This window comes from Neovison vison, chromosome X (assembly GCF_020171115.1).
Source record: "Neovison vison isolate M4711 chromosome X, ASM_NN_V1, whole genome shotgun sequence".
NCBI classification, from domain to species: Eukaryota; Metazoa; Chordata; class Mammalia; order Carnivora; family Mustelidae; genus Neogale; species Neogale vison.
The window spans coordinates 80,494,392-80,566,480 of NC_058105.1; the positions used below are offsets into that span (position 1 = coordinate 80,494,392).

General features: G+C 43.4%; 1 protein-coding gene, 1 non-coding gene and 1 pseudogene across 7 annotated transcripts; all 3 read left to right on the top strand.

The window, feature by feature from the left end:
- The first annotated feature begins 3,521 nt into the window (after positions 1 to 3,521).
- On the top strand, positions 3,522 to 11,712 carry LOC122896810 (melanoma-associated antigen D2). 6 transcript variants are annotated; one of them, XM_044234882.1, is made up of 13 exons: positions 3,522 to 3,627; positions 5,073 to 5,146; positions 5,531 to 6,022; positions 6,595 to 6,903; positions 7,022 to 7,085; positions 7,341 to 7,420; positions 7,980 to 8,074; positions 8,773 to 8,852; positions 8,946 to 8,988; positions 9,311 to 9,373; positions 10,455 to 10,569; positions 10,969 to 11,387; positions 11,577 to 11,712. In XM_044234882.1, the coding sequence occupies exons 2-12, from the start codon at positions 5,102 to 5,104 to the stop codon at positions 11,377 to 11,379; spliced, it is 1,797 nt and encodes a 598-aa protein (XP_044090817.1). In that variant the 5' UTR covers positions 3,522 to 3,627; positions 5,073 to 5,101; the 3' UTR covers positions 11,380 to 11,387; positions 11,577 to 11,712. The 6 variants fall into 6 exon arrangements, with proteins under 6 accessions (XP_044090817.1, XP_044090820.1, XP_044090819.1 ...); XM_044234885.1 differs by having other exon boundaries at positions 3,548 to 3,627; positions 5,059 to 5,146; XM_044234884.1 differs by lacking the exon at positions 3,522 to 3,627 and adding an exon at positions 4,114 to 4,200.
- On the top strand, positions 10,152 to 10,279 carry LOC122897870. The gene has a single exon (XR_006382699.1). It is a non-coding gene; the product is annotated as a small nucleolar RNA SNORA11 (small nucleolar RNA).
- An 18,045-nt stretch (positions 11,713 to 29,757) lies between the features above and the next one.
- Positions 29,758 to 44,658, top strand: LOC122896626 (annotated as a pseudogene).
- Positions 44,659 to 72,089: the final 27,431 nt, after the last annotated feature.

The following is a 72,089-nucleotide window of genomic DNA, read 5'->3' on the forward strand; positions in this document are numbered from 1 at the left end:
GCCAAGATCAAAATATCCCAAGTGTTCACAAGGAGAAGGTTGAAAGAAATCCCTCTGATCAAAGCGTGAAGATTGTGAATGAATTTGTTTTTTCTCTTCTGATAAGGTTTCTTCCGGTCCTCTGATTCTCCAGGTCATAAGGTAAGTGTGACTATGGTATTAGGTTAGGAAGATGGTGGTATTGAGAGTGGAGTGGGGAAGTTTGGCTTCAAAAATCTTTGGGAATGCCTCACCAATGGACTTAAACTGAGATTTTGCTTGAGTTCCCTGCTTGAATCCAGTATCTCCTAAGCTTTCAACTGTGTATTCCTTTAAAGTTATTCCAGGATCCCAAAGGCCACAACTAGGACTGAAAATGCTCTGGAATTTAAAATGGTGGAAGTTGTAACAGAGGATATGTAACAGAGGGTGTTCTGTGGGGAAGAAATTGTACAAAGGCTTCTAAGCAAGAGAAAGCAGGGCTTATCTGGTAACAGTAAGTGTTTCGTTTGGTTGGAATATAGGTAGTGCTCAGAAAAACAACAAGAAAAAGGCTGAAGAACTAGTTAGGGCTAGATTTGGGGAGAACCTTCAAATCAGGCTCAGGGATTTCTTGAAAGAGTAGTTTATACTCATTGTCTTGTATACCTCATCTCAGCTCACTGTAATCAAGAAGCTACTGCATGGCATAGACTTCCAAGTAAAAATGGCTTAAATAAGACATACATGTATTTATCTCACCCAAAAGAAATCTAGAGGGTAGGCAGTCCAAAGCCAGTATGATGGCACTGTGAAATTGTTAAGAGACCCAGGTTCTTTTTAGTTTACTGCTCCACTATCCTTAGGATTTAACCCTAGTCTTCATGGCCTTTATTCAAGGAGGTTGTGTCCAGCTAAAACTCAAGATGTTTTATTACTAAGGAGGAAGATAAGAATGCCACAAATGTCTGTACTGAAATTATCCCCTCCAAGGTCACCAGAGACCAACTACCACCTGATTGTTATAATCCCTAGACATTTTTTCAGGACTTTTAAAAAAATTAATTAATTTACTTTCAGCATAACAGTATTCATTATTTTTTCACCACACCCAGTGCTCCATGCAATCCGTGCCCTCTATAATACCCACCACCTGGTACCCCAACCTCCCACCCACCCACCCCCGCCACTTCAAACCCCTCAGATTGTTTTTCAGAGTCCATAGTCTCTCATGATTCACCTCCCCTTCCAATTTCCCCCAATTCCCTTCTCCTCTCTAACTCCCCATTTTCTTGACCTCTTGATAGCATTCAACAATATTGACCCCTTCCTCCTTTTGAAATAATCTTTTCCCTTGGTTTTGTGACACTATATTCTCCTGCTTTTTTCCCTATCTCTTTGGTCACTACCAACCTTCTCTCTCCTGGGCTCCGTTTCCCCCACCTATGCCATAGTCACTGCTGGTCTCCAGGGCTCTTCCTTAGGCCCCATCTCTTCTAGGGATGCACAGTCTTCTCAGGTGCTAAAAGTGCTAGCTTAAAGAACCATTTATATACTGATGACTTCTAGATCTGTAACTTCAGTCCAGACCTCTTTCCTAAGCTTCAGGCATGTATATTCAACTGCCTGTGGAATATTTCTTCTTGGATGTCCCACTGGTATCTCAATATCAATGCCTAGTTCCCCTCTGTTAGTATTCCATATCTCGGTGAAATGGGTTACCATTGACACATTTGGTCTCTCAAATCAGATCCCTAACAGTTCCCTTTGATACTTCTCTCCTTCTCATCCCTGTCCCCACACCCAATTATTCATAGTCTTTTTGCTTTTTTACTTCTTTAATATATTCTGAATTTGATTATTTCTCACTACCTCCATTCCTACCACTCTAGGCCAAACCACAATCATTGCTTACCTAGATGACTACTCACCCTCTTTCCAGGTAGACATCTAATCTATACTCCTTATGGATTAGGCAGCTAGGGTGTTGTCTCTAAAACACAAATCTGCATTGTATCAAAACCTAAGACCCTTCAAAAAACCTCTCAGTGCTCTCAAGATCAAGGCCAAAGTCCTTATCTTGGCATTCAAGGCTTGCTATGATTTAGAAGCAATGAGAATTTGGGTACTAGAGCTGGAAGACAAGGAGGAGCTGTGTCTAGCATGAAATAAAGCCCTGTGGATGGGGAAGGGAACCTAGGAGGCAAGAAAGTGACGAACTGATAGAAACTTGGAGGGAGCAACAATTCAGAGAAAGAGAGGAATCAGGAGAACAGAGGCCTATCTTAAATGTATGGGAAATGTGTGTGTGTGTGTGTGTGTGTATGAATTATCTATAAAATGAAGGGATTGATGTTTTATTAGCTTAGTAAAGGAAAAGGTGACCTCATAAAACAGAAGAGGTATGACGATTTGAATTACTTTTGAGTGTAAGAAAGGCATTGAATTTCTGTAACTGACTGCTGTGCTGAATTTTATTATGGTTTCTAATAACTTTTTAGTTGATGGTCTTGGGTTGTCCAGGTCTGCATTCATATTACTCAATAACTAATGACAATTTTGTCTCATCTTATTTTGTTCTTTTGAATAGACCCAATTACTTATGCAAATTTATTAGGTGATAAAGGTGTCATTTCACATCAGTGGGAAAAAGAGATTCACACATGGTATAGGGATAAGAAACTGTGATTTTGGAAAATAATTAAGCTGAACACTTACAAAACAGATTTTGGAATAATCAAATATTTAAATGTAGATACAGAAGTCATAAAAGTGCTTGAAAAAATAGGGATTGTAATATAGGAGTGTGGAAAGCATCTTTAAGCATGAAGCAGAGAAAGAGAAACAATCTAAGTGTCCATATCCGTGTATCCTGGACTGGTTAAATAAATTATGGGCCATCTATACAAGAAAAAATTATTCAGCTGTTAAGAAAAATGTGCACTATGGAAAGCTGCTTAGAATATATAATGGGCGGGGCACCTGGGTGTCTCAGTGGGTTAAAGCCTCTGTCTTGGGCTCAGATCATGATCCCAGAGTCCTGGGATCAAGCCTCCCATCAGGCTCTCTGCTTGGCGGGGAGCCTGCTTCCCTTCCTCCGTCTCTGCCTACTTGTGATCTCTGTCTGTCAAATAAATAAATAAAATCTTAAAAAATATATATATAATGGGGAAAAATCAGGTCACAGAACAGTAGGTGTTGGATACCATTTGTGGGGAGAAAACCCAAATAATTAGTATATGAATCGAAAAAATCTAGAGGGATGTATATCAAAATGTTGGTAGTGGTTATTTCTGGGAAATAAGATAATGGTGGCCTTTCATTGGTATGTTATATATTTCTGTATTATTTGAATTTTCACAACACATTACCTTTGTAATAAGAAAAAAAGATATAAAAATAAATACATTCAATGAATGAATCGCTTTGAGAGGATGGTTTTAGTTGGAAGGTCTGCAGACTGAGCCTGGTACAGTGGCATAAACATGGGCTTTGGCGTCAGACAGCCCTGAGCAGGGCCCCATTGCCCCACCCCCAAGGAAGGAGGGGGGTGGCAGGGGGCTGCGGAAAGGGGCTGGGCTGGGCTGGCTGCAGCTCTAGTCCTGGAGGCTGAGACTTCGAGAGGGATTGAGAGAGGGCAGACTCATCCCGGACTTGCTCGAGGACAAGGTGAGGGGCGTTGAGATTTGGGTTTCCTGGCAGCCAGACAGTGATTTCAGTCCCCTCGAACCTATAGCCAGGCAGGTGCTGCAGCTGAGGGAGAGATGACCTGGAGCGGGATGTAGGCAACGAGGACTACGTAGGGTAGCAGGCGGTAAGGACTGGGAATCAGAGACTAGTGGGGGGAGGAGAGGAACCAAGTTTGTGGATGGCAGACTGGGAGGGGGAGGGGAATACTGAGGAAAAGTGGAATCCAGAGAAGAAAATAGAGAATGCAGAGAAGGGTTAAGGAGTGCTAGGGAAAGGGGTGCACAGGTAACACGGGAGGATGTAAGGAAGGAGAATAAGCAATTCTGTGAGGTAAAATAGATAATGCGAGGGGGAGCAGGGAGCAAGGCAGAGGGAATACGGTCGATAAGGAATAAGTAGCGGGGGGGGGGGGAGGGCAGACTGGCTGCAACCGAGGCCCCCTAGGGAGGCGGAAAGGGGCGGGACCACTTCCGGTCTGGAGCCGGGAGGGCATTCTAGGAGTTTTGGAGGGGCTTGGAGAGTGGACGCACTCTGAAAATTAAGGAGAAGGAGGTGAGATGCGGGGCCCGGCTCTGGATCACAGCCCAGTAGGGATCGGCCCCACCCTTTGGGATCTGGAGAAAACCTGCTGTAGGGACCGGATCATACCGGATCCATCCGGATGGGAAGGGAGGGGGCTGAACCCGGTTTGGCTGAGCCCAAGATGGAATCACTGGCTCCATTCTGATTTGAGAGCGGGGGGTGTATTAAAGAAGGGGCGGAACCAAGATGCGCTTTGCCCCTGGCTGGAGGGGGCGTGTTGTGAAAAAGGGCGGGACCCGCCTGTAGTGTGGATTTGGGGTGGGTGTAAGGAGGGGAGGGGCCAAGACCGCCAGACACTGCGAAGATTTTAGAGGGAACCTTGTAGGGGAGGGGCGGGACTGAATGGAGCAGGGAGTGTGTTGGAAGGGGTGGTGGACTGAGTCCGGACCCCTGCGCATGCGCACTGTGGATCGCTAAGAAGGGGCGTGTAGAGAAAAGACGGCGTAGAGACGGGGGCAGCTGCCGAATGCGCATGTGCACGGTGGACATCAAAAGAAAGCTTGTTCTGGGAGAGCGGGCAGGGGGGTGAGGTGGGCCCTGCAGCGAATGCGCATGCGCATTGTTGGCCTGCGGCTGGGTGGGGGGGTTGCACTAGGAAAAGGGGCGGGGTCCTTAGAGCTGCCGCGCTGGCACATCTTCCTGGAGAAGGGGAGGGTGCGGCTGCGGAGAATTGAGATCTAGACGCTTTGGATTATTTAATGTGAGAACGGAGTCATTGGGGCTGGGGGAGGGGGTTGGGATTGGGGCCCTGGGGAAAGTGAGGATCAGCTTCCAGGCAGAACAGGAGAGGACGATCAGGAGCCCCCCCCCCCCCCCACTTTGACACAGGCCTTCTCTCTCAGGCTCAGCGCTCGCCAGGCCAACTTGAGACATGTCTGACACAAGCGAGAGAGCTACGGGTCCAACCCGCTTCCAGGTAAGGCTTCTTTCTGTCCTCTCCCTTGCTACTTTTCTTCAGCCCCTGTTCCTGCCTTAGTTCCCTTGGCACCACCCCTCCCATCCTTGTCCTTCTTTACCCACTTAACTGCCTGGGTGCCCTCCCCCCGCCACAGTAGAGGGAAGGAGGAAAGTAGGAAGGAATGAAGGATGGAGAAAAGAAGGAGGGAGGGAGGGCAGGCCTGCCCTTCTTTTGCCATCGCCACCTGCTCAGAGGAAGGAGAGGCCTTGTTGGGGTTAGGTGGGCAGAGCACACTGAAAGGAAGAGTTAGTATAGGTCAGAGGGGTGAGGCCCTGGAATATTGGAGCCATTCGTCTAGTTAGGGGTGGGGAGGTCTGTGAGCTTTCCTGCTTCCTCATGCAGACTGAAGCTTCAGAGAAGGACAGTGGCTTGAAGATACAGACCCTATTGACAGTGACCCAGAACTTGGAGGTCTCAGAGACACTGAAGACTTCAAAGGCACCAGAGGTCTCAGAAGCCATGAAGGTGTCAAATGCTGCAGGAGTCTCAAAGGCCACAGAAGTCTCAAAGGCCCCAGAGGCTCAGAAGGCAGCTGCCACTCAGGCCTCACCTACCACTAAGCTGACTGATACCCAGGTTCTGGCAGTTGAAAAGAAGAGTCCAGCAGCTGACACCAAGATGCAGAGTGCTAACCCTCAGCCTGTGACAATGCCTGCCACTGAGACCAAAAAGGTCAACTGTGTGGCTGATACGAAGGTGGTTACAAAGGCCCTGGATACTGAGGCTCCTGCCTCTCAGGCTTTGGCAGATGAACCTAAGCCTGAGGGTGCAGCTGCTCAGGCACAGGAGAATCAGGATACTCGGCCCAAGGTCAAGGCCAAGAAAGCCAGAAAGGTGAGACCTCTATAATCACCAGTCTTTTCTTTCTGCTTCTTTCAGTTGGTTCATTTGTTCTACAAACATTTAGAAAGTTCCCTGTGCTCGTTAAGGCTGGTGGGGAGGAACAACAAGAGGCATGTGATGTACTTTCTCTCTGTAGAGTTCACAGACTTATAGAGAATTGAGATAGTACACATAGCTGCAATGTGAAAGTAAAGCGGTTTATATTTCCATAGTAGCTACCATGTGTTAGACCTTGAGCTAGACGCATTCATACAGATTATTTCATTAAATCCTGAAAGTAATCCAGTTTTATAGAAAAGGAAGCTGAGTCCCAGAGAAGTGGGGTGACTTTTCCAGGGTGGTACAAGCAGAGTCAGTGGTAGACATAGGAAGAGGAGAATCCTTGGGCCCCACCCTTAGGTTGCTCCAGGCCTGGTAGAGAGATGAAATTCCTGCATGGGAGTCAGTGAAAAACAAAGCCAAGACTCAACGTGGCCAGTGTCTAGTTAAGTGTTACTCTAGGGGTGGGATTAAGGACCACCTGCTCCATCTGACAATATTGAACTTCCTTTCTGTTGATGCAGGTGAAACATCTGAATGGCGAAGACGACGGAAACAGTGATCAGAGTCAGGCTTCTGGAACCACAGCTGGCCGAAGGGTCTCAAAGGCCCTAATGGCCTCAATGGCCCGCAGGGCTTCAAGGGGCCCCATAGCCTTTTGGGCCCGCAGGGCATCAAGGACTCGGTTGGCTGCTTGGGCCCGGAGAGCTTTGCTCTCCCTGAGGTCACCTAAGGCCCGTAGGGGCAAGGCTCGCCGTCGAGCTGCCAAGCTCCAGTCATCCCAAGAGCCTGAAGCACCACCACCTCGAGATGTGGCCCTTTTGCAGGGGAGGGTAAGAACCCTGTTTTCTCCATTCTGCCTTATTTACTTCATTGCCTGTCTTTTCTGTCTTCTTCTCAAATATTCTGCAAACATATTTTGATCTTTCTACCTTTTTTTCCCTTTCCCAGGCAAATGATTTGGTGAAGTATCTCTTGGTTAAAGACCAGACGAAGATTCCCATCAAACGCTCAGGTAGAGTCCTGCTAACCCTCCCCCTAAGCTGTGCCCTCCGCTGCCCTCTTTCCCATATGCTGAGGACATTCCTTGCCCTTATGCTCCTACCTTTGTACTCCCAGAGTTCTAATTTGGTAGTGCTAGCATCTCTGTTCATTACTTCAGAACCTGTTTGTGCCACCCACAGCAGGGTTGGCAGAGGGTCTTTAGCTTGGATTTGGGGCCACCTGGCTTCACTTCAGCTCAGGTGCTTGCAACACTCTCCCCTTGCAGACATGCTGAAGGACATCATCAAAGAATACACTGATGTGTACCCTGAAATCATTGAACGAGCAGGCTATTCCTTGGAGAAGGTGAAGGGGCAGCCATGGGGGATGGATGCAGTGGGGAAGCATCGAACTGACCAGGTGTACATGTCTGTTCTGGGGTGGGACCACAGAGACTCACTAATTCAGCCCTATCACTGTGTGAATGGATAGACAGGAAGGGGCCTCCCCATAACCAGAATGCCTAAGGAGGGACATAGACTAGTCCAGGGTCACATAGCATGTCTTCTAAAAGCACAGCTAGGACCCAAGCCACCCGACTTAGTCCTGCTTCTGTCTGCTGCTGGAGATGTCCTGTAATGCATTTTACATGCTCTCGTCTTCCTTTCATTCCCCATTCTCTGTCTCCTTAGATTTCCACAAATCACACAGATGATGCTGAGAACAATAGTAGATTTCTTACCTGTTTGCTGTGAGCCAACCACTTAGGTTTATCTACATTATCTCACTTACCAACCTCCCCTCCCACAACACACACTCACAACCACACCCGCACCCACACCCATACACACCTAAGTACATGGGAGCTGTGGGATGCTCAGGAAGCTGAATTTCTGATCTTAACAAGCTGTTTTCCCCATCCTAGGTGTTTGGGATTCAGTTGAAGGAAATCGATAAGAATGACCACTTGTACATTCTTCTCAGCACCTTAGAGCCCACTGATGCAGGCATACTGGGAACGTAAGCTGGGAAAGAGCTGGGGTGGGAGACTGTGCTTTCGTCTATGGCACTACCTTATTCCTGTCATCTCTCCCCATGGTCCCTTGGAGAGGTAGGAAGACAGGACTTAAAAATCCCCTGTTCCAGTTCTGTCACATAGTTGGAGCCCTGCACATGCTAACGGTGCTTTATTATGATTGACTGAAGGGTGTAGCATCTTGGAGCAGTGCATTCTTCCTGTTTTCTGTTTCTTCAGAAACTTCCCAGGAAAGCAGACCTGTATTGCTTGTTTCTTTCTACTGGCTTTGGTAGAATGCTTCTCAAGGAAGGGCTCCGTGGTGTGGGTGAATCATGATGCTTGAAGGACAGCAGTATCACTGGTGCTTTGTCTAGAATTCTTTTGGGGTAGAGGGGTCTAGCAGAGAAAGAAGGGACTCACATTGGCTGGGTCCCTGGGCTGTCCTAGGTTGACAGGCATTCTTCTAACCTCTTGGCAACCTGGGGTGGAGGATTGGATTTTCCCATTCTACTCTATAGGAGACAGAGACTCAAGAGTCTAAGTGCTTTGCTCAGGGTCACATAGAGCTTGAAGCATAGACTAGGCAGAATTCTGTCATTTCTCAGGAATCTGGGAAAGGATAGCCTAGTGATCTGGCTGGTGTGTTTTTTGAAGATGGCTGCTGGACATAAACCTTTTCTCTACTCTGTTATTTCCCTAGGACTAAGGATTCACCAAAGCTAGGTCTCCTCATGGTGCTTCTTAGCATCATCTTTATGAATGGAAATCGGTCCAGTGAGGGTGAGTGGGTAGGCATGCAGCTGAATGGGTGGCCACAGTTGGAAGTCCACATGCTCATTTTCTGTCCCTGTCTCCTCTTGCCTCCTCTTGCAGCTGTCATCTGGGAGGTGCTGCGCAAGCTGGGGCTGCGCCCTGGGTATGATTGGGCTCTCTCAGTGCTTGCTGTCCATGTTATCATTTGGAAAGAAAGGATGTTCCAGGATTGCATCAGTCTGGTGGTCTGGTGGAATGGGTGGGGATGCTGGTAAAGGGTCCAGGGTTCCAACCTAGTTGGATGGGGAAATGGTCCCAAACATTCCCCCCCGTCTCACTATCTCTTGGGCTTCTATGGAGTTTTCCTCTTGTGCTGGTAATTTCTTTTCCATGTTGAAAATCTCTCTGTATACATCTGGGAAGTGATTGATTGAATATGATTGATTGATTGACTGATTGATGGATTTTTCTTTTTCTGCTGTCAGGATACATCACTCACTTTTTGGGGATGTGAAGAAGCTTATTACTGATGAGTTTGTGAAGCAGAAGTAAGTATGTGTCATGATGGTGTGTTCCATGTGTTTTGCTTATTTCAGAACTGAGTAATTAACCTATGGGGTGTGTGTGTGTGTGTGTGTGCACGCGCGCGCAGGTGGTAGGTAGCTTATTCCTGACATAGTGAGAGGGAACAGGAGGGCACATTTCCTGACCTACATGTACTTTCACATACGCTTTTGGGGCAGTTTTTCAAGGTAGGGATTGTCATCACCAGTGTCGTCCATATTAGTAAACTGAGGTTCAGAGCAGTGAAGTAATTTGCTCAAGTAAATTGCTACATAGGTAGCAAATGGGAGCGTTATATTTAGATCCTGGCCCCAATGCCTAGGATTTTTTTTTTACCATGCCAACCAGGGCTTTATAGAAATTAATCTCCATAAAGAAACGCTGTAGAGTGACAGATTTAGGCAGCCAGGTACTGTGCTGGGGACTTGACTTGTGTATCTCATTTCATTTTTGTAACTACCGCGCAGAATAGATACGGCCATCCCATCCCCACTTTTAGTTGAGGGACCTGGGTCTCAGAGAGTGGAAGTATGATTATGACCCTGGCTGGTAAGGGTCCAGTTTGGTCATGGAGCCCTCCTGACTTTCTGGCCAGGGCCTACCATACCCTTTATCCTTAGCACATGCCACACACTCCCATGCATGCAGTCAGAAGTATGCACAGAAGTACGCTACTCTTGGTGGATTGTTTCTTCCCTTTACAGTCATTTTCTATGGTAGATTGTTGCAGGGCCCACCAGGTCATGGACACTCCCCAGTGGTAGGGTGTGCTCAGAGCTGGGGGCCTAAACAAATGGCTCTTCTCTTTATAACACCCAACAAGAATCTGGGTTCATTGTGACAAGGGGCACAAAACTTGTAGCCTTCTTATGAACATATAGCCTACACATGTCCCACCCCGCACCTCCAAATGGCTTCTGGACAAGACCAATGGGACAGGGCTCAATATTGGAAGAAAAGCTATAGTACTTAGTGGGAGAGGTTGCCACTTAGAACCTATCCAGTCCATACATGGGTGGGCTATGGTTGTCTTAGACACAAAGGCTTTTAACTTCTCTTTTCAAGGTACTTGGACTATGCCAGAGTCCCTAATAGCAATCCGCCTGAGTATGAGTTCTTCTGGGGCCTGCGCTCCTACTATGAGACCAGCAAGATGAAAGTCCTCAAGTTTGCCTGCAAGGTAATTGGATAGCTGCCCAAGCTTGGCATAGCAAGAGTATAGGGTGCTGCTGGCTAGGGCAGGCTGTGCATAGAGCCACTTGCGGCTCACATGTGAACATTCTGAAGCCTCTGCTTCTGGGCCAAATGTTTAGCTGATTGTACAACTAGCACGTCCTTTCCCTAGACCAGATTAGAACAATCAGGCTCAGAGAGGTTGTTAGGTAACATGTCCAAGGTCCCAGAGCTAATAAATGTCAGAACAGGGATGGAATAAAGTACATAACTATTAGTAAATACTAGTAGTAGTATTTATTATATTATTACTATTGTGTAGAGCATGAAGCATGGTGCCTGGCGTACAGTTAGGTGCTCAGTTCTTGGATTCTGATCCTTCTGATGGTGGTTATTTCTGTTTCAGGTACAAAAGAAGGATCCCAAAGAATGGGCAGCTCAGTACCGAGAGGCAATGGAAGCAGATATGAAGGCTGCTGCTGAGGCTGCAGCTGAAGCCAAGGCGAGAGCTGAGATCAGAGCTCGAATGGGCATTGGGCTTGGCTCTGAAAATGCTGCTGGGCCCTGCAACTGGGACGAAGCTGATATTGGACCCTGGGCCAAAGCCCGGATCCAGGCAGGAGCTGAAGCTAAAGCCAAAGGCCAAGAGAGTGGTGGTGCTAGCTCTGGGGCTAGTGCCAGTACTAGTGCCAGTGGTGGCTTCAGTGCCAGTGCCAGCCTGACCGCCACTCTCACGTTTGGGCTTTTTGCGGGCCTCAGTGGAGCAGGTGCCAGCACAAGTGGCAGCTCTGGTGCCTGTGGTTTCTCCTATAAGTGAGATTTCAGGTATCTACTTAGACTGGGTTGGGACAGCTGGGGCTTATAGGGTTGGGGTAAGGAACTGGCTGGCTATAGGAAGGCCAAGGTTGCAGGACCATATGGAGCATGTGGGAAAACCCCACTCATGGCATTTTGTTCCTTCCCTTTTGGTGACTCTCAATTGACTTTTTGCATTTCTTTTACTTGTGTTTTCAGATATTCCTAATCCCAGCAGTTTTTCTCTTCAAGCCAGGGTGCATCCTCAGAAGCCTACTCAACACAGCACCTCTAGGCAGCCACTATCAATCAATTGAAATTGATATTCTACATTAAATCTATTTGCCATTTCTGAGTTTATTGCTCTTTTTTTTGGTGGGCTGTCATATTTTGGTATCACATTTAAAAATAAATCTGTGTTTACTAGATTCAGGGGAGCAAGATTAGCATCTCTCTGGGATAGCTTGGTCCGCATCTCTAGTCTGCAGTGTAGGCAGCATTGCAGTAGGGTGGGGAGTCATGAAGATTCTAAGCACAGAGGACACACTTTGAAGAGCCCTGAGGTGGGCAGATCAAGCAGAAACAGACATGATGTCCAGAAACTGGACATCAAATACAGACTTTAGTTTTGAGAAATTTGGATGAGAATGGGAGGAAAGAGAGGTAGCTAAATGGGAGATAGGGAACAAATGATGATTTTCTTGGGAAAGGAGAGAAAGGCTTGAGCAGGCAGAAGCCAATAAAAAGGGAGATGTCAAAGATTGAATCGGGTAGCCCTGAGGAGGTGGGAGGGTAAGGACTGGGAGAAGGGACTATCCAGAAAGAATTTGGAAAGGGGACTGTGGAAAGATGTCAAGCAGAGGGGATGCTCCAATATAGGATGGAGCTCTTGATTTTTGGGAGACCTTTCCCCCATAGTAAGGTGCCAGCAATCTTGGAATCAAGAAGATGAATTAATTTATCCCAAGATTTTGGTTTTGAAATAAGGTAATTAGATTGAGGGCACTGAGTATGTGGGTCTGCATCTTCATTACTGTGTGCATAGTATCTGACATAGTAGATACACAGAATAGTGGAAGAGATAGATCATGGGACCCAGGCAGGCTTGGGGAGGCAGATGAGGAAATTGTGTGATGAATTGGGAGACTGTAGGAGTTTATGGGCAGGAGTCTAAGTGGTCTGAACAGGGCAGAATGTTAAGTAAATATACCAAGTACCTGCTGTATGTCTGGCAGTGTTCTAGGGATCTGGGAAGGGGTGTTGAGAAAACTGGAAAGATGATCTTGGGGACTAGTCATATGGTCAAACAGTGGGGCAATTGTATTTAAGAAGACAGAGTGGAGAGAACTCTGAGTGGTGTAAGGTCCAAGGATTGGGTGTGTAAAGGGGAGAGAAGATGGCATTTTCTGGAGATGAAGGGTCAATAGCCTGGGGTGCCAAGGTGTTGGTTGGGTTATCCATGTGGACAGTGAAATCACCAAGGATGGTGGTAGGAGTTGGGTAGAGAGGAACATTTGGAACCAGATGCCAAAGTATACTTGTGTGGTTGAAGGTGTCTTCTCAGCTACACTGCCCACTAAGACATAGGGCCTGCAGGTGATCAGAGATTGACCTTCACCCTATTTTGGGGAGTGTTTCCCTGGACCTTTTTCTCCAGGAAGCCCCCAGCATCTAATCCTCGAATACCAGACCCCTAATCACTGGGACAGAATTTTATGGGGGACCTAGAAATAGCTGCCTCTTACCTCCTATAGACTAAGCAATTAAAGATCTAAAAAAAAAAAAAACCAAAAAAAACAAAAAAAAACAAAAAACAAAAACAAAAACAAAACTCCCCACTTCCATTTAGAGCAAGGCAGCTCTTTGCCTATGGCCATGAATCCAGACTTGCTTTTGTTCTTGAGGTGTTCTTCACAGGAAGCAGAGGTTCTTCCATTGAGTTCATAGACCCTGGTTTCCTTGGGAGCTGGGTAGTACCTGGAAGAGGTAGACAAAGTCAGGGACAGCTTAGGCTTAGGAAGAACTCTAGTGGATGGATACTGTATCCAGGGCCCCCCCTCAGATTCTCAGGTAATGTCCATTTGAAAATGGAATGGGGCAGTGATGGGAGCTGGCAAGGAACTTGGGGATTATAATTCTAATAATTAAGTTAATAGTGCTTGATAGAGATAAGGGTATATCATAGTCATGGGAGAACTTCACCCTTTCCACTTCTTTCTGCAGATCACTGGGGCTTGCAGGGCTCTCCATCTCTTCTCCCTTAATGCAAGGCCTAGAATTTGAGAGGACAAGAGGTTGGCTTATTCCTTCCCAAATGTAAGGACTGAAGGCATATAGGGCAGGCGGGAAGAGATGAAGTCTGGTTCCAGGCAAGTGGGGAGTGACCAGAGCAGGGAAGAGGAAATGGAGATAGACTCCAGTTCATATTTTTGCCAGTTGTCAGCTTGGAGGCCATTACTGCAATGAATGAATTCCCACAATTTTCATTCTTTGTTTCAGTACGTGTTAAATTCCAAATAAGTCTGGATTATATTGTATGTCTTCCCCTTGGCTAAGAGATGGAAGACCTCCTAGAGCAGCTTCTCTACCTGTTTTTCATTATCACTCCTTAAGAAGGGTTTTTAGACATTTTTGTCCTAATTGCTATTGCATGAATAGCAATTCATTAAATTTCGATACCACAGATATATTGTATATATATTTAATAATTTTATACTTGTGCTTTATACATAAAATATTTTTTATTAAATACAGGATTAGTGGTGACTAAAATGTGTAAGTTAAAAGTTTAAAAATTATAAAAGCTATTAACATTTAACTTTATAGCTATTTGCCGAACAACTCTTGTTGTTTTAAATATTTTAAAATATTTTTTAAAAAGATTTTTATTTATTTATTTGTCAGAGAGAACCAGAGAGAGCATGCACAAGCTGGGGGAGCAGCAGGCAGAGGGAGAGGGAGAAAGAGGCTCCCCATGGAGCAGAGAGCCTGATGTATTCAATCCCAGGACCCTGGGATCATGACCTGAGCCTAAGGCAGACTCTTAACAGAATGAACCACTTAGTCATCTGTATTTGCTGAAAACTTTAAATGCAATTTATTTACATTATAATGTAATTTACATGGTAACATATCAAATTACATATAAAAATTAGCCATTTATTTTAAGTAGGCTCCACACCCAATGTGAGGTTTGAATTCATGACCTTGAGATCAAGAGTCACACGTTCTACCAACCGAGCCAGCCAGGTACCCCTGAATATTAGCCATTTTTATTTTTATTTTTATTTTTTTCAGCCATTTTTACAACAGATATGATAGCAATGTAATACATTTTTTAAAAGTTATTCACAGCTTATTTTTCTAGCAAAAGTAAAACAATTGGAAATTTATAACTATTTTTAGTGAACTTAATTTTTTAGTGTTGCTTGATACGAGAAAATAAGTAGCTGCTCGATATTCACTCAGGTATTAACAGTTTTTCTTTTCAGTACCTGACGTAATTAATGATGGTTTGAATAACTTTTGTAGAATTAAATAGAAACTATTTTAATTTAATTCTCAAAGCCCATATAACATAAGGGCACTGAAGATCAAAGGCGGTCAATGGCAGCCAACAGGCACTCACAGGCCACTTCTCACTATATGACTGCATAGAAGAATGGATTCAAAGTCCTCCAGTCACAGCCATCTATTCCCTGAGATTTTGTAACACTAACCTTGCATATGTTTTGTGTATCTTCCATGACTTCAGCATTGCTGCTCATGTGATAGCCAAGAAAATCCAGTAAGAGAAATTTAAAACTGAGGAATAAGATTTTTATCCGGTAGGCTTGAGCCTTAGAGGACCACAAACTTACAATAGTTGATTATTGTTGCCTCCTCAAGAGCCAATTTTCACCCCCTTGGGGGTGATTACTCGCCACCCCTCCACCTCCACCCCCACATTGAAAATGCAAGCCCTAGAGTAATATTTCCTTTGGAATGAATAAAGCAAGGTAGAATGAATTCTGGGTACCCAGGAAAGGGGGGTTGGTGGGGGGGAGAGAGAGAGAAAACAAGAAACATCTACTAGAGATCAAGCATTTGTGAGAACAAAATGGATAGCAAACTTTTCCCCAAACTTACACTCTCAATAATGCCTTTATTCAACATAATGCTACTAAATCATGTATAAACACTCACCCCTTCTCCAAAAGGAGATTACCACAAATCTTATCACCCACTATCTCTAGCTCCAAGTCCAGTAATCTTGGATGATATCCTTTCCTATTCTAGTTACCTTGCAACACTTTCTAGATATGCTACAAGCTATGAACTAAATTGTAGGTTGAGCCACCATGCACACACTATGTTCTACAATGGGGCAAAGATGAAGAGGATGGAAATAAATTACACAGAGAGAGAGCAAAAAAGGAAATAAAGGGGATGGTTATAGTCTTTGTTACTGAAACTAGCTTAATTTCAGTACTCTCTAGTATTTTATTGCATTATTGTTATTGCTATCAGTTCTCTAGTCTTGTTCCTTCCCAGTCTTGGACCATCTGACCAGAGTGTTAGCTGGTATCGATTGTGTACCTGGCCAGGTCACTTTGTGGATAAAGAGATCAACCAGCTGCATGGCTCCAAGTTTTGACGCCGTCACATTCTTCCCTTCCTTCTCCTCCTCCTTCTCCTTCTCCCCCTCCCCCTCCTCTTCCTCCTCTTCCTTCTTCTTCTGATAAGAACAATTTATTTATAATCTTATAGTTTTAAAATTTTGTACTATTTAGTTTTATTATGAAATATGGATTAGCATTATTTGACAAAAAGAGGTTTTAACTGACAAGGCCCTCTGTTTAGAGTGCTGGTATGTGACGGTTACATGCTATGTGCCATTTGTCTTTCTTGCTCCTCACTTTAATGGTCCTATTAGCACATCAAGAGTGTTCACATAATTTGTCTACATTTCCTTGTAATTTATGCCATCATTCCAAGGAGGAAACCCAATGCAAGAGAAACATGGCACACATTTTTAATTAATGAATCCCGTCTAATGTCTTTAAAGCATTTCATTTACAAAATCAGCTTTTATTAAGATGTCAATAGATCTATTTGATGTTAAATGCAAAATTGGGTCTATCAAATATGAGGATTTCAAGTATAATCCATAATTTTAAGTGTCTTTTTTCCCCAGATTTATTCTTAAGCAGTATTTTTTTTTTAATTGTGTTATGTTAGTCACCATACGATACAGGATTAGTGGTGACTAAAATGTGTAAGTTAAAAGTTAGGCTTAGGAAGAACTCTAGTGGATGGATACTGTATCCAGGCCCCCCCCCCTCAGATTCTCAGGTAATGTCCATTTGAAAATGGAATGTCTTCTAAGAGGATTTCTCTTCCTTACTTCCTTCCCATCAGGGTCATGCCTGAGTGGAGCAATTAACACTACAGCTGTCAACTTCCACCTAGTTCCTCCTTAACCAGCAGCGGCACCTGCAAACCACATGCTTCTGGATTTTTTCTTCTTCAGTAAACTGGTTATTGGGAACTACCCACAAAGATCTAGGTCTGAACTGACAGAGAGCAAGCAGTGTGGTAGGAGTAGGTGTTATGGGGGTGCGAACCTCTTGTAACTCACTTGTTCTTTCAGGACCTTCTCCAGACTGGTTTGTTTGTTTGTTTGTTTTAAAGATTTTATTTATTTGACAGAAAGAGATCACAAGTAGGCAGAGAGGCAGGCAGAGAGAGAGAGAGGAAGGGAAGCAGGCTTTCTGCTGAGCAGCTCAATCCCAAGACCCTGAGATCATAACCTGAGCCAAAGGCAGAGGCTTTAACCCACTGAGCCACTCAGGTGCTCCTCCAGACTGGTTTTGTTTATACCACTGTCCTTTGCTGATGGAGTGTTGTTATTGCCTGCCCCACTTTTTGGCTTGGTGAATCAGATGGCACCACACCCAAGATGGGCAGCTCAGTTTGCATCTTCACTTGGGATCCCAAGGTTAGGTATTCAAGCTCTACCAGGATCAGTAATTTAACTTTGCTAAATTAGTCATCAGGTGCTAGGAGTTGTTTCTTAAAAGGAGTGTATTAAGATGTAGTGAAAAGAAGGGCCATCTGTACCCCAATGTTTATAAGCAGCAATGGCCACGGTCGCCAAACTGTGGAAAGAACCAAGATGCCCTTCAACGGATGAATGGATAAGGAAGATGTGGTCCATATACACTTTGGAGTATTATGCCTCCATCAGAAAGGATGAATACCCAACTTTTGTAGCAATATAGACGGGACTGGAAGAGATTATGCTGAGTGAAATAAGTCAAGCAGAGAGAGTCCATTATCATGTGGTTTCATTTATTTGTGGAGCATAACAAATAGCATGGAGGACAAGGAGAGATGGAGAGGAGAAGGGAGTTGAGGGAAATTGGAAGGGGAGGTGAACCATGAGAGACTGTGGACTCTGAAAAACAATCTGAGGGTTTTGAAGGGGTGGGGGTGGGAGGTTGGGGGAACCAGGTGGTGGGTATTATAGAGGGCACGGATTGCATGGAGCACTGAGTGTGGTGCAAAAACAATGAATATGGTTATGCTGAAAATAAATTTTAAAAATTAAATTAAATTTTTAAAAAAGGAGAGTATTATTTGACAAAGTGCATGACTTTTGCTTCAAAACTCTAAAGGCTTGAGCTTTGATTTTCCAGTTGGGGTTTGTCGGAGGCTCCATATAGCATCCCCATCTGTCACAGACACCCACTCAACTCACTCAGACATTTACTTGTTTATTAAACAAACATGCATTTGAGACTACAGTATTCATGGGTCTCAGAGCGTCCCATTTTCAACACACAACCAGTCCAAAGAGGGAAAAAATGACAGCACCAAGAGAAACCTTGAAGAACTATGAGTCCAAATGAGCAAGTGATTCACTTTTCCTTTGCAAAGGCATGTTATTATTAGTCACAGATGGTGTGTCGTGAACATCAGCACAAATGCATAGACATAAGCATACATGTTTAAATATAGGTATTATGTACACACGTTCTGATTATGGATTATGAGTCAGCAGTCTGTGTCCTCTGGTGGAAGGAGGCCTTGATTGGGAGGTAGGCAACAGGGGTTAAACTGTTCTAGCTTCCTTACATGGTCCCTATGTGACCTAAGACACATCCCTTCTTCTCTCTTGGCTTGGATCTCCTACCTGTAAGGTGTAAACAACATTAGCTCACACAGCCTGGTCCTGTGAGCATCACATTGAATAGTGGATGAGAAGCACCTAGATGTCCGCATTGGGTGACATCTTCTGTGACTAATTATTGGTGACACTCAGTGGGAAAGTGTTTTGTAAGCTGCATTGTGCACTGTGCACGTAAGTATGAAGGTTGGTGCCAGGCATTTACCTGTACACGCACACATTTATGTGCAAGGGCAGTATGCATTGTGGAGATGGCCATGTGTCCAAACTGGGTATTGAGCTGTGTGGGCAAAGCCATAGCTGGCCCCAATCAAGAGACCCCTGGCAACAGGTGGTGCCATAGGGAAAGGGTGATACCACCAGTACCCTCTATTCTGCTCTAAGGAGTTAGATGGGTGGGATTCAAAGGTCTGAGTCCACCTTAAGGGGAGCCTGCCAGTCTGAAGGTAAGAGAAAGGGAGCCATGAGGACCAGGCCTTCCAGTGCAGTGCCTTGCTTAGGACAGTACCACTTCTGCAGTGGGGGATGATTAGGGGCAGTCAGGAAAGTCTGGTTTTCAATCCTAGCTCGTTTTTACTGGTTCCATGACCTGGGGATGCTCTTTTCTCCTCCCTGGGCCTCAGCCTCCTCAGGTTTCATAAACCATTAATGGTAATGCCCACCCCACAGAGCTGTTGTGAAGATTGAGTGAGGCCACACTTGTGGAAGCAGATGGTGCTGTGACTGTGCACATTTGCCCACTAAAAGAGAGTGCTCCCTTCTTCCTGCACCCCATTTCCCATTTGTTCTACCCAAAGCCATCCTCCCAGCAAGAACAATACCTGTGTTAACAAGCCCAGGCACAGGGACAACACTAAGGAAAATGTGTGCCTTATTTTATTTTATAACCGTAATGTGCAGGTTACTATGCTTGGCTGGAAAAAAGAGATTCATGCCATAGTCAGAGATGGGCCAGAACTGGGAAAGATGGAACACAAGGCACAGTGACCGGTCTGGGAAGGCAGAAGAGGACAGGGGAAGGCTTCCTAGACCAAACCATGCAGGAGCTGGGCCATAGAAGGGGGTAAGGGAGAGAGGGCAGAAAAAGAGAAGTAACTGGTCGGTGACAAGTGCTGACAGTGGGACGGCCTGAAGTGGGAGTGGGGACTGTGACATCAGCCCTGAGTAAGAGAAAAAATAGATTCAAGAATGGGGCATATCAGGGCAGCTGTCAGGGCATGTGATGGTCACTAGCTGACAGAGGAGGGCATCCTAGGTGGGGGAAACTGCACAAGAAAAGGCACAGAATTGTGAGAGACAGAGGAGGGAAACCAGTCAGGCAGGGGTGAGGAGTGCTCACTGTAATGGGGCTGGAGGAGCACCCAGACCTGGGCAACCTGAAGTGCCAATACCAAGCTAAACAGAGGTGCTGTTAGCACATGGGAACCTTTCAAGGATAGATCAAGATAGAGCGACTGATTAGGTGGAAAAGCAGGTGTGACCAGAACCTGATTTTACCCTGTCACTGAGTCCTCCCATACTTAGGCAGTGGCTGTATCACCCACCCACAGCCTCCCTGGGCCAGCTCAGCCAATGCCTTGTGGTGCATATGGTCCTTCCTACCTGCTTGCTCTGAGCTGAGAGGCCAGAGTCACCTCTGACGTGAACTCTGAAGTTGATCTCACTCTTACCATGCTGGCATAAGTTGATGGAGTCCGTGTAACTTGGGTATACCTAATATAGTAGACTTTGTGGCACTGGATGTGACCCTGCACTCAGTTCACCAGGTAATGTGAGCTCACATAGAAGATCTTGATGTAGAACAGATTACTGGGCCTCCCCAATCAGGAACAAAGGTAGCTCAGGAGATAATGATACTGGGCTCTCTTCATTATTTCCCATTTGCTCCTCTCAAACCCTATCTATCCTATTCTGTGCCCTAGGATAATGACTTTTCTTGATTGATCCTTCCGGCTCCCTTGTTCTGCAAAAAAGACACATTGGCATGAGATGGAGGAAGATCCGAGAATTTAAGTATTTATTCTCACGTATTCCTACCCACTGGGTTGTCTCTTGACCTTGTCTGAGTCCCCCCTAACAATGGCCATAAACTCCTGTGGGCAGCCCATGTCCCCATTTATAAAATTCACCTCTTTCTTATAACCTATTCCCTTGATCCTTCAATTTTTTGGAGTGGAAATGACTTTTAGCCCTTGGGTATCTGGCCATCCCTTGTACATTCCCTTAACTCTATCCACCTCTGATTTATGTCTTCACTAATTTATCCTCAGTTACCACTGAGTGTGCCATCTGTTTTTGTTTATAGCATTCTGATTGACACAGAATGTGAATGAAAATGGAAAGTATGAATGTGTGAGTAAAGGATGGAGTGGATGAATGTAACATGAATAAATGATAAATGAATCAGTAAATAAGTGTGTATGAGGGAATGACAGAATAGGTTGATCTATAACTTTTGAAAGAAAGCGAAGAGGACACAAAAAGATGGAAGACCATTCCATGCTTTTGGATTGGAAGAATAAACATTGTTAAAATGTCTGTACTGGGGGGAGGAGTCAAGATGGTAGAGAAGTAGCAGGCTGAGACTACTTCAGCTAGCAGGAAATCAGCTAGAGAGCGTATCTAAAGATTGCAAACACCTGCAAATCCATCGGCAGATCAAAGAGAAGAAGAACAGCAATTCTAGAAACAGAAAAACAACCACTTTCTGAAAGGACTGGCGGAGAAGTGAATCCAAAGCGACGGGAAGATAGACCCCGGGGGGAGGGGCTGGCTCCGGCAAGTGGCTGAGCAACGGAGCACAAAATCAGGACTTTTAAAAGTCTGTTCTGCTGAGGGACATCGCTCCAGAGGCTAAACCGGGGCGAAGCCCACGCGGGGTCACAGAAGGATCGGGAGTGTCTGAGTGTTGCAGAGCTTGCGGATATTGGAACGGGAAAGCCGGCTACAGAAACAGATCCGACAGTAAGCTCGCAGCTCGGTGTTGCCTTGAACCGGTTGCAGGCTCGGTGAGCTCGGAGCGCGGCTGGAGGTCAGGCAGACGGGAGTTACTGGGAGCTGTTCACTGAGGGCACACTGGGGAGCGGGGCCCCAGGCTCTCGGCTCCTCCAGGCCGGAGACCAGGAGGCTGCCATTTGTATTCCCGTCCTCTGGAACTCTACGGAAAGCGCTCAGGGAACAAAAGCTCCTGAAAGCAAAGCCAAGCGGATCACTCAGCCCGGCCCCTGGTAAGGGTGGTGCAATTCTGCCTGGGGCAAAGACACTTGAGAATCAATACAACAGGCCCCTCCCCCAGAAGATCAACAAGAAATCCAGGCAAGACCAAGTTCACCTACCAAGGAGTGCAGTTTCAATACCAAGGAGAGAGCAGCAGAATTCCAGAGGAGGAAAAAACAAACCACGGAACTCATGGCTTTCTCCCTGTGATTTTTTAGTCTTGCAGTTAATTTAATTTTGTTCTTTTTCATTTTTTTTCTCTTCTTCTGCTAAAATTTTTTTTTAACTTTTACCCTTTTCTTTTTTAACGTTTTTTAACTAGTTTATCTAATATATATATATATATATATATATATATATTTCTTTTTTTATACTTTTCTTTATTCGTTTTCTTTTTTTTAAATTCTTTTTTTCTTTTTTTCTTTCTTTATTTTTGAACCTCTTTTTATCCCCAAATCAGAAGAGATCCCAATCTCTTCAATCTCTTTTTTAATTCTTTTTTAAATTCTTGAATTTTTAATTCAATCTCTTTTTTCAATTCTTTTTTTTCTTTCTTTCTTTTGAACCTCTTTTTATCCACAAATCAGAAGAGATCCCAATCAGAAGAGATTGGGAGATCCCAATCCGAGGAGATCCCAATCAGAGGAGATCCCTCACCCAATCGTGAGGGGAGAGAAATCCCCCCTCACGATTTGGGATCTCTTCTGATTTGGTTAAAGCATACTTTCCTGGGATTGTTGTGACCCTTTTAGTATTTTACTTGCTCCTTCATATACTCTTAGCTGGACAAAATGACAAGGCTGAAAAATTCACAACAAAAAAAAAGAACAAGAGGCAGTACTGAAGGCTAGGGACCTAATCAATACAGACATGGGTAATATGTCAGATCTAGACTTCAAAATGACAATTCTCAAGGTTCTATCCAGGCTTGAAAAGGGCATGGAAGATATTAGAGAAACCCTCTCCAGAGATATAAAAGCCCTTTCTGGAGAAATAAAAGAACTAAAATCTAACCAAGTTGAAATCAAAAAAGCTATTAATGAGGTTCAATAAAAAATGGAGGCTCTCACTGCTAGGATAAATGAGGCAGAAGAAAGAATTATCAATATAGAAGACCAAATGACAGAGAATAAAGAGGCTGAGCAAAAGAGGGACAAACAGCTACTGGACCACGAGGGGAGAATTCCAGAGATAAGTGACACCATAAGACGAAACAACATTAGAATAATTGGGATTCCAGAAGAAGAAGAAAGAGAGAGGGGAGCAGAAGGTATACTGGAGAGAATTACTGGGGAGAATTTCCCCAATATGGCAAAGGGAATGAGCATCAAAATTCAGGAGGTTCAGAGAATGTCCCTCAAAATCAATAAGAATAGGCTCACACCCCGTCACCTAATAGTAAAATTTACAAGCCTCAATGACAAAGAGAAAATCCTGAAAGCAGCCCGGGAAAAGAAGTCTGTAACATACAATTGTAAAAGTATTAGATTGGCAGATGACTTATCCACAGAGACCTGGCAGGCCAGAAAGAGCTGGCATGATATTTTCAGAGCACTAAACGAGAAAAACATGCAGCCAAGAATACTATATCCAGCTAGGCTATCATTGAAAATAGAAGGAGAGATTAAAAGCTTCCAGGACAACCAAAAAACTGAAAGAATTTGCAAACACCAAACCAGCTCTACAGGAAATACTGAAAGGGGTCCTCTAAGCAAAGAGAGAGCCTACAAGTGGTAGATCAGAAAGGAACAGAGACAATATACAGTAACAGTCACCTTACAGGCAATACAGTGGCACTAAACTCATATCTCTCAATAGTTACCCTGAATGTTAATGGGCTAAATGCCCCAATCAAAAGACACAGGGTATCAGAATGGATAAAAAAACAAAACCCATCTATATGTTGCCTCCAAGAAACTCATTTTAATCCCGAAGACACCTCCAGATTTAAAGTGAGGGGGTGGAAAAGAATTTACCATGCTAATGGACATCAGAAAAAAGCATTTACCAAGCTAATGGACATCAGAAAAAAGCAATCCCTATATCAGATCAATTAGATTTTAAGCCAAAGACTATAATAAGAGATGAGGAAGGACACTATATCATACTCAAAGAGTCTGTCCAACAAGAAGATCTAACCATTTTAAATATCTATGCCCCCAACGTGGGAGCAGCCAACTATATAAACCAATTAATAACAAAATCAAAGAAACACATCAACAATAATACAATAATAGTAGGGGACTTTAACACTCCCCTCACTGAAATGGACAGATCATCCAAGCAAAAGGTCAACAAGGAACTAAAGGCCTTAAATGATACACTGGATGAGATGGACATCACAGATATATTCAGAACATTTCATCCCAAAACAACAGAATACACATTCTTCTCTAGTGCACATGGAACATTCTCCAGAATAGATCACATCCTCGGTCCTAAATCAGGACTCAACCAGTATCAAAAGTTTGGGATCATTCCCTGCATATTTTCAGACCACAGTGCTCTGAAGCTAGAACTCAACCACAAGAGGAAGTTTGGAAAGAACCCAAATACATGGAGACTAAACAGCATCCTTCTAAAGAATGAATGGGTCAACCGGGAAATTAAAGAAGAATTGAAAAAAATCATGGAAACAAATGATAATGAAAATACAACAGTTCAAAGTCTGTGGGACACAACAAAGGCAGTCCTGAGAGGAAAATATATAGCGGTACAAGCTTTCCTCAAGAAACAAGAAAGGTCTCAGGTACACAACCTAACCCTACACCTAAAGGAGCTGGAGAAAGAACAAGAAAGAAACCCTAAGCCCAGCAGGAGAAGAGAAATCATAAAGATCAGAGCAGAAATCAATGAAATAGAAACAAAAAAAAAACAATAGAACAAATCAACAAAACTAGGAGCTGGTTCTTTGAAAGAATTAATAAAATTGATAAACCCCTGGCCAGACTTATCAAAAAGAAAAGAGAAAGGACCGAAATAAATAAAATCATGAATGAAAGAGGAGAGATCACAACTAACACCAAAGAAATACAAACTATTATAAGAACATACCATGAGCAACTCTACGCCAACAAATTTGACAATCTGGAAGAAATGGATGCATTCGTAGAAACATATAAACTACCACAACTGAACCAGGAAGAAATAGAAAGCCTGAACAGACCCATAACCAGTAAGGAGATTGAAACAGTCATTAAAAATCTCCAAACAAACAAAAGCCCAGGGCCAGACGGCTTCCTGGGGGAATTCTACCAAACATTTAAAGAAGAACTAATTCCTATTCTCCTGAAACTGTTCCAAAAAATAGAAATGGAAGGAAAACTTCCAAACTCATTTTATGAGGCCAGCATCACCTTGATCCCAAAACCAGACAAGGATCCCATCAAAAAAGAGAGCTATAGATCAATATCCTTGATGAACACAGATGCAAAAATTCTCACCAAAATACTAGCCAATAGGATTCAACAGTACATTAAAAGGATTATTCACCACGACCAAGTGGGATTTATCCCAGGGCTGCAAGGTTGGTTCAACATGCGCAAATCAGTCAATGTGATACAACACATCAATAAAAGAAAGAACAAGAACCATATGATACTCTCAATAGATGCTGAAAAAGCATTTGACAAAGTACAGCATCCCTTCCTGATCAAAACTCTTCAAAGGGTAGGGACAGAGGACGCATACCTCAATATCATCAAAGCCATCTATGAAAAACCCACCGCAAATATCATTCTCAATGGAGAAAAACTGAAAGCTTTTCCACTAAGGTCAGGAACACGGCAGGGATGTCCATTATCACCACTGCTATTCAACATAGTACTAGAAGTCCTAGCCTCAGCAATCAGACAACAAAAGGAAACTAAAGGCGTCCAAATCGGCAAAGAAGAAGTCAAATTATCACTCTTCGCAGATGATATGATACTCTATGTGGAAAACCCAAAAGACTCCACTCCAAAACTGCTAGAACTTGTACAGGAATTCAGTAAAGTGTCAGGATATAAGATCAATGCACAGAAATCAGTTGCATTTCTCTACACCAACAACAAGACAGAAGAAAGAGAAATTAAGGAGTCAATCCCATTTACAATTGCATCCAAACCATAAGATACCTAGGAATAAACCTAACCAAAGAGGCTAAGAATCTATACTCAGAAAACTATAAAGTACTCATTAAAGAAATTGAGGAAGACACAAAGAAATGGAAAAATGTTCCATGCTCCTGGATTGGAAGAATAAATATTGTGAAAATGTCTATGCTACCTAAAGCAATCTACACATTTAATGCAATTCCTATCAAAGTACCATCCATCTTTTTCAAAGAAATGGAACAAATAATCCTAAAATTTATATGGAACCAGAAAAGACCTTGAATAGCCAAAGGAATATTGAAAAAGAAAGTCTAAGTTGGATGGCATCACCATTCCGGTCTTCAAGCTCTATTACAAAGCTGTCATCATCAAGACAGTATGGTATTGGCACAAAAACAGACACATAGATCAATGAACAGAATAGAGAGCCCAGAAATAGACCCTCAACTCTATGATCAACTAATCTTTGACAAAGCGGGAAAGAATGTCCAATGTAAAAAAGACAGCCTCTTCAATAAATGGTGTTGGGAAAATTGTTCAGCCACATGCAGAAAAATGAAATTGGACCATTTCCTTACACCACACACGAAAATAGACTCAAAATGGATGAAGGACCTCAATGTGAGAAAGGAATCCATCAAAATCCTTGAGGAGAACACAGGCAGCAACCTCTTTGACCTCAGCCGCAGCAACATCTTCCTAGGAAAATCGCCAAAGGCAAGGGAAGCAAAGGCAAAAATGAACTATTGGGATTTCATCGAGATCAAAAGATTTTTCCCAGCAAGGAAAACAGTTAACAAAATCAAAAGACATCTGACAGAATGGGAGAAGATATTTGTAAACGACATATCAGATAAAGGACTAGTGACCCAAATCTATAAAGAACTTAACAAAGTCAACATCCAAAGAATAAATAATCCAATCTAGAAATGGGCAGAAGACATGAACAGACGTTTCTGCAAAGAAGACATCCAGATGGCCAACAGACACATGAAAAAGTGCTCCATATCACTCGGCATCAGGGAAATACAAATCAAAACCACAATAAGATATCACCTCACACCAGTAGAATGGCTAAAATCAACAAGTCAGGAAATGACAGATGCTGGCGAGGATGTGGTGAAAGGGGAACCCTCCTACACTGTTGGTGGGAATGCAAGCTGGTGCAACCACTCTGAAAACAGCATGGAGGTTCCTCAAAATGTTGAAAATAGAACTGCCCTATGACCCAGCAATTGCACTACTGGGTATTTACCCTAAAGATACAAACGTAGTGATCCAAAGGGGCACATGCACCCGAATGTTTATAGCAGCAATGTCCACAATAGCCAAACTATGGAAGGAACCTAGATGTCCATCAACAGATGAATGGATAAAGAAGATGTGGTATACATACACATTGGAATACTATGCGGCCATCAAAAGAAATGAAATCTTGCCTTTTGCGACAACATGGATGGAACTAGAGTGTATCATGCTTAGAGAAATAAGTCAAGCGGAGAAAGACAACTATCATATGATCTCCCTGATATGAGGAAGTGGTGACAACAACTTGGGGGCTTAAGTGGGTAGGAGAAGAATCCATGAAACAAGATGGGATAGTGAGGGAGACAAACCATAAGTGACTCTTAATCTCACGAAACAAACTGTGGGTTACTGGGGGGAGGGGGTTTGGGAGCAGGGGGGTAGGGTTATGGACATTGGGGAGGGTATGTGCTTTTGGGTAAATTGGAAGGGGAGGTGAACCATGAGAGACTATGGACTCTGAAAAACAATCTGAGGGTTTTGAAGTGGCGGGGGGGTGGGAGGTTGGGGTACCAGGTGGTGGGTATTATAGAGGGCACGGCTTGCATGGAGCACTGGGTGTGGTGAAAAAATAATGAATAATGTTTTTCTGAAAATAAATAAATTGGAAAAAAAAACTAATGATGTATTGTATGGTGACTAACATAACACAATAAAAAAAAAGATGGAGCACCTGGGTGGCTCAGTCTAAAACATACAAACAAAAATAATGATGTACCGTATGGTGAAAAACATAAAAAATATAAAAAATTTCATCTACAGATGTTTGAAGTCCAGACTGGCTACATCAGAATCACTATGTGAGCTGTTAGAAATACAGATTGCTGGACCCCATCCTTCTGGATTTTGCTTCAGTAGGTTAGGGAGGGGCCCAGGAATCTATGTTCTTAACCCATTTGCAGGTGAAATTGGTATCCAGCCAGATTGGAAAACCACTGAGCTGGCCTACCCACCTCCTCTGGGAGATGAATGGACAGACGCAGAGAAACCACTCATGCCATGTGACCACCCTCACCAAGCTGTTTAGCTTGGAGGCCTTGCCTCATTTGAGCCTACTGACCCAGAGAGGCAGGGTGGTATACATACATAAAGACACACACAGACCTGGGTTCTGAACCCAGCTTTGACCTTTTCCTAAGGTGGGACCACAGGCAAATGACTCCACTGCTCCGCTTCACTATTTCCACCAGTACAATGGGGAGATGCCATCCACAGCCCAGGACCATTGTGAGAATTTGAGAAAATGCCTTCCTTCAAATCACTGGTGCAGAGTCTCATGAAGATGTGATGATAACTGTAATTGTTAGCGTTATTGAGCACGTACTAAGAACCAAGTATGGGGGCGCCTGGGTGGCTCAGTAGGTTAAAGCCTCTGCCTTCGGCTCGGGTCATGATCCCGGGGTCCTGGGATTGAGCCCCGCATCAGGCTCTCTGCTCAGCAGGGAGCCTGCTTCCTCCTCTCTCTCTCTGCCTGCCTCTCTACCTCCTTGTAATCTCTGTCAAATAAAATAAATTAAAAAAAAAAAAGAACCAAGTATGGTTCCAAGTGCTTTATGTAAATGGTCTCATTTAATCCCCACAAACGCTGTCTATGAAATAGGAGTTATTATAATTCCCATGCTACGGATGAGGAGACTGAGGCTTAAAGAGTGTGAATAACTTGTCTAGGGGCCCACAGGGAGCATCTGAGTCCTTGCAGCCTGCACTCTTAAGCCCTAAGCTATAAATGGCAGCTCCCTCCCCCTTCTCCTTAAAGGTTAAAGCAGAGGGTAGAGCCAATCCTGTGGGGAAAAAACAGAACAAAGACCTCTGAAAGGAAGGAAGCCAAGGGAATGTATGTAAGCAGAAGTCTCAGAGAGTATGGGGGCTCGGTTTGCCCCTAAGCTTCCTGACAGCTGTAGCAGGAAGAAGGGGGGGACGCAGAATTCCCAAGGTTCCATTTTCTGGAAAAAGGGAGGCACAGGGACATGTCTAAATGGACATTTGTCTTGGGCTGGAATTCCAGAAGAGCTGATCTTGTGGCCTGCTCAGCAAACATCCGGGACCAGAAAATCATCTGTGATTTCATGAGGCGCTAAAAGCCTTCTTCACACACGTGATTCTGAGAGTCAGAAGGCCGGGTGGCGGGCTGTGTGTGTCAGAAAACACATGAAATTCTATCCCAGAGGAGAACCTTGCTAGACTGCAATTTTCCACAGCAGTAAGGGGCATGGGAGGGGACCTAGGCCCTGTTTCCGTGTTTGTCTCTCTCCACAGCACACACCACACAGCCTCTGTGGGAGGAGACCCAGGTCTCTGGTCTAGGTGGGGACATGACACTCCTCCAGAGACTGGGCCCAGGGACGGATGGCAAGTGAGCCAGGGCAAGGTTGTGGGTGAGGGTCAGACTTCTAGAGCCTGGGAGCTGTGGGGAGGGCTGGGTGGGTCAGCCTGGGCCTGCTGGAAGAGGCAGAGCAGGAGGAGCTAGCTGTGGGATTTGGAGAGGATTATAGCACTGGGGCAAGTGGAAGGGTGCTGTAAGCAGGAGGAGCAGTGGGTGGTGCAGGGTTTGCTTTTCTCCATGCTCAGATATTGCCCCTTTTGATGTCATCCCTTTCTGCCTGGTGAGCCCTCCATGCCACCCATCTCAATCCTTCCCACCCGTACAGGTGAGGCTGACTCGTCCCCTTCTACCAGGATTGAGAGGGGGAGAGACCCGTGTCTGAATCACCTTCTGCCCAGCACTGCAAGACCAGTCTGCCTTTTCCAGTTCAGGCACCATGGCCCACTTTGTGGTCCAGCACATGGAGTCATGGAGGGCATCGCTGGAGATGTGCAGGTGAGGGGGAATGGAAATGGAAATGGAATGGAAAGAGTCTGGCTCTGGAGTCAGACAGGCCTGGCCAGTAATCTGGCTTCTGCAAATTGCTCATCTGATTTTCCCTAGAGATCAGTGAGGACAAGTGAACACAGACAGAATGATGTATAGGGACACATGACTTGACACCACAGGAGACACATGTGCTTCCTCTAAGTGTTGGAGACTCAGAACTGCATAAATTGAATAAAACTCCAAATGAACCCGTTCCTTTTTTTTTTTCCCTTAAGACTCCACTTATTTGAGAGAGAGCGAGAGAGTGAATGAGCGCAGGAGGAGGGGTGGGGGCGTGCAGAGGGAGAGGCAGAAGGAGAAGCAGAGGGAGAAGCAGACTCCCCACTGAGCAGGGAGCCCAACACAGGGCTCCATCTCAGGACCCTAGCATCATGACCTGAGCCGAAGGCAGATGCTTAACCCACTGAAGCACCCAGGCACCCTGAAATGAATCCACTCTTGGTTGAATTAAATTATAGCCCACTCTTAACCAGTCCTTTTGGAAAGTGAACCATTAGCCAGTAATTGGTCTCTCACGCTCATGGGGCTCTCACACTTTCTGCAGCTCTGATATTCTCATGTTCCCTCACACTTTCATGCCGTCTCTAAGTTTTAAAAATTCTTTTTGCCTCACCTGAGCCATCTGCCTAAACAGGGAGCCCTTAATTCTGAGCTCACACATTCATGAAGAATATGCAGAGATCTCATGCTCTGCCAGGAGGTTCCAGCATGGATCCAAGACCCTTGGCTTGACAACGATTGCATGGCTGCCTGAGATGTCTGGTCCCAGCCTTCCTTTCTTGCCATATCTCTCACCACCTGCAGCACACGAACCACCCTCCAGCTGCCCCACACACCACACCACACCACACCACACCACACCACACCACACCACGCCACATGCCTTTCTTTAAAAACACCTGAATTTGCCACTCATTTGTGCCTGAGTATTTGCTCATACTCTCTGCTTGCCCTGGGAATGTCTTCTCCCTCCTTTCTCCATTGGTTCTTGTCCTTGAAGATCTTGCTCAAATGCTACCTCTCTGATGAGTCCAGCCCATTGACAATTTTCCTGTCTGCTCTGGGCTAATATAGTGCTTTGGTAACACCTCTCCCCCTGCACATATTTACTCATTCATTCATATGTGGATACATCACCACCAAGCAGAGCTACTCTAGCCCAGTCCTGTCCTCACTGATTCTGGGAGCTCAGAAATGAGGTGGACACAACCCCTAGTCTTCCTTTGGAACATCCTAGCCCCTAAGCAGCCAGATACATAGACCTGTGGCAGTTATAAACGGTTCTAAATGCTGCATATAAATCTGTAATGGGTTATGCACAGATACCACTGAGGAGGGTTCCAGGAAAGCCTTCCTAAAGGAGTTGGCCTTTAAATTAGCCTGGGAAAAATATGGAGACTCTACCTCTGCCAGGGTCGTTGGGGTGAAGGGAATAGCAGATGCAGAGAGATGTAGGGAACAGTGTGTGCAGAGGCACAGAGGTATGGTACAGCCTGTTGCGGAGGGGGAGTAAAATAAGTCTCCCTCAAAAAAAAAAAAAAAAAAAAAAGTCTCCCTCTCCAAATAAGAGCTGAGGGTACCCTGCCAGTAGGTGGCAGCAGGGGCCTTAACCTGGTGTTCTATCCTGGGGGTGTGTTAATTGAGGTATTTGTCTGCATCCTCATTCTTTACCTTTTTGACCATTGCCTGGAGCAGAAACATAATCAGAACAGATGGAATTAGGCATTAAATAGCAAGACAGATACTCCCATTTACTACGTGCCTTGACTCCTGCATCCCCTACCAAGAATCCCTCCACTGACCTCCCATTCCTGCTTGAGGTTGCCCATCTTTCAAAGTCCTGCACATTCACCCCTTCATTCACTCAGTTGGGACTCCCTGGGTACCTAATCTGCTTCATGCCCACTGCTGGCTGATGCTGGGAACCCTGAAGTGAATCACACGGAGATCCTATTCACTGTCTCTGGGTGAAACACACACACACACACACACACACACACGATGAAAAGTTCTCTGTCAATGACAACACAAGCTGGGACGGATGCCATCATGAGGTGGTCAGGGAGGGCTCCCTGGCAGAAGTGAAAACTGAGCTGGGTGAAAGAATGCAAAAATGGATGCCAAGTTGGGAGAGGGGCTGTGAAATGGGAAAGACATTCTAGCCAACCGAGGCCTGCACGATACAGGGAATGAAGGCTGGAAATATCCAGGGGTGTTTAGGGAGCCTCACATAGGCTGGAGTTCCTGGAGCATTCATTTGAGACACAGGAAATGGTAAAAGGTGAGACCGAAGGCTACGAGTGCTGCAGGGGTGTGACGAGGAACATGGAATAAGTCTTGAAGGTGACAAGGGAGCCATGAAAGGGAATGACATTGTGGGGTTTGAGTTTAGGAAGACCTAACTGAGCAGCTGCTGCAAAGATGCATGGATGGGAGGGGCCGCAAAAGAAGGAGCAGAACCAAAGAGAAAGAAGTCTTGAATTTGGGTTTTGTTAGTCTGGAATGGAGAGGAGGGGTGGGCCTGGGATATATCCTGCAGATTAAACCAGCAGGAATCGGTAGCTGGTTGGATGTGGGGAGTGAGGGGCACAGGAAGATTCAAGGGTGATGCTCAGGTTTGTATCTGGAGTGACCATGTGGATGATAGGGTCTGTAAAGGACAAAGGCACACAAAGGCAGGATGGGGGAAATATAGCAATTTATTGTTTGGGCAAAATACGTTGGAAGCATCTTCAGACGTCCAGAGGAATGGGTCTAACAGTGATCAGGTATGTAGTTGTGGAGGGGGAAGAGTGGAGAACATTGGACAGGAGAAAGATGTGGTACTGGGTCATCATGGAGATTCAGGGACTGACAGTACAAGAGCTAGAGAAGCGACCCAGGGAGAATGTGTTGAGCCAGAAGAGCAGATCCACGATGGCAACTGCTAAGGTCCAGCAGCCACTGATCTCCTCAGCTCTCTGGGTGTCTAGCTCCACCAGCTGCCAGCAGTCTGCTCAGAGCTCTATATCGCCACCACTTCCCTCCATTGTGTTACACAAGCATAATCATTCTCTTTGCTTGCCATGACTGAAAAAAAAAAAAAAAAAAAAACCAAAACAGAAAGCACTGCTTAGAGAAAATGGAACTCATGTAAGGACTGAATCAAATGGGCCAGAGAACTGGTCGGAGAGTAAGGAGACTTTGCCATCTGAGTTTCCCAGGACAGAAGATTCTTCTTGGGACCAAAAGTGATCGCCAGTTGTGAAATACATCAGGGAGATGCAGTCTGATAAGAATAAAAAAACACGCACGTGCACCCGAATGTTTATAGCAGCCATGTCCACAATAGCCAAACTATGGAAAGAACCTAGATGTCCATCAACAGATGAGTGGATAAAGAAGATGTGGTGTATATATATACAATGGAATACTGTGCAGCCATCAAAGGAAATGAAACCTTGCCATTTGCGAAGACGTGGATGGAACTTGAGGGTATTATGCTTAGTGAAATAAGTCAATCGGAGAAAGACAACTATCATACTATCTCCTGATATGAGGAAGTAGAGATGCGACGTGGGGGGGTTAGGGGGTAGGAAAAGAATAAATGAAACAAGATGGGATCGGGAGGAAGACAAACCATAAGGGACTCTTAATGTCACAAACCAAACTGAGGGTGGTGGTGGGGAGGGGGGTAGGGAGAGGGTGGTGGGGTTATGGACATTGGGGAGGGTATGTGATATGGTGAGTGCTGTGAAGTGTGTAAACCTGGTGATTCACAGACCTGTACCCCTGGGGCTAATAATACATTATATGTTTATAAAAAAATAAAAAAATAAATTAAAAAAAAGAATCAAAATACACCTATTGAGTTTGGAAACCAACTAAGTACTGTTGCCTTTAGTGAGAGAAGAGTCAGTGTGTGGCGGGGGCTGAAGCCAGTCTGTGGTGTGGAGAGGAATAAACTGGACGTGAGCAGACCACTGCAGGCGGTGATTCCATTACCTTGGTATGCTGCAGGGAGGAGAGAAGATGGTTTAAAGTTTTGATGGGATTGGGATCAGTGGGGATTGTCTTAGTGGATGGAAAAGATACAACACTTTCCATATCCTAAAGAAGACCCAGGAGCTTGTGTGGGGCAGGTTGGAGAGAAGGGTCTGACTGGCGGAGGAGGTGATGGAGCCTGGGAGGGCATGGGGTCCAGGACAAGACTGTTTTGTCCTTAATAGAGGAAGAGGTGTATGGGTGTGTGAACCCTGTGCAAGGGTGGGGTGGGCAGTCCAAGGGACATGGCCTGGTGCCATTAATTTTCTTCATTAGGAAGGAAAGGAAACATTTCCTCCAAGTGAGGTGGCATGGCAGCTGAGGGGAGCGTGAGAGGGTGGTGACCTGGGTCATGCCTCTGGCTTATAGGATGTGAGGTGTGAGGCCACCAGGGAGCCTGGGACCACGAGGAGATAGGAATGTGATTTTCCCAGAAACTCTCACCTGCTTAGGTTTTAGGAGGAATCTCAGGACAGCTGGGCTCTGCCTTGGGCCTGAGCAGTGGTATGGTGGATGACCCAGGTCTTTGAGAACTGCTGTAGAGCGTCAGGAGAAAGTGGAGACAGAGCCCCCACATGCACATGTGAATTAACTCAAAGGCTGGAGTGGAGGGAAAGAGCAAGATGTCCTCCTCCCTTCTCCTCCTTTCCCCCTGAGAGAGGAGGGGATAATGTGTCCAGGCTTGTGATCAGAGAGCGCCTGAATGGCAGAGAGGAGAGTAAAGCTGGCTGTCCCAAGGCAGAGCTTACTTCAGGCTACTGAGCAGCACAGACCCTCAGCAAGCCCATACTTCCCTAGGCTGAGCTGACACTGACCCTGGGGGCCCTCCCAGCATCCCCCCTCCACTTCCCTCATCTGTTCCAGCCCCCAAGCTCTGCAGAGGGGAGATGGAGTGGGGGAAGGGGGTCAGCAGCCAATCACATCCTTGGCAGCCCAAGGCATCTGCACCTGGTCTAACCAATCCCCTCTGAACAAACAGCTCACCCAGCCTCTGCTCCCTCCTTCCCTGCCTACTCTGCCCAGCAACAGCAGAAAGGAGGCTTAAGGAAGAGAGGGAGGCCTTGCAAACTCTCAGCCCCTGGCAGCAATGGAGCTGGGCCCCTGGCTCACTCTATAGAGGGAGGTTAAAACAATACTTACAGTTCCTGGAGCCCAGGCAAAATGTCCCCAGGGGCCCTCAGGACTGTGCAAGTCAGCTCTCATGAACAGGAACTCACATATTACAGAGATCCTGATCCTTGGAGCCTTGGGCCACAAGCCAGCCTCATTCACTCCACAGTTCTGGGACAGGCCCTGGGCTGACAGCCTGAACAGCAGAGACACAGCTCTGGTAGAGGAGGTGGACATTGAAACAAACAATCGCACAGATGCCTATTTAACTAGAAGCAGAGAGAAGGCCTAGGAGGGAAAAAGGCACAGGGTGCTATGCCGGAGAATAAGAGGGGGGACCTGATTTAGACTGCCTTTCCTACTTCTTGTTGGTTTCACTTCTTTTTGTCCAGATTTACGAGGGCGATTTTATTCATTATTTTGCCCCCAGAAGCCTCCCACCTGTCAAGAAAAACGTGGGATTCGTTGTTGATACAAGCGGCTGGCTCTATGTTTGGCACCACGATGAAGCAGGTAACAAGGACCCGGCAGACCTGTTGTAGCTCTTGTTTTAGAAGGCTCAGAAAGCAGAGGGTACAGGAACAGTGGTCCTCTGGGACCAGAGACTCTACCTCCCATGACCCTGGGATCTTAGAGGCCAAGGCCTACCTTGGGGTCCTGGTACCTTGCACATTCAGGAGCCACATAGACCTGAAACCACAGAATACTGGGAACATTGAAACATTGGACATGGGGGGCTGTAACCATCAGGACCCTTAACCACAAAACTTCAGATCACCAAGGGGCCCAGAGTCATAGAACCTTCAAGCTGGAGAACTCTGGTGTCATAAAGCCCGAGTCAACAATATAAAAAGGAAACCATAGTCAATTTAGACTCTGAACCTTCCAGAGGCCACAGGTTTGTTTTGTCTCATTTTGTTTACTTTACCTCAAAGCCAGAAAAATACAGTGCACCGGCATTGTAGTGTTTAGAAACTACAAAGTCCCGGATCCACCTAGATTTAAAATATTGTCGCCCTTCTACAGAGCACCCTTAAAATGGAATACTGGGGCCATAGGCCAAAGAGATTTTGAGTTTAGAGCCTGAATCCATAAAGTTCCGGAAACAGTATTTTGAACTACAATACTCTGGGACTTGAGAATGATAAAGTCCAAGTGACCTGGAGCAGTACAGTCTATGGGCCTTAAAGTTCTGAACCATAGAGCCCATGGGGCCCAAGTCTACTAACTTGTACGACACCAGAGTGTAACCAAACTGGGGGAAGGGAAATATTGAAAGCTGTCTTTTGTAGTCTCAAGTGTAGGGGAAAGGCTATACCCAACTCCAAATTTTTCTAGCCTACCCATCCCAACTAAGGTCAGGAAAAAGCTGAGGAGCACTTGTGGTGGTCATATTTCAGGGGCATAGTTGCCCTCAGTCTTTTAGCATGGAACTATGAAATGCTTCTCCTTCCCCCACACAATATCACCTCATGCACTGCACTCCTGCATAACAACAGGAGATTATAGCTGATGGAACTGGAAGCTTAGCGGCTTTAAGAAAGACTATCCCAAGCAACCCAAGACAATAGAGGAGTCAAAAACAAGGATTCTAAAAGAAATTTTTGCCTCTGACACATGAAACTGTTAGCACCTAGCAAGCACAACCTAATTCCTGGCCGGATAAACATAGAATCTCCCACCAAAGACCTATTTACCTAGGATCTTTTTACGTGATACATCATGTCTGCTTTCACCAAAAACTTACAAGCTATGCTAAAATGAAAACAAAACAAAACAAAACAAAACACAGTCCAAAAAGATGAATCAACCATCAGAACCAGACTGATACGGCAGAGAAATTATTAGACCTGGAATTTAAAGTGGCCATGACTAATATGCTAAGGGCTCTAATGGGAAAAGTGGATAACATGCAAGAATAGACAGGTAATGCAAGCAGAGATGGATACCCTAAGAAAAGAAAAAGTAAATTCTAGAAATATAAAACACCATAACAGGAATGAAAAATGTCTTTGGTGGGCTCGTTAGGAGACTGAACATGGGCAAAGAACAAGTCAATAAGCCTGAGGACATGTTAATAGAAACTTCCCAAACTGAAAAGCAAAGAGGAGAAAGAATGTAAAACAAAATAAGAAAAAAGAGAATATCCAAGGACTGTATACAATTACAAAAGTATCACATATGTGTAATGGGAACACCAGGAGGAGAAGAAAGAAAATAACACAAGAAGTATTTGAAGTATTACTGGGTACAGATTTTCCAAAATAAAGGACAGCCACTAAACCACAGGTCTAGGAAGCTCAGAGAGCACCATGCAAGATTTAAAAAAAAAAAAAAAATCTACACATAGGCATATCCTATTCCGACTACAGAAAATCAAAGAGAAATTTCTTAAAAAAAAAAAAACATGGAAAATATCACCTTACTTATACAGGAACAAGAATAGGAATTACATTGGACTTCTCTTGAGAAGTCATGCAACAAAAAGAGAGTGAAACGAAATATTTACCATATTGAAGAGAAGCAAAACAAAACAAGGAACCCCCAAAACTACCAGCCTAGAATTCTGTATACAGCAAAATTGTCTTTCCAGCGTGAATGAGTTAGGAAGACTTTACTAGCCAAACAAAAATTGAGGGACTTTTTGCCAGTAGACCTGCCTTGCACAGGTAAATGTTTAAAGAAGTTCTTCAGAGAGAAGGGAAATGGTGTAGTTCATATACTTGGGTCTACATAAAGAAAGGAAGAGTGTTAGGAAAGGAATGAATTATGGAAAAAGAAACTCTTTTCTTTTTTAATTAATAGATGTAACAAAAAGAGTTTGCTGAAAATAGTAATAGAAATAATGTGTTCAGTGAATACTTATAGATAAGTGAAATTAATGACAGCGATGTTACATAAGAGCCAGGAGGGATGAATTGGAAATATTCTTCCATGAGGTACTTGAAGCTGTATAGTGTTTTCTGAAAGTGGACTCGGATTAGTTGTAAAAGCAGATTGCACACTCTAGGGCAATCAATAAGAAAAAAAACATTGAAACCATAATGGCTTTGCTAAAAGACAAGAGAAAATGGGATCATATAAAACACTCAATTAAAACCACAGAAGACAGAAAAATAGTATAAGACCGAAAAAAGGAAGGAAGGAAGGAAGGAGAGACAGAAGGAAGGAAAGAAGGAAGGAAGGAAAGGAGAGAGGGAGGGAGGAAGGAAAAGAAAAGAAAATCAAGGGTAGCAAATAGAAAACAGTTAAAAACATGGCAAATATTAATCTATCCAAAGCAGTAATCACTCTAACCATAAATGGTCTAAATACACGTATTAAATGACAGAGACTATCAGTGTTGATTAAAACAAAACAGAACCTAACAAAAACAAACAAAAAACAAACAAACAAAACCAGACCCAACTCTGTGTTGTCTACAAGGAACCCATTTTAAATAAAAAGACACAGATAGACTAAAAGTCATGGTATGGGGAAAAAAAGATATCCCATTCTGAACACTAATCACAAAAAAGCTGAAGCAGCTATACTAATTTCAGATGAAACAGACTTTAGAGCAAGTAAGTTATCAGGGATAAGGAGATGCGTTGTTTAAAGAAACAAAGCAAATATCCCTGATAGATAACACACTGGTTGATCTCTTGGTAAATATGGCATTGTTTGCATGGAGGATCTGATTCACAAGACCTATAAAGTATCAAAAAACTTCCAGGGGCCCTGCAAATTATCTTCTCCATGAAGTGGAATGAAGAAAAGGATCGCCCATTTTGTGGGAGGCGCAGTTGCTGGCAATAGGGAAGACCAGATGAACAGCTTATTAGAAGGATAAGCTAAGGTATCTGCCATCACTATTTCTGCAGTTTGGCCAGTTAGTAAACCATGACTGCTTTCAGACTGAAAAAAAAATCTTATATAACTATAATTATATAATGGCTCTCCAAGAAGACACAGCAATCCTTAATGTGTAATGCACCTAACAATAGAACGTCAAAAGACATGAGGCAAAAACTGTTAGAACTGCAAAGAGACATAGATGAAACCACTGTTATAGTTAGAGACTTCAGCTCCCTTCTATCACAAATGGACAGATCCAGCAGGCACAAAATCAGTAAGGACAGAGTTTAACAGAACAGCACCATTAATCAGTTGAATAATTGACATCTACACAGTACTTCATCCAACAGCAACACAATACACATCCATCTCAAGCTCACATGGAATGTTTGCCAAAATAGACTACATCGTGGGCCGTAAAACACGCCCTAACAAAGTAAAAGAGTACAAATCATACAATAAATATATGCTCTCAGACCATGTGGATTAAACTAGAAATCAATAACAGACAGATAGCTGGAAAATCTCAATAGATTAAATGACATACTTCTAAAAACACGATTTGTCTCTGGTTAGCGGGAGATTCTCAGGAAGGGCCATCATGCTCTATGTGTCAGTCCTCTGAATGAAAACAAGAATGAGTGGCTAAATCCTTAAAACCATGCAACATTTAGGCCTTAGTACCTTGTATAGAAATAACCTTTCAGTCTTGAGGAAGACCTCAGCTCCCTATTCCAGAACGTGTGACCTCTACCCTGAGCTCATCCTGTGGCAGGAAAGACTCTGATCCCCTTGAAAGCATTCAAGGCATCTTCTATCAGTTTAAGGTGTAGAGAAAGGTGGGTCACAAGTGGTATTCCCTGTGGTCTCTGAAATCTATAACAATATAAAACTTGGAAGGCATAATGTTTAACACCTCCAAAATATGGATTTGCGTCCGTGGTTCATCAGTGACTAGTTGTGTGACCTTGAGCAAGTCACTCTGCCTCTCTGAGCCTCGGTGTTGTCACTGATAAAATGGGTATAATATCAGTATCTTTTCCATTGTGTTGCTATGACGATTAAATGAGCTGATGCATCTAAGTATTTGGCACAGTGACTGAAACATAACAAGTGCCCTGTAAGAGGTACCTAATACTAGGACCTACATTCCCTGTTCCCTGAAACTCTTATGTGCCTAGCCCTATGCTAGGTATTGTTACGGATAAGGGAGCCAAAAGGGAGAAGTATTCAAAGCCCTGTTCTCAGAGGGCTCAATATCAGTGTGTAAAATGAAAACATTCTACATATGACAGCGAGCAAACCATCTGGGACAGGGACTATCTGGGTACAAGGGGCATGGGTCAGAGTAAGCAATCAAGGAAGGGCTGCCCAGAGAAGGAGCAGTGGAGATATGAATAAGTAAAGGGGAAGTGGAAAGGTCTGTTACCTAAAGGGCACAATAAGAGCAAAGTTTGGGGGAGAAAATGGGATCTGGGTTATCTGGGGACTGAGGAGAGGATCCGCCTGGAAGAAATGGAAGGTGAGGTAAAAGAACAGATTACACAGGGAAGAACCAGAGCTTGCAAAGTCACTTAAAGGAAGTTGTAAAGACCCAGAATCATAAAAGTCTTAAGCTTTAGGGTCCTGGAATCACTGAATCCTGGGTCATGGGGTCCGGGAACCATGGAACACATAGGGCCCTAGCACCCTGAAAGCATGGAGCTTGAACCTTCTAGACCACCACTGTCTAACAGAACTATCTTGATGATGGAAAAGTTCTGAAGTTCTGAGGTGTCCCATACAGTAGTAGCCACTGCTCTGCAATAACCCTTGTGTGGTTATTGGGCACTTGAAATGTGGCTACTGCAAGTAAAGGAACAGTTTATTTATAATTTTTCTTTTAATTCTAACTAGCTTACATTTAAGAAGCTACATGTGGCTAGCAGTTTCCACTGGACAGTGCAGTTCTAGGCTTAGATCCATAGGGCCTGTGGCATTTTGACCCCGAGAATTCTAGACTTACGGAGTGCCGGAGTCAGAGAGTCTTAAAACCATACCACACTTAGGCCTCAGTACCTTGTATAGAAATAACTTTTTAGTCTTGAGCAAGACCTCCAGCCTTGGTCCATCTCCTTCATTTCACCCATATCCCACAGACTGAAAGGGCCACGAACGTGATCCTGGGTGGCGTGCGGGTCAACGACCACTTCTAAACCATCACCTTTTCTGACTCGGTTAGCATCTAGCTAGCATCCAGAATATCCACAGCACCAAGGACTACCTGGGTCACATGGAAGCTGGTGGTTGTAAGTGTAGACCTACCCACTCAAATGGATGGGCTGTGGTAATGTGGGGAATTCCTTTTTATCTATTTATTTATTTATTTTTCTATTTTAGGTAGGCCCCATGCCCAACATGGGCCCCGAACTCATGACCCTGAGATTAAGAGTCACGTGGCCTACTGCCTGAACCAGCCAGGTGCCCCAGATATGGGGAATTTTTTAAATGCTCCCTTTGTTCCCCCATCCACCTCACCTCTCACAATACCTGAAACATCACTATTATATTTTATACAAATATGTCCCTTCATCTTTCTGCCTCCCCTTTCCTAGTTGAAAGAACATAGCACTATGTATTTTAGGGCACATTCCTCTTCGGCCCTGAGTTTCTTTAAAGCACATACTCAGAAAAATTTGCCAAAACTTTTAAAAATCAATAATCTGTGTAGGTATTTCCAAGCACTTGGTCAAGCTGTTGCCCTGATTCTGGCTTTTGATCAATCGTCTCTCAGAGAAGTACTGAAGTCTCCCCGACCCGCCACCTCTGGTAAACTCAGCCCTTCCTTCCCGTATAGCATGGAGGTGGGGTTGCTATCATTGGGGAGATGCCCGTCTGACTAGAGAATTAGATATCCCCCCAGGAAACAGGCAAATCGTAGTCTGAGACAGGGAGTGATAAAAGCCAAGGACATGTGGGCCCCACGGTCAGATCTCAGGGAACCCGTGTGGGGGCAGGGGTGTTGGGAAGGATAAGCAGCAGAAACAGCCTGAGCAAAGATGAGAAATGACTGAGCCTGAGAGGTTGGTGAGGTGTCTAAGGTGTCTGCAATGGGGATAGAAATAACTAGAAAAGATGGTCTCACGGTCTGCTTCCCAATTAGGGACCAACATCAGTGCAGCTCTGCTACAGCATAGCATTGCTAAACCACAGCAATCAGGAGACTGGTCAGGGCTGCAGTGTGGGGAGGATCCGTCTCATCATCTTCTTGACAGATGCGGAGCCCATAGCCAGTGTGATGACCCCTAGGGTGATCCTCTCCAACATCTGTCAGGCACTGGGCAACAGGGTGTCCCTTTTTAGTTTGGCCTTCAGGGATGAGGCTGACTTCCCATTGCTGTGTCACCTGCCCCTGGAGAACCAGGGAGAAGCCTGGTGCACGTATGAGGGCACTGATGCAGCCCTACAGCTGAAGGGCCTCTATGAGGAGATCTCCATTCCTCCGCTGGCAGACGTGCATTCTTGAAGGGAGAGCCTCCCCTCCTCTGGGAGGCTTGGCTGGGGCCTCCCCTTGGACCTTTTCCCCATTATTTTCATGGCTCAGAACTGGTGGTGGCAGGACAGGCACAGGCAGGCAGGTAGGAAAGCAGGAACTTGGCATCCACCTGGCAGCCTGTGGCCCCAAGAGTCAGCTTCTTGTGGCCTGCCACAGTGAGGCAGCCACCAGCAGAGCCAGAAGAACTCTGGTGTCCCAGGGGAGTGGGCCTACAACGTAGCCCACTTCACCTGCTGCCTCTGGGCCTACACCACCAGTGGAGAGTTGCTGAGGGATGCTTCCAAGTCTGCTCGCCGCCTGCTGGCCACCAAAGTCCTCAAGCTGTCCCTTGAAAACAATGTTGTCATACCTCTGACTTCACTGGTCATGGTGCAGCCCAAGGAGGCAAGTGGGAAGGTCAGATCACAGATTTCCACTGCAGCTGTACTAGGCACCATTATGCCTTCATCCGCCAGCAGACGTGGCCTCGGGACAGGCACAGCCCCATCAGCCTTGTTACCCAAGGTCTCTCCCAAATTAGGGCTTGTGAAACCAAGGTCCTACTTATCCTCAACGGCTCCTGCTTCTACAGAAATTATGTCCAGTTCCAAGGAGTTGGAGCCACTGGGTCAGGACACTAAGTACCCTATCCACCCCAGCACACCCCAAATCCCCAAATCCTACACAACAGGATTCTGGCACTTTGGTTCAGCCAACTCTCAGCCAACTCTCAGGGCTACCTTTGGCCCTCAAACTCTGGTGCCCTATTGCTTCTGAAGCCCAGCGTGCCATCACACCAGAATCCTGGTACCCTATTACCCATCACTGCCAAGACACAAGTCCCACTTCTGAATCCTAGCACCCCATCCCAGCCCAAAGCTGGCATTGTGAAACATGATATTCCACTGTCCTCCAAACCTGGTGTTCCACCACAACACAAACTGGATGCTCTATCACATTCCCAACTTGGGGTACTCACATCACAGTCACCCAAAAGCTTGCCACAGGCCAATCCTGGAGTCTCCATGCTTCAGGTCTTCAAACACTTATCACAAAACTAGACCAAAGGTTCCTGCTCACAAGACCCCAAACAATCTGTCACACCCTAAACCCAGCATCCTCTTAACCTTAACATCCCGAAAATCCTAACACCTCTTTTTTTTTTAAGATCCCATTTATTTATTTGGTTTTTTTAAAAGATTTTATTTATTTATTTGACAGAGAGAGATCACAAGTAGACAGAGAGGCAGGCAGAGAGAAAGGAAGGGAAGCAGGCCCCCTGCTGAGCAGAGAGCCCGATGCGGGACTCGATCCCAGGACCCTGAGATCATGACCTGAGCCGAAGGCAGCGGCCCAACCCACTGAGCCACCCAGGCGCCCCCCATTTATTTATTTGACAGACAGAAATCACAAGTAGGCAGAGAGGCAGGCAGAGAGAGATGGAGGAAGCAGGCTCCCCGCTGAGAAGAGAGCCCGATGCCGGGCTCGATCCCAGGACCCTGAGATCATGACCTGAGCCGAAGGCAGAGGCTATAACCCACTGAGCCAGCCAGGCACCCCAGTCCCAACACCTCTTAACTCTAATACCCCAGCTCCCCAAAATTACCCAAGCTTATCATTTTCCAAACCTAGGACCCCAATCCCCAATAAACCCAAAACCCCGTTACCTCCCAGACCTGTCAGACCAATGCCCCTACCTCCTCAGGATCCAAACACATTCACAAGCACAACCTCAAGTCCTGCAAGTCCCAGCAAGACCATGACCACCTCTGTCTTTGGAGCACCCTTCCCAATTCCCTTTGACTCCACCTTGCCCTTTCTGCTGCCCTGAGAAAGCTCTGGCTTCAGCAGGATCTGCTGCTGGGGCCCCAAATCACCAGGCAAATTCTGGGACTACCTGTGTCAGAAGTCCCAACAATGGGCCTCTCCAGCAGCTCCAGGCCTATGCCAGAAGGCAGCCCCCAAATGTGCCAGTCTTGCTGCCTTCTAGCATCCTCCCTGAGGTGGCCAGCCTGCTCCATTTCCCTGAGGAGCTAGAGCTGCTGTCTAAGTCAATGGTGGAGTCCATGATCATGGAGTCCTTGAACACACCAGCTTTCTATACCTTCCTCACTCCTGATGAAGATGGTGAGTGCCACGGGCAAGAGGTCAAGCCATGAGGAGGAGGTAAGAATGGAGAGCTCCGGGAACTAGGAATGTACAAAGCTTCTGCAGATTCTAGTGATGACAGTTGCCTGTTTGCTTGCTTTGAGACTTTGAATCAGCTACTTAACCTCTCTGGGCCTTAGAACCTAAGCACAGAATTAGAGGCCCTGAGAGAGGAGGGATATTAAGACTGGGAAAGCGAAACAGAAAGAAACTGATCAAGTTGTGGTTTTGACATTTGCTCTGTTGGACAAGAGAATTGCTCATGTTTCCCAGACAGGGTAGGGATACAGGGTTCTAACTGGAGGCATCACTGGGTAAGGCAGGTCTGATTAGTTCTTTTGTGCTCTATATACAGCCCTGCTTAAGGAGAGGGGTACACAAATTGGAAAAGATAACAATTATCCTTAAATTTCCTAAAGACTGTGAAGTTAACAAAGGTTAACATTTTTTAGTCCTTCGTATGTGCAGGTACTTGTCTATATATTGCTCTTTTAGTCCCTCATTTAATACACATACACACACTCACACACACAAAACCTGTGGATACCTGCATTTTACTCATGGGGAAACTGAAGTGCAGGGAACTGAAGTAACTTGTTCCATGTCATACAACTAGACCTGCATCATTTGATGGCATCATTTGGGCCTGCATCATTTGGTTGCAGACTGAATGTGCTCCACCACTCCATTGTTCTCTCTTCCTAAGAAGAGCAACATTTCTTGGGAGACATTATAGGGCAGGATTAGAACCAGTTGGTGGTGGCAGTAAGTCACAGGGATACAGATTTGGGCATGAGATCCTTGACATGCCCCTTTCCTTCACCACCTGCCAATATCCGATCCATCTTCAATTCTTGGCAATGTTGCCTCTGACATATTTGCTAAATGCACCCAGTTCTCACCACCTCAACTGTCACTATCTTAGGGCAGACTACAATCATGTCTACCCTAGAAAACTGTTCCATTCTCCTCACTGGTCTCCCTGCTCCCTCTCTCGGGATATTTTTTTCCTTCTTTCTTGCTTGCTTTCTTTCCTTCCTTTCTTTCTTTTCTTCCTTTCTTCCTTCCTTTCTTTTTTTTTTTTTTTGCCATCCTTCCTCAGCAGCAAAAGGATTATTTAAAAACAAAGATTAGTTCATGTCCCGCTCCCACTTAACCCCCCTCAAGAGTTTCCCATCTTACCTAGAATGAAGCCCAAAGTTCTTTTTATACCCGACAAGGCCCTACGTGATCTGCCCTCTATCCTATACCCCTCTGACCTCACTTTTTCCCACTCGCTCTCTGAACTCTATCCACCCCCCCACCCTGGCCTCCTCTCCGTTCCTTAATGGGCCCTGCCTCAACCCCAGCTCCACTATGGGACCTCTCTCAAGCTGTTCTATTTGATAATCTCTCTGAGCTTACCTGCCCTGGCCCCTGTCTACCAGGCTCATCTTTTGCATTGCCACTCAAATTCTAGATCACAACTTAGATCTTGGCTCAGATGTCCTTCCCACCCTCCCCCAAACACTCCAGACTTCATCAAATATCTGTAACTCCCTCAGTCATTTAAGTAGTTTTTCTGGGGCTTCTGGCTGGTTCACTCAGGAGAGCACATGACACTTGATCTCGGGATTGTGGGTTCAAGCCCCACGTTGGGATGTAGAGATGATCTCAAAAACAAAACAAAACAAAACAAACAAACAAACAAACAAAAACTAGGTGTTGTATGTAAGTGATGAATTACTGAAATATATTCCGGAAACCAATATTGCACTGCATGTTAACTGACTAGAATTTAAATAAAAATTTGAAAAGAAAATTTTCCTTGAACTACTGAAAAAAAAAGTCTTAAGAAGAGAGAAAGTGAGCAAGAGAGAGAGAGACAGAGATATTCACAAAGACCCAGACACAAAAGCAGAGGAGACGAGACACACAGTGACACATAGAGACACAGGGACACAGAAGTAACCAGGGAGACATAGGTCAAAACCATAGCCCAATACACCAAGGTTGAAGAAGTAGAAGCATAGAGACATGATGACATGGTAACTGACAGAAATGGGATAGGGGATGGGAGAAGAAAACAGAGACACAAGACCACAGATCTACAAAATCATAGAAACAGAGATGTTACTTATACCAAGACTTGGTAACAAACACCCAAGGACATGGGCGCATGCAGAGGAGCACACCAAGAGTCAAACTGGAGCACAAATTTATATACTCAGAGATCCAGTGACAAAAGCATGGGAATGCAGACACCCAGACTGTGACAAACACCAGCCAAGACATAAGGGTTAGGGTTAGGTTAGGTAACAGAGAGGCATAAAGACAGGCAAGCTGGAGGCCCAGGTACAGTGGAGACACTGTGACATAGGGACACAAGAATTTAGAAAAGGAGTGAGAGAAAGAAACACACACACACACACACACACACACATCCCAGAATAAGTAGAAATGGGGATGTGAATCCACAAACAAAGCCATATGGATACAAGGTAGAAATGGGAACAGATACACAGGATCATGTCTGGAAGGATCAAGATGGGAACAAAGAAACCTAGACACATAGGAACGGACACACAGAACATAAACAAATGGGCAGAGACACGGTGACAAGGAAATCTATCCAGAGACGCAGGGGGGCAAAGACACAGAATAAAAATAAACCTGGGGACACCCAGAAACAGAATCACACAAATAGGCAGGCAAGGCCAAAAATGAAGAGATGGGGACAGTGAATCAGGCACAGGGACACAGAGAGTAGCTCAAAAATAAAAAAGCCATGAGTAGGAGAAGACAAGATGACAGCAGAGTAGGGGAATGCTGTGCTCACCTTGCACACAATCAGAACTAGATAATTATCAAATCATCCTAAATGCCCCAGAAAGAGACCTGAAGACTGACAGAACAAACTCCACAACTAAAGGGAGAAAAGAGGCCACATCAAAAAAGGTAAGGAAGTGGGGATCCATGGATTAGGGGAGAAAAGAATCCTGGGTGCTGCAGAGGGGAGGGAGCTGTGGTCACAGAGAAGGGTAAGAGAGAGGAGCATGCAGGGGAACGCATAAAGAGAATGCATCCCCAAAGCCACCGGCCTGGAAAGAGAGTGGCTGAATTTCATGAGTTCTTGCAACCAAGGGGCCTTAAAGGCTGGAGTGGGCTTGGCTGGAATAGACTTGGTGGGCACTGCCCGGCTCCTGAAGAGAAGGCAGGCAAAGGACCTGAAGGCAGACAGTGTGGAAACAGTGATCTGAGAAGCACCTGGGACACACAGTGGGAGGGTTTGTTTGTTCTTCTCCTAGTGCATCCCTGAGAGCCAGTATTCGTGGAGATGCTGCTCTGGGGACAAAGAAGCTGGCTGGAGCTATTTCCCTTCCCTGACCCACAGCATAAACACAGAGCCACCTGCAGGAAGCAACACAGCACCCACACTGGCTGCCTAACCTGCTTACACCAAGTCCCACACCCCTGCACACTGGAGAGACTATCCTTCTCAGTCAAACTTGCTCCAGTCCCAATGCAGAGGGTCCCTTCCCAGAAGACCAGAAGAAACCCCTGCCCACACCACATCTCCCAGTCAGAGAGTTCTTCAGCGCTTCAGTTCCAGTTCAGGTAGTATCAGGTCTCATCTAACAAGCAGGCTAGAGCACACGTACTTAAAACTCACCACATTCTGGAAAAGGACCAAACACTGACCACCGCAGGCAGAGAGAGCCTCTGCAGACAACTACCCTGAAGGATAGATCAGCCAAAACATTCCAGCAGAATGCACACAACACACACCAGAGACACTCACTGAAGTGCCAGGCCCTGGACACTGCATGACCTCTTCTTCATAATGCCATTGCTCTCAGAAGCAGGAATCATAACTGGCTATCTATTCTCACATACAGATGAAGGCAGAGACCTAGACAAAATGTCACATGGAGGAATTCATCCTAAATGCAAAAATAATAATAATAATAATAATAAGGCCGTGGCCAGAGATTGAAGCAAAACAGATATAAGTAACATGAGTGAGGGAGAATTTAAAGCAACAAACATAAGAATACTCACTGGGCTAGGGAAAGAGTGGAAGAGTTCAGGGGACTCTTACCCCAGAGATAAAAGAGTTAAAAGCCAACCTGACAGAAATGAAAAAGACAATAACTGAGATTCAAAACCGGCTGGATGGAATGACCACAAGGATGAAAGAAGCAGAGGAATGAATGAGTGGTATAAAGATAGAATGATGGAATATAATGAGGCTGAACAGAAGAGAGAAAGATGAACTATGGATCATGAGAAAAGGCTTTGGGAACTCAGTGACAGCATCAAACATAATAACACTTGTATCATAGGAATCCCAGGAGAGGAAGTGAGAGAAAAAGGGACAGGAAGTTTATTTGAGAAAATAATAGCTAAAAACTTCCCCAATCTGGGGACGAAAACAACCATTCAGAACCAGGAGACACAGAGAACTCCCATCAAAATCAACAAAAGCAGGCCAACACCAAGACATATTGTAATTACATTTGTAAAATAGAGTGATAAGTTAAAAATGTTAAAAGCAGCAAGACAAAAGAAGTCCTTAACTTGCAAGGGAAGATACATCAAGCTAGGTTCAGATTTCTCAACAGAAACGTGAAACAGAAAGCCAGAAGGGAGTGGCATCATATATTCAAAGAACTGAATTGAAAAATCTGCCACCTAGGATACTCTACAGCAAGGCTATCAGAATAGAAAGAAAGATACAGAGTTTCCCAGACAAACAAAAACTAAAGGATATCATGACCAATAACACAGCCCTGGAAGAAGTACTAAAGGGACTCTTTGCAAAGGAGAGATGAACAGTGATAATGACAAGAAAGGATGAAAGAAAATCTCCAGAAATGACAAAAACAAGCAAAAAATTGGCAATAAGTACATACTATGAATAATTATTCTGAGTGTAAATGGACTAAATGGTCCAATTAAAAGACACAGGGTGTCAGAGTGGATGAGAAAAAAAAAAACAACAAAAAAAACAAATGAGGTTCATCTATATACTTCGCACAAGAGACACATTTCAGACCTAAAGACACCTGCAGATTGAAAGTGAGGGGCTAGAGAAACATTTCTCACACAAGAAAATGTCAGATGAAAGCCAGCATATTGATTCTTGTATCAGACCAAGTAGACTTTAAACCAGACTGTAACAAGAGAAGAATGACACAATTCATAATAAAGGGGACAATACAGCAAGAAGATCTAACAATTGGAAACATTTATGTACCCAACACAGGATCCCCAATGAAACAATTAATAACAAACATAAAGGTCCTCATTGACAATAATACAATAATAGTAAGGGACTTTAACACTCCACTTACAGCAATGGACAGATCATCTAAGCAGAGAATCAACAAGAAAACAACGGCTTTGAATGACACACTGGACTAGAGGGACTTTACAGATGTATTCAGAACATTTCCTCTTAAAACAGCAGAATACACATTCCTTTCATGTGCACATGGAACATTCTCTGGAATAGATCACATACTAGGTCACAAATCATGCCTCAACAAATACAAAAAGATTGGGATCATACCATGCACTTTTTCCGACCACAAGACTATGAAACCACAAGTCAACCAGAAGAAAAAAAAATGGAGAGATCGCAAGTACATGAAGGTTAAACAACATGCTACTAATGAGTGAATGGGTCAAGAAACTAAAAAATACACGGAAACAAATGAAAATGAAAACACAATAGTGCAAAACCTTTGGGATGCAGTAAAAGTGGTCATAAGAAGGAAGTATATAGCAACACAGGCCTACATCAAGAGGCAAGAAAAATCTCAAATAAACAACCTAACCTTATACTTAAGGGAGCTAGAAAAATAACAACAAACAAAGCCTAAAATCAGCAGACGGAAGGAAATAATAGAACAGATTTAAATGACACAGATACAACAACAACAACAACAACGACAGCAACAACAAACCAATAGAGCAGATCAATGAAATCAGGAGCTGGTTCTTTGAAAAAAATTAATAAAGTCAGTAAACCCCTATCTAGACTTTTATTAAAAAGAAATGAGAAAGGACCCAAATAAATAAAGTCACATTTGAGAGAGGAGAAATGACAACCAATACCACAGAAATATGGACAATTATAAGAGAATATTATAAAAACAACAAAAACAATATACCAACAACCTAGAAAAACAACCTGGATAAATTCTTAAAAACATACAATCTACCCAAAGATACAGATGTGGTGAAAAGAAGGGCCATATGTACCCCCAATGTTCATAGCAGCAATGTCCACAATCACCAAACTGTGGGAAGAGCCAAGATGCCCTTCAACAGATGAATGGATAAAGAAGATATGATCCACATAGACAATGGAATATTACACCACCATCAGAAAGGATGAATATCCAACTTCTGTATCAACATGGATGGGACTGGAGGAGATTATGCTGAGTGAAATAAGTCAAGCAGAGAAAGTCAATTATCAAATGGAGGACATTAGGAGAAGGAAAGGAAAAGTGAATTGGGGGAAGTCAGTGGGGGAGATGAGTCATGAGCGACTGTGGACTCTGAGAAACAAACTGGGGGTTTTGGAGGGGAGGGGGATGGGGGGATGGGTGAGCCTGGTGGTAGGTATTGAGGAGGGCATATATCGCATGGCGCACTGGGTTTGGTGCATAAACAATGAAGCTTGGAACACTGAAAAAAAATAAAATCAAAATTAAGATGTTAAAAAATATATTATCTACCAAATCTGAAACAGAAAGGAACAATTTGAACAGACTGATTACCAGCAAAGAAATTGAGTCAGTAATAAAACAAACAGACAAACAAGCAAAAAAACTTCCAACAAACCAGAGTCCAGGGCCATACGGCTTCACAGGGGCATTCTACCAAACATTTAAAGAAGACTTAATTCCTATTCTTCTCAAACGATTCTAGAAAATGGAAAAGGAAGGAAAACTTCCTCATTCGTTGTATGAAGCCAGCACTACCCTGATACCAAAACCGGATAAAGATTCCAGCAAAAAAGAGAGCTACAGGCCAATATTCCTGATGAACACGGGTGCAAAAATTCTCAAGAAAATACTAGCAAACCTAATCCAACAATACATTAAAAGAATCTTTTACCGCGATCAAGTGGGACTTATTCCTGAGCTGTGACCATGCTTCACTTTCTGCAAATCAATCAATGTGATACACCACATTAATAAAAGAAAGGCGAAGAGCCACATGATCCTCTCAACAGATGCACAAAAAGCATTTGACAAAGTATATGTAATATGTAATGAACATCCGTTCATTACAAAAACTCTCAACAAACTAAGGTAGAAGGAACATAACCTAATAAAGACCAAATACAAAAAGCCCATAGCCACTGTCATCCTCAATGGGCAAAAACGGAGAGCTCTTCCTCTACAATCAGGAACAAGACAGGGATGTCCACTCTCAACACTGTTATTTGACATAGTTTTGGAAGTGCTAGCCACAACAATCGGACAACAAAAAGAAAAAAAAAAGCTGCCAAACCAGGATAGAGGAAGTATAAATTTCACTACTTGCAGATGACATGGTGTAATAGAGAAAACCTAAAAGACTCCATGAAAAAATTGCTAGAACTGATGCACAAATTCAGTAAAGTTGCAGGATACAAAATCAGCATACAGAACTCTGTTGCACTTCTGTACATCAATAATGAAGCAGCACATCGATCCCATTTACACTTGCAGGAAAGACTGTAAGATACCTAGCAATAAACCTAACCATAAAGGTAAAAGAGATGTTCCCTGTAAACTCTAAGACACTGATGGGAGACCCAAGATGGCAGCATAGTAGGAGGACCCTAGAATTGCCTCATCCTTTGAACACAGCTAGATAACTATCAAATCATTCTGAATACTCAAGCAATCAACCTGAGGTTTGATAGAACAGACTACACCGCTAGAGGGAGAGAAGAGGCCACACTGAGGAAGGTAGGAAATACAGAGATGTGGTTTGTGGAGGAAAGGGGGCATGGCAGCTGCAAAGGGGAGGGTGCCCTTGCTGCAGAGAAAGGCAGGAAAGAGTGGAGCACACAGGGATATGCATGAAGAGAACACTTCTCCAAAGCCATTGACAGGCAAGCAACCCTGGGACAGACTGTACGATCTGTGGATCATCTCAGGTGCATGGGGAGGGACTATTTGTATGTTTTTGGAGTGCATCCACAAACGGTGGCATGGCCTCTCTGGGGACAAAAGAACTGGTAGGCACCACTTCTCTCCCCAGCCCTTCAGCATAGGTGCAGAGACACCTGCCGAGGGCAGCAAACCCAGACACTGGCTGTTTAGCCTGCGTTGTTCCAAATACCGTGCCCTTGTGCTCTGGCATGACTGCCTTTCTGGGTCACACCTGTGTCAGTCCCACCACTGTGACACTCTTCCCCAGAGGACCAGCATGGGTCCCTGCCACATCAGGTCCCTCAGGTTTGGAATTTTAAAAATCATCAGGTGTGGCTGAGATAGAGCCCAAGTGCACTGTACTGCTCCAGGCAGACAAGCAACCCAGAGACAGACAGTGTGGAAGCAGTGATCTGAGAAAAAAAAAAAAAAAAAAGCCTGGGATGCATGAGGGGAGATCATTCGCTCCTCTGAAAGTGCTGTCCTGAGAGCAGCAGGCATGGGCTCTCAGACTCCTGTCTCTGGGGACAAAGGAGCTGGCTGGCACCATTTCTCTGTCCCGCCCCTCAGCATAAACTAACTTCAGTAAACACCATAGTGCCAACACTGGCTGCCTTACCTGCTTCTACCGAGTCCTGCCTCCCTGTGCTCTGCCGATACTACTGCCAATCTTGGGCAAGTGTGCTTAAAGACCAGCTCAGTGGGCCACATCCCCAGAAGAGCAATGGAAGCCCCTGCACACAGGATGTCTACGGACCACAGAATTCTGTAAATGTTCCATTCTAGTGGAAAAAGCATCAGGTCCCTTTTAACAAGCAGACCGGAGCACGACTAGTTAAAACTTGCCACACTCTGGCCAAGGTCCAAACATCCTCCACTGCAGGCAAGGAGAACCTCTGCAGACCACTGGCCTGAGGGATAGAGCAGCCAAAACACAGCACCAGAGGGCACACAACACATGCCAGAGACACTTCCTGAAGCACCAGGCCCTGGACCTTATATGAACCCTTCTCTGTAAAACCATTACTTGCAGGAGCATGAACCACAGCAGGCTTTTCTAACATGCAGAAAAAGACAGAAACCTAGGCAAAATGCTAAGATGGAGGAATTTACCCCAAAAGAAAGAACAAGAAAAGGTCCTGACCAGGGATCTAATCAAAACAGATATAAGTAATATACAAGACCCAAAATTTAAAGCAATAATCATAAGGACACTAGCTGGGCTTGAGAAAAGCTTGGAAGACATCAGGGAGACCCTTAGTGCAACCATAAAAGGGTTAAACACCAGTCAGACCAAAATGAAAAATTAAAGAACTAAGATTCGAAACTGACTGGATGTAATGAGCACAAGGATGGAAGAAGCAGAGGAATGACTATGTGATATAGAAAACAGCATTATGGAAAACAATAAAGCTGAACAAAAAAGAGAAGGAAACATTTTGGAACACAACAGTAGACTGAGGGAACTCAGTGACTCCATCAATCATAATAACATTCATATCATAGAAGTCCCAGAAGAAGAAGAGAGAAAGGGGGACAGAAAGTTTATCTGAGGAATTAATGGCCCCAAACTTCCCTAATCTGGGAAAGGAAACAGACATCCAGTTCTGGGGGTCACAAAGAACTCCCAACAAAATCAACAAAAGCAGGCCAACACCAAGACGATATCGTAGTGAAATTTGCAAAAGATAGTGATGAAGAAAAAAAAATCCCCAAAGCAGCAAGACAAAAGAAATCCCTAACCTACAAGGGAAGACCCATGCAGCTAGCAGTAGATCTCTCCACAGAAGCTTGGCAGGCCAGGAAGGAGTAGCATGATGTATTCAACATGCTGAATGGGGAAAATGGGCAGCCAAGAATTCTCTATCTAGCAAGGCTATCATTCAGAATAGAAGGAGGGATAAAGAGTTTCCCAGGCAAACAAAAGCCAAAGGAGATTGTGACCATTAAAACAACCCTGCAAGAAGTATTAAAGAGGACACTTTGAGTGGGAAGGGAAGACCAAAAGTGACAAAGACAAGAAAGGAACAGAGGAAATGTCCGGAAACAATGACAAAACAAGCAACAAAAGGGCACCAAATACATATGTATGTATAATTAGTCTGCACATAAATGGATGGAATGCTCCAATCAAAAGACATAGGGTGTCAGAATGGATAAAACCCCAAGACCCATCTATGTGCTGTCTACAAGAGATTTATTGTACACCTAGAGACACCTTCAGATTGAAAGTGAGGGCATGGGGAAACATTTATCATGCAAATGGACATCCAAAGAAAGCTGGAGTAACAATACTTATATCAGACAAACTACATTTTAAACCAAAGACTGTAACAAGAGATGAAGAAGGGCACTATGTCATAGTAAAGGGGACTATCCATCAAGAAGATCTAACAGTTGTAAATATTTATACCCCCAACTTGGGAGCACCCAAATATATACAACAATTAACAACAAACATAAAGGAACTCATTGATAATAACACAGTAATAGTAGGAGACTTTAACACCCCTACACTTACAGCAATGGACAGATCACCTAAGCAGAAGATCAACAAGGAAAGACTGGCTTTGAATGATACCCTGGACCAGATGGACCAAACAGATTTATTCAGGACATTTCATCGCAAACAGCAGAATACACATTCTTTTGGAGTGCACATGGAACATTCTCCAGAATAGCTCACATATTGGGTCATGAATCTGGCCTCAAGAAGTGCCAAATGATCAAGATCATACCATGCATCTTTTCTCATCACAACAGTATGAAACGTGAAGTCAACCAGAAGAAAACATTTGGAAAGACCACAGACAGATGGAGGTTAAACAGCATGCTCCTAAGCAGTGAATGGACCAACCAGGAAATTAAATAGGAAATTTATAAAATACATGGAAACAAATGAAAATGAAAACATGACAGTTCTACACCTTTGGGATGCTGCAAAAGTGGTCATAAGATGGAAGTATATAGCAATACAGGCCTACCTTAAGAAGCAAGAGGGGCACCTGGGTGGCTCGGTGGGTGAAAGCCTCTGCTTTCAGCTCAGGTCATGACCCCAGGGTCCTGGGATCGAGCCCCGCATCGGGCTCTCTGCTTAGCGGGGAGCCTGCTTCCCTTCCTCTCGCTCTGCCTGCCTCTGCCTACTTGTGAAATAAATACATAAATAAATAAATAACTTTAAAAAAAAAGAAGAAGCAAGAAATATCTCAAATAAACAGCCTAAACTTGCACCTAAAGGAGCTGGAGAAAGAACAACAAACAAAGCCTAAAGCTGGCAGAAGAAGGGAGATAATAAAGATTAGAGCGGAAATAACTGACCTAGAAACTAAAGAAACAGCAGAAGAGAACGATGAAATGAGGAGATGGTTCTTTGAAAAACATCAATAAAATTGGTAACCCTTATCTACACTTATAAAAAAGAAATGAGAAAGGACCCAAATAGATAGAATTACAAATGAGAGAGGAGAAATGACAACCAACCCCACGGAAATACAAGTAAGTGCAAGAAGATATTATGGAAAACAATATGACAACAAACTGGACAACCTGGAAGAAATGGATAAATTCCTAGAAACATATAAACTACCAAAACTGAAACTGGAAGAAATAGAAAACTCGAATGGACCAATAACCACCAAAGAAATGGAATCAGTAATAAAAAATCTCCCAACAAACAAATGTTCAGAGCCAGATAGCCTCATAAGGGAACTCTACTAAACATGAAGACTTAATACCTATTCTTCTTCAACTAGTCCAAAAAATAGAAATGGAAGAAAAACTTCCAGTTCCATTCTATGAAGTCAGCATTACCCCGATTCCAAAACCAGTCAAAGACTCCAGGGGGAAAAAAAAAAAAAAAGATAACTACACGCCCATATCCCTGATGTATATGGATATAACAATTCTCAAGAAAATACTAGCAAATTCAATCCCACAGTACATTAAAAGAATCATTCACCAGGATCAAGTGGGATTTATTCCTGGGCTGCAAGAGTGGTTCAGTATTTGCAAGTCAACCAAAGTGATACACCATGTTAGGAAAGGAAATGATAAGAAACACATGGTCCTCTCAATAGATGCGGAAAAAGCATCTGATAAAGTAGGACATCCATTCACGAAAAACACCATCAGCTGAGTAGAGGGAACATATCTGAACATACTAAAGATCATATATGAAAAACCCACAGCTGATATCATCCTCCATGGGGAAAAACTGAGGGCTTTCCTTCTTCAGTCAGGAACAACACAGGGGTGTCCACTCTTACCACCGTTATTTAACATAGTATTGGATGTCATAGCCACAGCTGTCAGACAACAAAAAGAAATAAAAGACATCCAAATCGTCAAGAAGTAAAACTTTCGCTATTTGCAAAAGACATGATACTCGATATCAAAACCCCAAGAGACTCCCCCCAGTGATTGCTTGGACTCATACACGAATTCAGTCAAGTCACAGGACATAAAAAAAAATCAATATATGGGAATCTGTTGCATTTCTATACACCAGTAATGAATCAGCAGAGAGAGAAATCAAGGAATTGTCCCCATTTACAATAGTGCCAAAAAGCACAAGATACCTAGGAATAAGCCTAACGGAACACATGAAAGACCTGCACTCTGAAAACTATGAAGCAATAATGACAGCAATTGAAGAGGACTTCAATTCAGAGAAATGGAAAGACTTTCCATGCTCATGGATTGGAAGGACACATATTGTTTTTTTTTGTTTGTTTGTTTGTTTTTTTTTTAAAGATTTTTATTTATTTGAGAGAGAGACAGTGAGAGAGAACATGAGCGAGGAGAAGGTCAGAGAGAGAAGCAGACTCCCCATGGAGCTGGGAGCCCGATGTGGGACTCGATCCCGGGACTCCAGGATCACGCCCTGAGCCGAAGGCAGTCGTCCAACCAACTGAGCCACCCAGGCATCCCAGGACACATATTGTTAAAATGTCTATACTAACCAAAGCAATTTACACATTTAATGCAATCCCTATAAAAATTCCAAGAGCATTTTTCACAGGGCTAGAACAAACAGTCCTAAAATTTGTAAGGAACCACAAAAGACCCCAAAGAGCCAAAGCAATCTTGAAAAAAGCAAAGCAAAGCTGGAGGCATCACAATTGTGGACCTCAAGTTGTAGTACAGAACTGTAGTGATCGAGCAAATATGGTACCGGCACAAAAACAGACACATAGATCACTGGGACTGAAATTAAAAACCCAGAAATGGACCCACAACTACATGGTCAACCAATCTTCAGCAAAGCAGGAAAGAATATCCAATGGGAAAAAGAGAGTCTCTTCAAGAAATGGTGTTGGAAAAACTGGAGAGCAACATGCAAAAGAATGAAACTGGAGCACTTCTCACACCATACACAAAATGGATGAAAGACTTCCATGTGAGACAGGAATCCATCAAAATCCTACAGGAGAACACAGGCAGTAACCTCCCTGACATTGGCCATAACAACTTCTTACTAGATATGTCTCCTGATGCAAGGGAAACAAAGGCACAAATAAACTATTGAGACTTCAAGATAAAACACTTCTGACCAGCGAAGGAAACAATCAACAAAACTAAAAAGCAACCTTCAGAATGGGAGAAGATATTTGCAAATGGCACCTGTGATAAAGGGTTAGTATCTAAAATCTATGAAGAACTTAGAAATGATCCAGTTTAAAAATGATCCAGTTTAAAAAATAATAGGCAGAAGACAAGAGCAGACATTTTTTTTTTCAAAGAAGACATCCAGATGGCTAACAGACACATGAAAGATGCTCAACATCACTCATCGTCAGGGAAATACAAATGAAAGCCTCAATGAGCTACACCCTACACCTGTCAGAATGGCTAAAATTAAGAACACAGGAAATAGCAGGTGTTGGCGAGGATGTGGAGAAAGGGGAACCCTCTTACACAGTCAGTGGGAATGCTAACTGGTACAGTTACTCTGGAAAACAGTATGCAGTTTCCTCAAAAAGTTAAAGGGGTAACTACCTTATAATCCATCTAGTGCACTACTAGGTATTTACCCATGAAATCCAAAGATACTAATTTGAAGGGATATATGCACCCCAATGTTTATAGCAGCATTATCTACAATAGCCAACTTCTGGAAACAGTCCAAGTGTCCATCGACTGACGAGTGGATAAAGAAGATGTGGTATACATATATATTGGAATATTACTCACCCATAAAAGTGAAATCTTACCCTTTGCAATGACATGGATGGGGCAACCGAGCATTATGCTAAACGAACTAAGTCAGTCTGAGAAAGACAAATACCGTATGATTTCACTCATGTAGAATTTAAGAAACAAAACAAATGAACAAAAGGAAGGAGGGAGAAAGAGGGAGACCAAGAAACAGATTCTTCACTATAGAGTACAAACTGATGATTACCAGGAGGTGGGGGTGGGTTATATAAGTGATGGGGATTAAGGAGAGCATTTTTTGTGATAAGCACTGGCGATGTATGGAAGTGTTGAATCACTATATTGTACACCTGAAAGTACTACTACACAGTATGTTACCAAACTGGAATTTTAATAGAAACTTAAAATAAAAAGACATTGATCAGACACTAGACACAAGCAGCAAGGCAGGAACAAGGAGGTGGTGAATCGGATCAAAACAAAAGCAGGGTCACAGCAAAAAGGAAAGAGAAACAGATGCAGAGAGGCACCCTGGAAAATAGACCCATAGAAACAAGAACACAGCCATAGGAACCTAGAGAAAATGAGGCAGGGACTGAGAAATAGGGGTATTGAGTCACAGAAGAACTTAAGGCACTGTCACAGCAACATCAAGAAATGAGTGCAGAGGGGCACCTGGGTGGCTCAGTGGGTTAAAGCCTCTGCTTTCGGCTTGGGTCATGATCCCAGGGTCCTGGGATCGAGCCCCGCATCCAGCTTTCTGCTCAGTGGGGAGCCTGCTTTCCTTCCTCTCTCTCTGCCTGCCTCTCTGTCTACTTGTGATCTCTGTCTGTCAAATAAATTTAAAAAAGAAAGAAAGAAAGAAAGAAATGAGTGCAAAACTGACCAAAACTTGGCCAAACCTGGGTGAAGTACATGGGGAATGGCAGTAAATACCAAATCACAGACATGGAGAACAAAGTCCCAGAGATGCACAGACTCAGAGACTCACCAACAAAAGGTACATGGAAGAAGGCTTATGCATATCCAGGAGCACAGACACTGCAACACAGAGGCTCAGAGACATCCAGATGCAGGAATGCAGAGACCCTGAGACACACCTTCCAGTGGCTCACAGTGGTTCAGGGATATGCAAGGACTTGGGGATGCACAAAGATAGAAACTCTGAGACACTTGCCCTGGAACACAGAGCCTCATGGGCACCCAGATACAGAGATGCACAGATGCTAGTTCACAAGCTAAGACTCAGGGACATGTAATGACTTAGGGACACGCCGACTCAAGTATGCACGATGACTCAAGTACACGTAAAGGCTTGGGAACACGCAGAGATTCAAGGACATGTAAAGAATCAAGAATGCACTAAACTCAGTGATGCACAGAAGAAGGGATGTACAAACACTCAATCAGAGAGAGTCGTTGGTTTCTCAGGCACTGAGACACAGAGATCTGTGGGTACATAGAAACAGGAAGACACAGACAGTAGATTGAAGAGGCTCTGGATATGCAGAAACTCAAGTACCTTCAAAGACAAGGATGCACAGACACTAAAACACAGTGATGAGGGATGCACAGAGACAAGAACATAGAAGATGCAGAATACAGGCAGAGACTCAGGGACACTCAGAGATGGTGGTATACAGACGCTGAAACAGGGACTAATAGGATGTACAACACAGGGATGCATGAAGAATAAGACACAGAAACTCACAGACTTACAGGGGGTCAAAGACATGCAGATACTGGACCACAATATAAAATGGAAGCCACGGACACCAGAGCACAGAGGCACTGGGACACAGAAACCTTGGGAAAATGAAATATGCAGACACTGGAACACAGCTGGATACTTGCTCATATAAATATTAAGAAACACACAGCCATGAAGAAACATGGGCAACCACTAACACACAGAGAGACACAGGTATACACACAAACACACAGACACTAGAATGCATACACTAACACACAGACACTAGAATAGATGTCAGAGCACACAGAGATGCTGGCACACAGAGATAATGGGACCAGACACTGCCACAGAGTTACCGGTTCATACAGACACTGGGATACACAGAGGGACACCTAGGACCCAAGATGGACACACACACTGGGATACACACACCTTTGAGACACAAGGAAACCGGGATATGAAAACTGAAGCACACACAGAAGCAGAAATCAGAGACACACAGTAGCATGACAATACTGGGACACACAGACGACAGGATACAGGCGCTGAGGCACACAGACACAAGGACAGACAAAAACACTGAGACACACAAATAGTGGAACAAGCAAATACTGGAATATGCATACACTGAAGCGCAGTGGCATTGGGACATACAGAAACTGGAGCACACACACCCTGGGACATAGAGTTGTAGAGGCTTACACAGGCAGTGGCTCATACAGCCATGGGGCTACACAGAACTGGCCCATACAGACTCTGTAATACATAGACACTGGGCTATAGATACTGAAGTCCACAGAAACACTGAAACTGATAGACACATGTAACATGCACATGGTCAAGTTACACAAACTGGGACATAGAGAAACTGAGGGATGCAGGCACTCGAACATGCACAGACACCAAGACACACAGACCCTAGAATGTACAGTCACTAAGACATAAACAGATACTGGGGACACTCAGACATTAGTGTAGAGAGAAACTATGATCTGCAGACACTGGGAAATACATAGACACTGTGACACACAGTCATTTTTGACACAGACACTGATGCACAGGCAGGGGTAGAGGCAGAAATTGGGATTTATAGACACTGAGGTTCACAGACACTAGGATACATAACACTGAAATATAGACAGATACGTGAGGGGTGGGAGTATAAACACTGGGACACAGCCCCTGAGACACATAGACATTTGTATGTAGAGACATTGAGGAATAAGTCACTGGGACATTCAAGCACAGGGAAACAAGGTGCACAGACAGAGACAAACGACCACTGGGACATACAGACACTGACACACATAGATAATTGCAATGCGTAGGTAATGGAACACACAAACGCTGAGGGTCTCAGAAACTGGGAGGTACAGACACCAGAAAACATATAGACCATGAGATATACGAACACTGGTTGCAGACACTTAAACCTACAAATTCTGTGACACATAAACACTAGGACATATAGGCACAGGGATATAGTCTCCGAGGCACACAGAAACACTGAAACTCAGACATACGACACCATGCTGACACAGGGACATCCTTAGTGAAACATACAGACATTAAGATACTCTGACCCAAACACACAGAAACCGGAGTACAGGCAGTAGAGCGCACAAAACACCAAAACACATAAACACACTGCAACATGCTTACTTTGGAACACAGTCACTGGAACACACAAACACTGGAACATACAGACATTGACACCGACACTGGAACATACAGGCATTGGGACATGTGGACAGAAGAACACATAGACACTGGAACTTATAGATGTGGGGATACAGTCACTGGGACATGCAGACTCTTTTCACAGATATCAAGACACACAGAAAAACACTAGGGCACACAGACAAGGATAAAGACACTGAGGCACGCAGAAACACTGAACTGAGATACACAACCAACATGCTGGCATTGTGACAAACAGACACTGGGGGCACACAGATGCGAATGCACTCACATACAGACATAAGGAGAAAATGAAATACAAAAGACATTGTGTTACAAAGACACTAAGACACATAGACCTTAAGACACATAAACGTTTGGATATACAGAGACTGGGTGAATGATGGAGCCATTTCCTAAGACGGGGATACCTAGGAGAAGAAGGAGGCTTTGGTGGGGAGCCTACATTAGTTTAAGGTGTCTGTGAGCCTCCAAAAACATTTATTCATTAATTAATCTCACTTCTTTCTCCCAAAGTCTTGAGATTTCATGCATAGATCTCTGTTACAATAATTTTGGTTGCAAGTGGTAGAAAATCCAACTCAAACTATTTTAATAAAGGGGACTTATTGGTTCATGTAACTGAAAGAAATTCAAAAGCAGGGTAGGTTTAAGAACCAGTTCACAGCTGTTCAATGATGTCACCAAGGTAACATTCAGCTCCTTTCTATCTATCTCTTCACTGCCTTCCACAGTCACTCTAGCCTAAGCTTGGCTCCCTTAACAACAGGGTGATAGCCAGCAGCAACAAACACTGACAGGAAGTCCAGAGCTTCAACTTGTGTACATTCCCACTTTCAAAACAGTTATTGTGTCCTAGGATGTAGGGTCGTGTTAACTGGCTTAGACCAAACCCGCGCCCACTCTTGCATGTAAAGGTTGGGTCAGCACCAACCAACTACATGGCTGCTACAGATTGTGTGAGGGGTAAAATGAATGTGGGATAGACCACCAAGCATGTCACTACATTAGAATAAGTGGTTTGGCTATAATAAACACTGCAGACCAGGTCAAAGGACTAAGTGCTCAGTAATGGTGGGGTAGTAATTATACCAGAAGACCCATACTGGAGAAAGCTACTCCAACACAGCCCAAAAGCTTGAGCTTCCTAGCAACCGTGGTGCAAAATGTCAACACAGTGATGATCTCTGAAGGTGTTCTTCAGATAGCTGTTTCTTCATAGTAGCAAACGACTACTACTGCCATAAGAGTCACAGTCCCCTTTATCTTCTAGGTAAGTAGGGTAGAATCTACAGTTCAGCAATGCTACTATTAACAGAGGATAAGACCGAGGACAGGAGAGTGTGTGTGACCTACTTTGGAGGACAGAGCAAGTCAATGGCAGAGCCGGGACTAGAACCCCCACTCTTTCTTAGCTAGAAACAACAAAAATAAACTCTGGCTGATTAAAGCACAAAGAAATTTGTTAAACAGTTATTAGATCATTCACAGAGTCTGCAAGAGCAGGAAAACCAGATGCTACGGCTACATAGCCAGGAATGATACCCAGAATCCCACCTCGGAATTTTTCCTGCAGAGATACTGATGCCATCATTTGCAGTCACCACCTTACCAACTCTTCTACTGCTTCTGGAAATCAGATGTAGCCACTGCAGCTGCATTCACCCACCAGCAAAATGGATTGCAGGTAGCCCCTGCTTCCTTAGGCTTAACTCCTGATTATAAGTCTAGGATAAGTTGATCTAATTACTGTAGTCTAGTCATGTGCCCAAGGCTTAGCTGCAAAGGAGTCTAGGCAAGCGAAGAGGTGGCTTTTTCAGCTTCTGTTGGGGGCAGGTGGACTCTGCCTTATAAGGCAGGGGATTATCAAACACAGAAAAGGAGACCTGGCTTACTGTCACCCTACCCAGGGCTTCAACAAAAAGTGTTGCAGTAAACCCAAAACAAATCCCATCTAAAGGACTATGTTGAATTTATTTATAGCCAGGATTCCTTAAATTGAATCAGTGTAGACTGAGCATATTGTATTATTGATTTTCTATTTGTAAAGGACTATAAATTATGTAAAACACATATTCCTAAACTGGATCATATAACTAACTGGTTTCTAGTTTATGCTATTAGGAGATAGGTTAAATAGTCTAATAAAATATTCTAGGGACACCTGAGTGGCTCAGTTGGTTAAGCATCTGCCTTTGGCTTGGGTCATTATCCCAGGACCCTAGGATCGAGCCCTGTATCAGGTTCTGCTCACTCAGGAAGGAGTCTGCTTCTCCCTCTGTCTTTCCCCGGTTTGTGTCCTCTGTCTCTCAAATAAAATCTTTTAAAAAATATTCTATATACCTGCTTCTAGGAGACCAAGAATCTGACAGTTTTGTAAACAGCAGGCTATGGAGAAAATAAGATGCTTGGGAGTGCTAGATGATTTGCCCTTAGTCCTAAGTTACTACCAACAGAATTTAAAAGTATGTTAGTTCATGAACAGTAAGTTCTAAACTACATCATGTTACTCAAGATGCAGCATACCATCGTGGATCCCTAATCTACAGTGGAAAAGCCTGCCGACTACTAATGAATAAATTCTTAAGGTATTCTATTTAATTTACTATAACAGTTTGGACAGTCACTGTATTTATTACCCAAACAATGGGAACATTTTTTAAACAGTTCTAAATTCTGCAAGATGAAAATTTAAATATTTTATATGCTTTTCTAACTCAGTGTGTTTAAAACTTGCAAGAGGTACAGATGGCCCTTCTTTTCACGACATCTGTATCTTTGGGGTAAATACCCAGGAGTGCAATTGCAGGGTCATAGGGAAGCTCTATTTTTAATTTCTTGAGGAATCTCCACACTGTTCTCCAAAGAGGCTGCACCAACTTGCATTCCCACCAACAGTGTAAGAGGGCCAGCCAGCAAACAGGCAGTATCTGAACATGAATAAGATACTCCTCAGTGAAAAGGGAACAAATACCCATTATTATTGCTTCATTTAAAAAAAAATGAAGTATGTAGGGGTTAACTTTCTTATTATAAATGGGAATTGTTTGCTTATCCATTTGCCAGGGCTTTTTCTTTTCTGCATTAGCTCGGTGTTACACTGTAACTGAAGTTGGCAACCACTTGGTTTTCAAGAGGAATTCTGGTATTGAATCAAGTCTTTGCCCTAACTATTTGATTTTGGGATATTGATTCTAAGGAATTAAAACTAAAAGTTATTAACTCAATAATCAGCCATGGTTTAGGTATTAAAAGATCCAACAAAGATGGTTTGTATCACAACACAGTCATTAAATATGTAAATACATGAGCATGGACTTAAATAAAGCAAGATGTGAAACTCTAAAAAAAACAAAAACATAAACATAAACAAAACAAAACAAAAACAACCAGTTGTTCAATAAGCATTCCCCAACATGGTAAAGTAGCAATACTAGGAGAAAAAAGTAGGGTATAGGAGACACATGCCCCCCCCCCGCCCTCCTTCCAGGATGATTGGAGTGTTCTGCCCAAAACAGGAGTTCCTTGGTAAATAGCACCAAATGCTTTGAACAAGGTTTAAGACTGGAAAGTCTTCCAGGGTACCTGGGTGGCTCAGCTGCTTAAGCATCTGACTCTTGATCTCAGCTCAGGTCTTGATTTCAGGGTTGTGAGTTCAAGCCTTGGACTGGGCTTCATCCTGGGCTTGAAGTTCACTTAAAAAAAAAAAAAAAGACTGGGAAGGCTTCCAGAAGAAGTAAAACTTGGCCTGAACCTTCAAAGATGGGTAGACATCAGAGAGGAAAAGAAGAAGAGAGGAGCATTGCATCTAGGCTCCACTCTTTTCCTCTCCTTTTTCGTCTGCTCCCTACCTGGTTGCTGCCTGTCTGAGGACCTATGCACATGTGTAGAGGATGGTTGATCATCCCCGTTGCCTCTGGATTTGCAGGACTAGAGCCAAGGGCCACTCTGGGGCCAGCAGCAAACAGACACATGATACAAATGGCTGGATGGTATAGAACACATGAGGTCCAACAATGGTCTCCATTGTCACCCAGTGGGATGTGTGTGTGATAACATTTCCTTCTCCCCTTTCACTTGACGTCAAGTTGGTGAGGTTTTCCCTCTAAGTCTCAGTAGAAGGGAGAGAATCAGTCATATTTTGCAAGGCTATGAAGTTGAAGTACAAAAAAAGATGTATGTATGTATGTATGTATGTATTTATATACATATATATATACCTTTATGGTACCCAGCTCAAGGCCTAACACATAAATGGTACTTGATGTTATTGGCATTCCTCATAGAAAGAGGTAAAAGGAGCTTTTTAAAAATTGCCCGCTCTAACACTCAATTCTTAGAGTAGGTAGGGCTCAAAGCGGGTAAAAACATTAACTGGGATCACACAGGTTAATGGCAGAGAAAGAACTGTATCCCATTCTTCCCAACTCCTTCTCTATGGCTGTTTTTTTTTTAAACCCTTTCTAGCTGAGTCATGTTGATTATAATCCACACTGTGGAAGTAAAGTCAATGAGTCACCCTTCCAATGGGTGTTGGCCTGTCCTTAAGTTAGAGGATTTATTAATCTAAGATGTAGAGAAAATTTATCTATGCCAGGTTATTGCCAGACAAGGTGAGGGACTAAAGAGGACTCAGACCTGATCCCTGCCCCTGAGATATTCCAAGACCTGAGAGAAGATGGTTATAAACACAGACAACTGCAAATAAACAATCAAACAAAAACTAGAGATTTGTGTGGGGGTCCGGTAGTGAAGGGACTAAAGGGTGACTTTAAGGGATATTAATGATATTAGCCTCCCCCCATATAAAATCCATCAACCAATCCACATCCATATCAAATAAATTAAATATTCTTTCTATGGACAATTAAAGCTGCTCAATCTTTTGTAAAGCGTGACTAAAATAATCGTGAGAGACTTCCAGCTATGGTTTATTGAGAAGATCAGCAAATGCTCGCCTCAAAAAGTAACCATAAAGCAGACAAAACTGATTTTAAAAACCCTAACTGTATTGGAAACCAAAGGAATACAACAATCTAAGAAGTTTTTATACTTTTGTGTGTGAGTGAGTGTCTCTATTTTTTCCAGGTTTATTGAGAAATAATTGGCAAACATCACTCTATAAATTTAAGGCATACAGAGTGATTGATTTATATGTATTATGAAATGATTATCACAATAAGTTCATCTGATATCCATCTTCTCATATAGACACAATAAAAAGGACAGAAAAAAGAAAGGGGTAAAGGTAAAAATGTTCTCCTTGAGGTGAGAAGTCTTAAGATTTACTCTCTTGGATTAAGGACCTAAATGTGAGACCCGAAATCCTAAAAGCCCTACAAGAGAGCACAGGCAGTAATTTCTCCAGCATCAGCCACAGCAGCATTTTTAAAGATATGTCTCCTGAGGCGAGGGAAACAAAAGCAAAAATAAACTTTTGGGGACCATATCAAAATAAAAAGCTTCTGCACAGCAAAGGAAACAATCAACAAAACTAAAAGACAACCTACTGAAAATGGGAGAAGATGTTCACAAATGACATACCAATAAAGGGTTAGTATCCAAAATACATAAAGAAGTTATACAACTCAACACCAAAAAAACAAGTAGTAGGAATATATATATATATAATGTATATCATATATATGTTTAATGAAAAGAAATAAAAAATAAATTTTCAAAAACGGGCAGAACACACGAACAGATATTTCTCCAAAGAAAACATAGAGGTGACCAGTAGACACATTAAAAAACAAATTCACATCACTTAACATCAGGTAAATGAAAAGCAAAACTATAATGAGCTATCACCTCACATTTGTTAGAATGGCTAAAGTCTAAAACTCAAGAAATAACAAGTGTTGACAAGGATGCAGAGAAATGGGAACCCTCATACACTGTTGGTGGGAACGCAATCTGATACAGCCACTGCGGAAAACAGTATGGTGGTTCCTCAAAAAATTAAAAATAGAAATACCATAGGATCCAGTAAATGCACTAGTGGATATTTACACGAAGGATACGAAAATGCTAATTTGAAAAGGTATAAGCCCCCCTATGTTCACTGTAGCACTATTTACAGTAGCCAGATCATGGAAGCAGCCCAAGTGTCCATTGATAGACGAATGGATAAAGAAGAAGGGATACATAATGGGTATATGACTGAATATTATTCAGCCCTAGGAAAAAAAATTGAAATCTTGCCATTTGCAACATGTGGATGGAGCTAGAGAGTATAATGTTAAGTGACGTAAGTCTGTGAGAGAAAGACAAACACCATCTGATTTTATGCATTTGTGGAATTTAAGAAACAAAACAAATTCAACTAACGAATCATTGAACACCACGTCAAAAACTGATCATGTACTGGACCTTGGCTAGTTGAATTTAAATTAAAAAAGAAAGAAAGAAGCCAAATGAATGCAGTATAAAAGAGAGAGACGGAGAGACAGAGAAGAGTCAAAAACAGACTCTTAAGAAAGGAAGAGAAGAGAAGGACCTGGTGGTTGTGAGAGGGGAGTTGGGTGGGGTGGGTGGGTAAAATAGAAGGTAGGGATTACAGAGTACATTTATCACAATGAGCACTGGGTGACACATGGAAGGGTTGAATCTCTATATTGCACACTTGAAACTATTATAACACTGTATGTTACGTATACTAAAATTAAATTTTTAAAAAAAGTTTTCCTCTCTTAACAGATTTCCTATATATCACACAGCAGTGTTAGCTATAGTCATTGTGTTGTACATTGTACCGTGGTACTCATTTACCATAACTGGAAGTTTGCACCTCTTGACCACTTTCTTCCAGTTCCCCTTCAATGCACCCTCTGCCTCTGGGAATCACAAGTCTGATCTTTTCCATGAGGGTTTTGTGTCTTTAGAGCCCACATCTAACTGCGATCATACAGTATCTCTCTGTCTGAATTATTTCACTTTAAAAAAAAGATTTTATTCATTAATTTGAGAGAGAGGACACAAGCGGTGGGGAGGGGCAGAGGGAGAGAGAAAAGAAGCAGACTCCCTGCTGAGCAGGGAGCCCAATGTCGGGCTCCATCCCAGGACTCTGAGATCATGACCCGAGCCAAAGTCAAATGCTTAACCAGCTGAGCCACCCAGGCGCCCCCGAATTATTTCACTTCCCAGAATCCTTCGAAGGTCCATTCATGTTGTCACAAATGGTAAGAGTTTTTCCTTTTTATGTCTGAGTAATATTCATATATATAATATATAATGTGCTATGTCTATGTTATATATATATATAGTGGTATATATGTATGTAAATATAATGTGGTATATACATATGTGTAATGTAGTATGTGTTTGTGTATGTGTGTGTGTGTGTGTGTGTGTACCACAACTCCTTTATCTATTCATCCGACACGGACACCTTCTATGTCTTACCTATTGTAAATAATCCTGATATGAACACGGGGGTGCAGATATATTCTCAAGTTAATGTTTTTATTACCTTTGGATTTATTCCCAGAAATAAATATCCACAAAATTGCTGGATCATATGGTAGTTCTATTTTTAACTTTTTGAAAATCCTCCATAATGTTCTCCTTAGTGGCTGCACTAATTTACAAACCCACCAACAGTGAACAAGGGTTCCTTTTTCTCCACATCCATGCCAGTCTGTGCCATCTCTTCTCTTCTTGATGATGGCCTTCTAGCAGCTGTGATGTGATAGCTCATTGTAGTTCTCATTGTAGTTTCAATTTGCACTTCCCTCATGACTGGTGATGTTAAGCATTTTTTCATGTACCTGTTGGCTTTTCATGTATCTTCTTTGGAGAAATGTCTATTCAGATATTTTGCTCATTTTTAAAATTGGGTTATTTGATATCTTGCTGTTGAGTTGTATGGGTTCTTCTTATGTTTGGGGCATTAACCCATTATTAGATATATGGTTTAAAAATGATCTCCCCATTCTGTAGTTTGTCTTTTTCACATTGTCGAAGGTTTTATTCACTGTGCAAAAGATTTTTAGTTTGATGTAGTATGACTTGTTTATTTTTTGTTTTGTTGTTTCTGCTTTACGTGTCCTATCCAAAAAAGTCATTACCAAGACCCATGTCAAGGAGATTTGTTCCTGTTGCCTTCTAGAAGTTCATGGCTTCAGGTCCAAAGTTTCAGGCCTTAATATATTTTGAGTTGATTTTTGTAAGTGGTGTAAGGTATGGGTCCAGTTTCATTCTTCTACATGTGACTATTCAATTATCCCAGCACCACTTAGAGACTGTCTTTTACTGAGTATGCTTGACTCCCTTCTCAAATATTAGTTAACCATATGTGCTTGGGTTTATTTCTGGGCTCTTGATTCTGCTGCATTGGTCTATTTCTCTGTTGTCATGCCAGTACCATACCGTTTCGATGATGATAGCTTTAGAGTATAACTTGAAATCAGAATGTGTGATATCTGCCCGCTTTGTTCTCCTTTCTCAAGATTGGTGGTGCTGTTTGGGGTCTTTTGGGGTCTACATGAGTTTCAGAGGGCCTTTTTCTACTTCTGTGAAAAATGCACTGAGATCTTGATAGCGTGTGCGTGTGCATCAAATCTCTACATGGTTTATGGTAGTATTGACATTTTTAATGATATTAACTCTTCCAGTCCATGACTACAAGATACCTTTCCATTGATTTGGGTCCTCACCAATTACTTTCATCAGTTCCTTCTAGTTTTCAGTATGGAGATATTTCCCCTCCTTAGTTTATTTTTAAGTCTTTCATTGCTTTTGATGTAATTATCAATGGCCGCAATTCCTTTGCCCTCTGATTAGATGCGTATTTTATTTAAAACAGATTTGGAATTGAGAAAATCATTAGAATAAAAATCTTTAACATAAATAATATTTATTGATGACTTCATGCTAAATATATGCATGTATAATTGTATATATGCATATGCATACATGTATATATGCATGTATGTGTATACCTATATATATATTGTTTTTCCTGTCATTATCTCACTTTGCTTTATGTCGTTCAAAAGAGTTGGTCATTTTATGCCCATTTTTATGGGATACTTGACTATGTAATGTAAACTGATCTAAGTATATGCAGTTAATAACTGATAGAGACATAAATTCAACCCAGGCAATTCTGTCTCCAACAACTATGCCTTATATTTTATTTTATTTATTTCTAATTTATTATTGAGGTATAGTTGACATACAATGTTACGTTTCAGGTGGACATAATGCTTTAACAATTCTCTACATTACTCAGTGCTCACCAAGATCAGTAGAGTCACCATTAGTCATACAACATTATTACAATATTATTGACTGTATTTTCTATGCTGCAATCCCTACCTCTTAATCCCCTTCATCTTTGTCACCCATACATCCTCCCATTCACCCTCTGCTAATCCCAAGTTTGTTCTCTATAGTTGAGTCTGTTTTGGGGGTTTGTCTCTTTTTTCCCCTTTGTTTGTTTTGTTTTGTTTCTTAAATTGCACATAAGAGTAAAAGCATATGGTATTTGTCTCTCTCTGACTGACTTATTTCATTTAACACTATACTGTCTAGCTCCACCCGTGTTTTTGGAAATGGCAAGATTTCATTCCTTTTTGTGGTTGAATAGCCATTCACCTATCAATGGATACTTAGGTTGCTTCCCTAATTTGGCTATTGTAAATAATGCTGCAAGGGTGCTTGTATCCCTTTGAATTAGAGGGTTGGTTTTGGTTTTGGTTTTGGTTTGTTTGTTTGTTTGTATTTTGGGGGTAAATACTCCGTAGCA

Excerpts from the sequence above, each read along its gene's own strand:
- LOC122896810 (XM_044234882.1), top strand. The coding sequence starts at position 5,102 with ATGTCTGACACAAGCGAGAGAGCTACGGGTCCAACCCGCTTCCAG. Across the intron at positions 8,853-8,945 it reads TGGAAATCGGTCCAGTGAGG|CTGTCATCTGGGAGGTGCTG; the intron begins GTGAGTGGGTAG and ends CTCCTCTTGCAG. Across the intron at positions 9,374-10,454 it reads GATGAGTTTGTGAAGCAGAA|GTACTTGGACTATGCCAGAG; the intron begins GTAAGTATGTGT and ends TCTCTTTTCAAG.